The sequence below is a fragment of the Zootoca vivipara genome, chromosome 16 (genome assembly GCF_963506605.1).
Source record: "Zootoca vivipara chromosome 16, rZooViv1.1, whole genome shotgun sequence".
NCBI classification, from domain to species: Eukaryota; Metazoa; Chordata; class Lepidosauria; order Squamata; family Lacertidae; genus Zootoca; species Zootoca vivipara.
In genome coordinates this window covers 40,076,629-40,129,902 of record NC_083291.1, presented here as the reverse complement: position 1 = coordinate 40,129,902, position 53,274 = coordinate 40,076,629, and the positions used below count along the sequence as shown (strand labels likewise).

The following is a 53,274-nucleotide window of genomic DNA, read 5'->3' as shown; positions in this document are numbered from 1 at the left end:
GTGTGGAAACGAGAGTCCTTGGCTTCATTTCAGACTGCTGAGGGGGGTGGGAGTGGAGGGGCTTTGCCCATTTTGGGCTCTGACTCTGCAGCCCTTGATGTGAAATGCAAGCCTTGACAGGAAAAAAAGTCCTCCAAGCCTGTGAGAAGCTAATGGCTCCCCTCTCCTGGTTTTCTGTGGGATGTGGGAGAGAGAATCTGCAGTGCATAGGGCAAGCCTGCTTCACCCCCACCTCAGCATAGCTGTCAAGTTTTCCCATTTCTCGGGAGGAAGCCTCAGGGAATTTCCCTTTAAAAAAGGGAAAACTTGACAGCTATGCACCTCAGTCATTTTCCTGACAGAAAACCCCAACGTTTAGTCATGGAATTGACATCAGTGTGCCTCAAAGTGTGCTCCACTGGTGCTAAGTAGTTACACTGGTAAGAGTAAGCAGGCTGCAAAGCGCCCGTGGGGTCATTGATCCTCAGGACCCGTTTCTATTATCACAGTCAACACCAGCAAACTCTTCTTGAGGCAATCCATTACTCCTTCCTTCTTAGCTGCCCTCTGCCATATGTAGAGATCTCACCTCACATTGCCTCTATGTGTTATCTTCCAAGACTCACCAAATTGTTTTGAAGACCATCCTTTGACCTGTTCCCAGGAATATCTGACAGGGTCATAACTACACCCACAAAATAAGGCCTTGCGATCAATTATCTGTTCAGTTAGAATGCGTTGGCTTCAGTCCCTACATTCTCCAGGGCTTAGTTGCCAATGGAAAACAGAACCTAGCCTTGGCTTGGAGACTATCCTAGAAGTATAAAGGCAATCTAATGCAGGCACCCCCAAACTGCGGCCCTCCAGATGTTTTGGCCTACAACTCCCATGATCCCTAGCTAACAGGACCAATGGTCGGGGAAGATGGGAATTGTAGTCCAAAACATCTGGAGGGCCGAAGTTTGGGGGTGCCTGGATTGGATCTTTGCTTTCATTTAGGGAAATGGAAGGAGAAGGAAAATAACCAAAACACCATTCCTTGCCCACCAGGATCCAACTCAGCTGCCCTTCTGGCTACTGAGATGTCACCAGGCATTGCCTACGAGTTTCCATGCTCAACTCCTCAGCCTTGAAACTTGATTATTTCCATATTAACTAAGGAACTTTTAAAATATAAGCCTATCCAAGTGCCTACTTTTTGTGTCACTATAGATCAGAAATAGGAAACCCACGGCTTCTCCAGATGTTGCTGGACTACTGGAGTCCAATATCTGGAGGGCCACAGGCTCCCCACCCCCTGCTCTAGACCAGTAGCTCCCTCAAAATGTGACTTTAAAGTGGTTTTTAGACCAGGGAAGGAAACAGGGCAGCTGCAATTTTGTAGTTCTCCAGCTGATGATGTTGGACTCTAGCACCTGTCAGCTCCAGCCAGCCTGGCCAACAAGAGTTGTGGTCCAAAGAATCTGGAAGGCACCAAATTAGAATAGAATCATAGCATTGCAGAGAAAGCCCAAGGGTCATCTAGTCCAGCCCCCTACAACAGAGGAATCTCAACTAAAGCATCCAAGAGTAGATTGGTGAGCAATAACCAGAGCTATGTGTATGCCATGACTTTACAGAAGCACACACAATGTGCTTGAAGTGGTACCAAGAGCAAAATTCAGCTAAGAATTTCAATGTTTATTCATATTTTAAAAGAGCACGCTTCTATTCTCTACTGGATTGAAGAATGTGCCACTCATAAAAACCACAGTATTCCAGTGGTGCAAAGCAACCATAACTATGGAGCCCCATAACTTCCCATCATCAGCAAAGTCGGGATAAATGAAGCTACCGGTAAATAGGTAGCTAGTGCCACAGAAGACAGAATCAAAATTCAAAATCACCTTGCCAGATTGGAGAACTGGGCCCAGAAGAACAAAATGAATTTCAAAAGGGACACAGGTAAGGTTCTACACTTGGGCAGGAAGAACCAGCTGCATAAATAGAAGATGTGAGACACTTGGCTTGCCAGAAGTGCATGTGAGAAGGATCTTGGGAGTCTTGGTGGACCGCAAGCTTAACATGAGTTAAGTATGATGCAGCAGCAAAAAAAGCTAGTGTTATTCTAGGCTGCATCAACAGAAGTCTAGTGTCAAGAGAAATAGTCTGCCTTGATCACACCACACCTGGAATACTGTGTCCAGTTGTGGGTGTCACAATTTAAGGATATTGATCAAGCTGGAACAGAGGAGACAGACCACAATGATCAAGGGTCTGCAAACCAAGCCTTATGAGGAGTGGTTGAAGGAGCTGGGCATGTTTCGCCTGGAAAGGTGGAGACTGAGAGGAGATATGATATTTTCAAATATCTTAAAGGCTGTCACAAGGAAGAGGGAACAAACTTGCTCCTGCTGTGGAGGGCAGGACACAAACCAATGGCTTCGAGTTACAAGAAAGGAAATTCCGACTAAACATCAGGAAGAACTTTCCAGCAGTAAGAGCTGTTTGACAGTAGAACAGACTCCCACAGGAGGTTGTTGACTCCCCTTCCTTGGAGGTTTTTAATCAGAGGCTGCATGGCCATCCATCATGGATACTTTAGTTGAGATTCCTGCATTGCAGGGGGTTGAACTAGATCAGCGCTTCCCAAACTGTGTCGTGACACGTTAGTGTGTCGGCTGCAGTGTGTAGGTGTGTCACACAAATTCTCCCTGTGCTCTTCCTGGGACTGGAAAGGGATTAGTTGAACCTCCGGTTTGCTAGTAAAACTGAATCACTGTGTCACAAAATGATGCTTGTCTAAAAAGTGTGTCACCAACATGAAAAGTTTGGAAAGCTCTGGACAAAATGATGCTTAGGGTTGTTTCCAACTCTACGATTCTATGAAGAACTATCCAGTATCTGAAGAAGTGTGCATGCACACAAAAGCTCATACCAATAACAAACTTAGTTGGTCTCTAAGGTGCTACTGGAAGAATTTTTTTTGTTTTATCCAGAATCATGTAGAAAGAGATACATGCAAATCAAACTATAGAGATTGTAAAAGGTAAAGGGACCTCTGACCATTAGGTCCAGTCGTGACCGACTCTGGGGTTGCGCGCTCATCTCGCATTATTGGCCGAGGGAGCCAGCGTATAGCTTCCAGGTCATGTGGCCAGCATGACAAAGCCGCTTCTGGCGAACCAAAGCAGCACACAGAAACGCCGTTTACCTTCCCGCTGTAGCAGTACCTATAAATCTACTTGCATTTTGACGTGCTTTCAAACTGCTAGGTTGGCAGGAGCTGGGACCGAGCAACGGGAGCGCACCCCGCAGAATTCAGCTTTCATTGGTAGAGAATTTGCTTGATTGGGCACAGAATTTTAACGTGTTTTTTCTTATAAAGAAATGACATATACATGGTTTTTATTATAATCCCTTGAATTAACAGGTTCATCAAGACCAGCAATGGCTAGGTCAAATCAGAACACCTGGAGTTATAACAGTTTGACTGTCCCTTGCAAAATTACGATGCAATTCAGTTGCTAGCAAACAACAAATTGGTATCAGATATTTCTTTGCCTTGGAAAAAGCCAAACATCCTCCCCTGAACTGTTTGCATAAGGACCCTGTTAGTAGATTGCATCCATCCCTGCCAGGTTTGTCAGCACTCATGCAAGATCCAGGATTTATGGGATGGGGGTGGGGAAATGCGTGTGTAGAATAATGTTCAAGAGGCTTGGCGACACTGGCCCAACCTTGGCACATCTTGATAGAAGGAATTAATGTACATTCTCCCACCACCAAGTCCCAACCTCACCCTGATATCCCCCTCCCAAATGATCTGCTACAAGAATACTACTAGAGGATGAAAGTAACATATTTTAATTTCAATCACACACAAACACATATACACATGATATCAGGCTAGAAAAAAGCAAGATCTGAAGCCACACCTTAACAGGTGAGAGCTTGGCACAGGAGGAATCCTCCTGAACCCACCATGATTTTGGTCCTATAAAGAGATTTAAAAGCAAATTAAGGTACAAGGGAGGAACAACATTCCTCCTTTTCTCTTCCCATCCCCAGCAATAAGAGATGCTGACTTCTTATTTTAAAAACAGGGTGCTGTTGCTCTACAGCTACAGTTTGGAGGTACAATCTGCTATTAAGCACACAAAAATGCTATCCTACAGCCAGTAGTAATACCCGTCCCTCAACATTTTTAGGTACTTCCCCTTCCCAAACCCACTAAACATTCTGTAGGATAAAGAAAGGGCAGACAACAGTTAAGGCCTTTGGAGGACAGAAAGAGGGAGGTTTTGGGGAAAAAAACAGTGAGCCTTGGTGTCCAGCTTCTTTCTTCTGCTTTTACTGCTCATTGGGGTTTGGATTGGCATCCGGATACTTGGTGAGGTCAAAGGTCAGGACTTTGCTGATGACACAGTCTCCTTGCTGTGAGAGGAAAGGGAAAGTCATGTGACAGCTGCTCCTTTACTCTTAGATCACCCCAACAGAGCAGCCCTCGTGAGGCTCCCATGATTCACTCTTGTCCTTGGGTTTAGAAAAAAGGAATTTGAAAGGCAAGGAGGGAGCAGTATTTTTAAGAGAATCAGAGTGGGGAAACTGACTGTACAGCAGGTTATCTTAGTCTTCTAATTGCACCCTTCTTTCTTTTCAGAGGAGTATCTAGGGGTTGGTGAACCCTCCCCTGCTGGGGGTGCAGCCCCAGAAGGACCCCCTGCAAAAATCACCTATCAGGCTATGAAGCGTATGACTTTTATGTGTGCAGCGACGTGCTGCTGCTATCATGGCACAATCAAATGCAGGAGAAGCTTTCTGCCAGTCTCACACTGCAGCACAAAGGTGTGTGAATTCTTTCACCCTTCCTCCTTGCCTCGTCCTCACTCTGGAAGCTTTGAATACCTGGGTCGTGTAAAATGTAGTAATTTCTAATGTGGCCATTGCAGTAAAGTGATTTTTATGGGAAGGGCCTCCCCACCCCAATACAGCCCCTTGCCAAGGGTGCAAAGGGATCCTAGGTATGCCTGTTTCTTTTAAACTTTGTAATATTTCCATACATCAAAAAAGATTCCAACAACATCCATTTGGTTATCACCCCCTCCATTTTTTAGTCATCTCTCCTCTGAAACTAAAAACTAAAGTAGATATGAAGTAATAAAAGAACAGTACCTCTGAGCACGTAAAAAGAGCAACCTTTCACTCGTCACTCAGCAACTGCAACCTAACAGTCCCCATAGACTTAGAAGTCTTCCCTCGAGGGCAAGTTACTGACAGGGCTTCTATACAGACTAAGCATCCCCAGGCCCTGAAAAGAGGTGCCTACCAGAGAATTTCCCCAACAAGTGTTTGCCTCCTAAGCTACTGCCTTTAATGGTGACCCCAACACCCCTGGGCTAGAGCTGGGCGATTTTTCAATTTATTGTCTGAAACAGATACTACGTTCAGGTTGCGATACCGGTTTCAGAGTTTTTGAGTTGGCAATACATCACAGCTCCCCAGCCACTGCCAGAACAGCGCATTTCACTCCCGTCTGTCTGCCTGTCTGTGCTGTGCTGGCAGCGGTGGTCAGGAGTAAGAGAGCGGCCGCTTGCTTGCGCGGAGGCAAACATGCAGACAGATGGACTTACTCAGCTGAGAGGCAGGAACCTTCCTGCCCCCCCCCCACCTGAGCAGTTTAAAGGAGCCCCTGAGACCCTCCAGCTTGCATGAGCCAGAGTGGTACAGTAAGGGGTACTTGCTCAGCTGAAAGGCTGGGCGATGTGTCTGGCTACTTCTTCCTCCCTTAAGGTGGGGAGGAAGAATTGACCAGATTTTAGACATTGTGATATACAGTCATACCTCAGTAACTGAACGCCTTGCGAGTCAAACATTTTGGCTCCCAAACGCCGCAAACCCGGAAGTGAATGTTCCGGTTTGCGAACGTTCTTCAGAACCTGAATGTCCAAAACGGGTTCCGCGGGTTCCAATTGGCTGCAGGAAGCCACACGTTGGTTTCCGAACGTTTTGGAAGTCGAATGGAGTTCCGGAATGGATTCTGTTCGACTTCCAAGGTACAACTGTTTCAGTATACTGCAGAATTTAGCTGCTGATATATCCCAATCTGAAATCCATACATTGCCCAGCCCGATTTCGTCTTCCTTTATGGCAAGGTCACCTCATCTTGAGGCCTTCATATCTCTAGATTGTACAAGGTTTAAAAAGGCATGGATGTCAGAGGGGGTACAAATACACTACTGTCATTAATACAGGCAGGCAGTGGACATGAGTCAGCAGCACTGAAATATAATTCTCTGCCACACTTCCATACCTCAGGGTAGACACCAATGAGACTCTCAGCCTTGGTGTAGAATTCCTCCTTCAAGGAAATAACAATGGCCTGGAAGTTGCACGTAGATTGCTCCTTGATGTAATTGGCCACCTGTGGGGATGTCAGAGAGGGAGAAAGGTGAAAAGGAGAACTGGCCAGCCCAAACCTCCCTTTGCCTATCTCCAGTAATGCCCAGCTGCCCCATCTGATCTAGCCTGCTACCAACCTTCCCAATGTTGGTGTTGTCCAAAGCAGCATCAATCTCATCCAAGACAAAAAATGGAGCAGGTTTGTAGCTGTGGATAGAAGAGAGAGAGCCAGCAATATGAAGCCACCTTCGACAGAGATGGACGCTGGTCCACCAAGACCAGCAGGTCTTCAGCGTCTCTGGAAAGGCCTTACCTACCCATCCATTGCAGATGCGGGAGAGAACATGAGACTGTGGACATCCAGTGTAACCTCTGCAGTGTGCAGCGTCCCCACCCCCCAAAATCCAAATCTGACAAAACAGGCTCACAGGTATCCAAGGACTCCCAACTCCACACCCACCACTTAATGGATTCAAATGGTTTCCAGAGAGTGCTAGGGGATGTTTTATCCCATGTTGATGGTCTTTCAGCTGAATCCCCGGTGGCCAGCTGGAATGCAAAGTTAACCAGGGCTATTGACTGTTTGGCTCCAAAGCGCCCTCTCCGATTGCATGGAGATTGCATAGTTTCCCCCGGAGCTTAGGGCGATGAAACAATCGCTGAAATGGCTAGAGCGCCGGTGGCAGAAAACTCAGACCAGACACGGGTTAGAGCTCAACGTTGAGCCTACCAAGTGGTGATAGTGATAGTTAAGGAAATAAACAACTATTTGACTTTTAGAAGGCATCTGAAGGCAGCCCTGTTTAGGGAAGTTTTTAATGTTTGATATTTTATCATGTTTTTAATTTTCTGTTGAGAGCTGCCCAGAGTGGCTGGGGAAACCCAACCAGAAGGGTGGTGTATAAATTTTATTTATTTATTTATTTATCTATCATCATCATTATTAAAGCATCAGGGAACAGGATTCTGATAATTTCATTTTGCTGTATCTGCAAAAGGTTTCCTTTTTCACTTGGTACACCTGATATGCCCCCTGCCTCTGCAACAAAGAAATAAATTTTGCTACTGGATCTAAACAGTAGATTCTTCTGCAAAACAACAGGAAGGGTGTCTAAGAACCTTGAGCCACCTCCACCACTTTCCCTCTGGAGAAAAGCTCTGGAGAATTCTGAACTCAACCCTTCTTTACAGACCAGTGCAAGCCAGACGAGACCAGACATTCCTTAGTAAAAGACTGACCTTACCTGTGGATGGCAAAGAGTAGAGCTAAGGCTGCCACTGTCTTCTCCCCACCGGACAGGTTGTCCATGGGCCGGAAGCGCTTGCCAGGGGCTACACAGTTGTAGTTGATGCCATCCAAGTAAGGCTCCTCTGGGTTCTCGGGGCCTAGGAAGGCCTGGAGAAAAAGGGATGAAGGAAGACAATCAGAAATCTTCACACCAGTGGCCAATACCTCAGAACCATCTTTAATGGGGAAGGCCATAGCTCAAGGCGTAGCGCACATGTTTTGCAATCCCTGGCATCTGCAGGCAGGGCTGGGGGAAATTCCAGGCTATCTGAAATCAGAGAGCCACTGACAGTCAGCATTGACAGCGATGGATGATCTGATGATCTGATGTGCTGTAAGACAGCTGCTTAGATCAATTTCATAGTATTATGAAACAGGGAAGATGGGAAGATGGATGTATTAGTGCTTTGCTAGTCCAATACCCTCAAGAGGGTTGGTTTGAGGGCTACCTCAGAGGCTTCTGGGCAACAGTATTGTGGAATTCAAACTAATTTGGATACTTCTAATGTAACTCAGCAAGCCAAGAAACGTGGCACATTATTAAAACTGGAAAGTGTCCAGAAGAGGGCAACCAAAATGGTCAAAGGCCTGGAAACAATGCCTTATGAGGAACGGCTTAGGGAGCTGGGTATGTTTAGCCTGGAGAAGAGAAGGTTAAGGGGTGAAATGATAGCCATGTTCAAACATATAAAAGGATGTCATATAGAAGAGGGAGAAAGGTTATTTTCTGCTGCTCCAGAGAAGCAGACAGGGAGCAATGGATTCAAGCTACAAGAAAGAAGATTGCACCTAAACATTAGGAAGAACTTCCTGACAGTAAGAACTGTTCAACAGTGGAATTTGCTGCCAAGGAGTGTGGTGGAGTCTCCTTCTTTGGAGGTCTTTAAGCGGAGGCTTGACAGCCTTCTGTCAGGAATGCTTTGATGGTGTTTCCTGCTTGGCAGGGGGTTGGACTGGATGGCCCTTGTGGTCTCTTCCAACTCTATGATTCTGTGATTCTATTATTCTAATCAAATATAGTTGCAAAGAGTCCATCCTCTATTTAGGGGTAATGAGAATGAGGGCTTTATTAGTTCCCCCACTCCTCAGAAAGCAAGCAAGCAAGCAAGCAAACAAGCGTGCTCCTGCAGCTGCTTTGACTGAGGCAGCATGCAAAGTTCCCCCTGCAGCATGGAATACGCACACAGGAGCCTGACTCCACAAAACATGGCACTAGAAGGCTCAGGAGAATGCCAGTTGGTACAATTTGTCTGATGACAATATGGGACAGCATTTCAAAGCCCAACGCATGAATAAATAGCATGTTTTGCATATGAATAAAAAGAACAGTAGCAAGGCTGTAATCAGTCTTCTGGGGTTTAGATTGATGTTTTAGAAGACAATTCTGTTTGCAACTAGAAAGCAAATTTGCATGAAAACAATTTCTATAATCTGTTGGTAGTGAACTCTCAAAATCTGTTTCCCATGTTAATGGAATTTTGATTTCCAGTTTGTAGTAAATTGGCTTCCATTTACAATAAACCAACCTTTGGTTGATCATGGGAAGAAAACACACAACACACACACTTTATAGGGTTCATCCAATTTTAAAGACATGGCACCCATAATAATCCCTGAAATATTTGAACATCATAGTATTTTTCTGTATGTATGATACAATTCTGTGGAGATACATAAAAAGTGCTGAATAGGTGTTGAATTTGACTTCCTGAAAATCTCTGCTCTATTTAAAATTGCTTGAAAAATGAGAAAAGATAGCACAGCAAGTTGCTAGCTCCCATGGGTTAGAAGCTATGCTTGGATATATGTGCGTGCTGCCTGCTGAGATCTCTGAAGGCAGGGGAATAGCTTATTGCCTCTCCACATGGATAAAAAGCACAGAATTAATGGTGCTAAAGAGTAAATATTAGCTGGAAGCACTGTATAAAATAAGACACTGTGCAAATTTGCTCCATTTATCCAATTTATACCGGACGCAGAATTCAGCTTTGCTCAACTCAGAATTTAGGTTGCCTGGCTTTAATGTTTGTCAAAGCAAGAACCCTGTTTATAACATTGTTGGCTGTCCATGGTAGGCCAGGGGGGTCCTCACCTGGGCACTGCTGTTTCGTGACAGGGCTTTGTAGATCTCATCAATGTTGGTGGCCACTGACTCAAAGCAGGAGTTGAAGCGGTCAAAGCGCTCCTTTTTTATCTGTTCGAATGCCTGCTTGGCTTTCTTAGCACGTTTCCGGGCAGCCTCGAATTCTACCAGAGCAAAGGAAGAGGTTTAAGCACGGGTCTTCCCAGCCCTCCAGCAGAAGCCCTCGGCCCAAGTCCCCAGCACTCTCCGTTTAGAGGTCAGGAGGGTGACCCAAGTACCATCAGAGGTCTCCTGGAACTTGTCCCGCACACTCTCCAGCTTCTCCATTGCCTTCATATTAGGAGCAGCAATCCGCTGCAAAATGCTCTGCTGCTCATTCAGCTTCTGTTGCAGTTGGTTCATCTCCTGCTTGATCTCATCTTCAGCCTGGGAATCCTGTAGGCGGCAATGATGGGAGGCGGTTCAGGGAGCCATAGACGCTAATACCGTGTTTCCCCTTTTTTAAGACACCGTCTTATTACTTTTTTTTCTCAAAAAACCACAGGGTGGCTTATTTTTGGTGGGATGTCTTACTGGTATTTATTATGAGTGAGGGACGGGAGGTGTGTGCGTCCCTGGCCCAGCCCTCTCTCCCCAGCCCTGGGATGTTCGCAAAGGGCTGCTCTCTCTCTCCTCTGATGTGGGGACTCACTTAATAGCAATTTGCTACACTGGAGCTTCTTAAATCTAAACCAGTATAATGGAATCTATCTGTGTGATACAGTCCTAGCAGTAGCCTATACGTAAAAGCAAATAAGGATCTCTACTAGCCAGCTGCCCAAGACTTAAGTTCCAACAGTCTGAAGTTCCAACAATGTACATAGCTGCCAAGTTATCCCTTTTTTAAAGGGATTTTCCCTTATGCTGAATAGGCTTCCTCGGGAGAAAAGGGAAAACTTGGCAGCTATGACAATGTAACACTTTGTAGTGCTATCACTGATAGCAAAGAAGGTACCTGCTGAGAACAAAGAAGCCAGCTAAACAGCAATTAAGATTGCTGACTTGGTAAATGGTAGCAATTAAGAAGCAATTGAGCTAGCGAGGTGAGTTAAATTTTTGTGGGTAAAGGAAGCTAGGACCGGCAGTTTAACTTTTGTGCTCGCAAACAGCAAGACGGAAAAAGTCCTTGATTTAAAAAAAAAGTCCCCAAGGCAAGGACTGCGATCCAGACTACTTACAAATCCTTAAAGGGGCAGCTCCACAGACAAGCAAGCATAAGGTAGAAAGGGAGGCTGCTTTATTCCATTCGGTAAAAGCAAGGAGACAACAATCAGACACAGGAGACTGCCGTCAAGAGGAAATCAACAGGCAACTCATGGGTGGGCGCATAGAATGGAAGGGAAAGGTGGAGGGAAGCGAGAGGTGGGTTCTCTCTCTCTGTGTGTGTGTGTGAGAGAGAGAGAGAGAGAGAGAGAGAGAGAGAGAGAGAGAGAGAGAGTGAGAGAGAGAGAGAGAGACGCGCACACGGAGATCTCCCTTAAAGGGAAAACAGCCTTTGCATTCGCGAGGCAGCGGCTTCAAAAGCTCCTCTCCCGTCAAGAGGAAATCAACAGGCAACTCATGGGTGGGCGCATAGAATGGAAGGGAAAGGTGGAGGGAAGCGAGAGGTGGGTTCTGTGTGTGTGTGTGTGTGTGTGTGTGTGAGAGAGAGAGAGAGAGAGAGAGAGAGAGTGAGAGAGAGAGAGAGAGACGCGCACACGGAGATCTCCCTTAAAGGGAAAACAGCCTTTGCATTCGCGAGGCAGCGGCTTCAAAAGCTCCTCTCCCGTCAAGAGGAAATCAACAGGCAACTCATGGGTGGGCGCATAGAATGGAAGGGAAAGGTGGAGGGAAGCGAGAGGTGGGTTCTGTGTGTGTGTGTGTGTGTGTGTGTGTGTGTGTGTGTGAGAGAGAGAGAGAGAGAGAGAGAGAGAGAGAGAGAGAGAGAGAGAGAGAGAGACACGCACACGGAGATCTCCCTTAAAGGGAAAACAGCCTTTGCATTCGCGAGGCAGCGGCTTCAAAAGCTCCTCTCCCGTCAAGAGGAAATCAACAGGCAACTCATGGGTGGGCGCATAGAATGGAAGGGAAAGGTGGAGGGAAGCGAGAGGTGGGTTCTGTGTGTGTGTGTGTGTGTGTGTGTGTGTGTGAGAGAGAGAGAGAGAGAGAGAGAGAGAGAGAGAGAGAGAGAGAGAGAGAGAGAGAGAGAGAGAGAGAGAGACGCGGGGGGGGAGGTGGAGAGACAGAGAGGCGCTCACACGTAGATCTCTTCCTTAAAGGGAAACAGCCTCTGCATTCACGAGGCAACGGCTTCAATCGCCCCTCTTTTCTTCCTCGTGCCTTCATCTCCTCCCCACCCCACTTTTCTCCTCTTCACCAAGTACAGCTTACACAGGGGGTTATTGCTACTGGGTGAAGGGTCTATCAGTATGTCTTATTTTCGGAGTATGGCTTGTATCGCGCAATTGCTTAGAAATCCTGCTATGGCTTATATAATGACTACGTCTTAAAATAGGGGAAAGACGGTAGTCATCATCCCCACCCCCACCAACCCAGAAATTCCCAGAGAACCCAACCCAAATGCATCTGCCCTTGTGAAAAACACCTGTGCAGGGAGCTGCCTCTACCCTCTCTAGGCAACCGAAGTCTGGGGTGAGAATCCCCAGAACCTTTGGGGCAAATTATATGGGAGAGAAAATCCCTTCTAGCAAACTCTCTGCCGTCCACTGGGGCACAGTCCAATCAAGATCCCTTTCCCCTGCCCATTAACTCAATCTGTGGCATGGAACATTGTTATGGCATATGCAGGAGCGAGCCTTGAGAGGTCAGAGTACACAATCAACTTCAGAGTCCAATTTTCTTAAAGACTTCTTTAAGAACAAAAGGGTCAGGTAAAGAGAAAGTCAGGTTACAAAGTTAAAAGATAAAATAAAACATTTTTATTCTAACTATGCTAAACCAGTTTCTAAAGAGAAGTTCCAAACTTACGTTTATAAGGCACACGGATCATCCATGGTTCAGCGGAGACAAAAGGGGATGATGACATGTGGATGACAAAGAACATAAGGGAAGACAACCCATTTTATCCCTGAAGAATCAGGGGAAGATTGACAAGTGCAGGAGAACCCTCCAATCAAGCAGAATCGGGAATGTAAAGGCCTAAAGGGGTTGGGCACTGGCTATCACCTACGTGAACCAGCCCATTCACTCAGATGCAACTTTGAAGATGCTGCTTTGAGTTCCCCCATCACCAGTGCTGCCGATGTTATTTATGTGCACCTAGAATCTGGAATTCCTTCCTGAGAGCAACTCCCCAGGCTTCCTCATTGAGGGGCTTGTGGAAGTACTTTAAAGCTTTTGGTTTACGTTTTTGTAGGGATTGGGGGAAGCTAACAAATAAACAATGTTCCAGTATTTTCTTACTCATTTTTAATTTATTACTGTTCCTTTTGCCCTGCAATTGTTATTATGCTGGTTTTAAATGCAGCTCTTATTTTGGATTGAAGCCACCTCGTAGATCATTTGACAGAATGACAGGGCATAAGTATTTTAAATAAGTAAAAGAATATATAAATGACCTGAACACATGTTCATTTTTGCTTTGTGGACTTGCCACTAGCCTGGGGACAAAAGGCCACCTCCCACCCTCTCAGCTATTCCCCAGGAAGAGCACACCCAAGGGGAACCTCACCTTCAGGTCGTCAGAGAGGTCACTGTAGTCAATCTCAATGAGAGCTTCTCGCGCATACATGTTGGAAGTCCTCTGTGAGCTGCTGGCTGCCTCCTCCCCCTGGGAGCCACCCTACATCCAAATCAAAACAAGAGAACCATCTCAACTCTCCTGCTTGGCCCTCATACCCATCCCCTGCTATATGCAGGACACTCTGCTTACCTCCTCCTGACTGATATCATCCATGGTGCCTTTAGAGAGGGGCAGTTTGATGTCCTGCATCTTGCAAGCTTGCAGCAGATTGTGGCGGTCACTGCGCTTCTGCTCCAGCTTGGTCTCAATGGCTGTCACTTCCTTCTGCAAGTGAGTCATCTCCCTGAGAGCCAAAGTCAAAGAGGAGACACAGATTTGCCTTTAGGAAGGCAGTGTGAAGGCTTTGGGAAGCACTGAGGGTTCCTAGGCCAGAGGTTGGAGCTCAAGGCTGTTTTAAAAGGGACCCAATCTGCAACCATTGTGAATCCTACTTGGTTTGGGGCCAGGTTGGAAGCAGCAAACACTGCTTGATTGGGCTCTGCTCCAAGGAAGATCATACCTTAGAGCAGGCATCCCCAAACTGTGGCCCTCCAGATATTTTGGCCTACAATGATCCCTAGCTAACAGGACCAGTGGTTGGGGAAGATGGGAATTGTAGTCCAAAACATCTGGAGGGCGGAGGTTTGGGGATGCCTGCCTTAGAGAGTCCTCTTCTGCTGTAAAGCAAGGATCAGAAACATGTGGCCCTATCCCATCATCCCTGACCATTGGCCTTCTGGCTGGGGCTGATGAGAGTTGGAATCCAGTGACACTTGGAGGGCTGCAGATGCTCAATCCCTGCTGTAAATTCCTGGAATGAATTCTACACTCAGGTACAGCCCAGATCAGAGGCAGCACATTCCAGAGTATGCTACCATGGGGCAAGCACTCTTCAGTTCACGCACCCACATGTTCTGCTGCAAGTACTACTTGTGGATTGACCAGCAGTTGTCAAGTGTTTCAAGAATGTTAATGGAGGTTCAAGTCATTAATTCCTGGGAGGTGGGTAACCTCAACAAATAGCTTGTGGGGAGGTGTGTGATAAAGAGACCTGGAGTGATTAATTACTTGCAGAGGCAGTAAGCTGAGGAACAAGCCAATTAAAACATGAACTGTGTGGAAAGAGTGAAGAGCAGGAAACATCTCCATCATATAATCCTCTCCAGGAGGGAGCGCGTTCCCTTGTGTCAGGCACAGCAGCACCATTGCAGCATTTTTTTGGGGGGGGGGGGGACACAGGGGAAGCAGGAAGCACAGGGGAATGGCTACTAATCCAAGCCAAAGTTTGCGGACCTTGTGCTTTTTAGAAAAAGAAGAGTTGAGTTGATTTAATATTTTATATTAATAGTTACAATATTGATAATATTTACTATAAATATTAAATTGAATCAAATAAAAAAGAGAAATATAGAGACATTTTTGCTATCAACAGCTATCCCTGTCCAGAGGAAGTGGACCTCCAAGGACTAGATGCTAGGGACAACCCATAGGGGAGCTGTCCCAGAGGCTTCTGGCTGGCTGCCCCTAGAAGGAGGACGCTACTGCATTTGGTCAGATCCAGCACAGGATTCACCTCCAGCCATTTTACAAACTTCCCACCTTAGAGAAAGGGGAAAGGTTATCAAGCATCCCTCCACCCCCCAAATCCACAAAAACGGAGGGGTGTGTGTCTTAGTAGCCACCCTTCCTACATTCCCTAGCCTCTGCCTCCAGAAGCCAAGACTCACTTGTTGGCCCCGCCCAGCTTCTTCCGAATCTCCTCCATCTCGTGATTCTTGTCGTTCACCTCAGATTTCTTGGCCAAGTGCTGGTTCTTCAGGTCCTGCAGCTGAGCCATGGTCTCATCAATGATCTTCATGTGCCGCTGTTCCTCCTTAAGTGGGGGGGCAGAGAGAAACAGAGAGACTATGAGCTCGACCAGAGACTCTACTGCCTTCTTCCCCACCTTCAAGCCACAGGTAACTCCTGGACCAAACCCTCCTAGCCACCATCAGCCCATCCTTGCACCTTCTTGAGTTTCTCTATCTCAGCTTCATCTTTCTTGACCGTCTGCTCCCACATGTGCACTTTGTCCTGATCCTCCTTCAGCTGGTTCTTCTCAAAGTCCAGCTGGATGCCCAGACGGGTCTTCTGGTTTTCAAACTCCAACCTGCAGAGGGACAGGGGTTGAAATTGGGTCCCAGATCCAAACCCATCCATGCATTCACATGGCTTCCGTATTCTTCAGACTGGGAGACTCCGTGAGGGCACAAAGCTGGGCTGGTTACCTTTTCTTGGCAATCTCGTTCTGGCGTTTCACCTTCTCCTCCTCAAACTCCCTGATGTTCCTTACCCCAATCTCCCGGCAGAACTCCTCAAATACCTCATCTTCCACCTGCAAGGATGGGAAGGAACTAAAGTGAGAGGAGCAGGATGAGATGGAGTAGAGTAGTTTTGAGTGGGTTTTTTAACACCAGATTTCCACTTTCGGGAAACCTTTTTCCACATTGATAAGAACTGCTGCAGATACATTCGTCATTGTATAGATTTTCCTTAAGAAGTTACACAACCACCTTAGGCTATTTTGGGATAGAAATATATAATAATTTATAATAAAAGTCATAGTAGTAATGATAATAAATAGATAGATAGATAGATAGTTTATTACGGCCATAGGCCCATATTCAATACCAATATACATTGTACAACAAAGCAAATATGACAAAATAAAATTAATAAAATTAAAATACATATCTAAAATCATAAATTTCTAGATTCCATTAAAATAAGAGCAATACAGCACTTAAAATATCAGATTATCACTATAAATCAGTATTATATAAGCGAGATCAATAATCATAAAGTAATCCATTTTTCCTCTTATAAGCTAAGACTGTAATCAGAAACCTGGCAACAAAAAGGGACCTACTCGGATCAGAATCTTGCAGTAAATGTGTTAACTGTGTTTCCAAGGAGTCACCCGAGGTTTCCGATAATAAAGGGAACAAAAATCTGGTCCTAGAAACTGAATGCAGTGGGCAGCAAAATAGTATATGTTGTAAGGATTCAATAGATCTATTATCACATACACACACAGCTGAAATCTGACCTTTGGAAAATCTATTGTTCATAACATTGGAAGGAAAGGCATTAAATCTTGCCTTAATAAAGGCGTATCTGTGGACCGCTACAGACAAGGAAGTCAAATAAGATGGTATCTGCTGGGAAGGCACTATGCCAAGATTTAGTGGTGAGCAAGTGCCACTACCCAGAATGGTGTTTTGTTGGAGGTCAATCTCCTCAAGTTTTTGAATGAGGGTTCTTTTAGCCGTGGCTAGGTCCAGTTTTAATAGTTCTGATGGGGACAATCCATAGGTCACTACTTTAGAATGGATCTCTCTTGCCCATGGGCTGGGAAAATCATCCCTCCAAAGACATTGAATCAGGTACAGATTCGGGAGCCTATGCCATAAGGACAACCAATAGCAAAGGCTGCGCCTCCAAAGAGTGAATGATAATAAATAAATAAATAAATAAAAGTAGCAAGCATTAACAAGGCCTAGCCCTATGTCTTGATCCATCGCACCTGGTTCATCTTCTCCTTGAGCTCCTTCATCTCACGGTCCCTCCCCTGGATGATGCGTTTGATGTCATTGATGCGGGGCCCAAAGTTGGCCAATTCACTTTCCAGCTTGGACTTTTCCTGTTGGGTATAGCATTCTATTAGGGATATAATTCAGAAGGAACTGAGGGGTTGATGGTAGGAATCTCTCTCAAGCAAATTACACTTCAGTTCCTTCAGATCATGGCAAGACTGGGGCTTCAGAGTTTATATCCAGCACAGGGGTGAACTTGCATGCCACAACCATGGTAGTCTTTAAAGGTTGCACAGGACAGCCCTCCAAATGAACATCCCCGAGCATCTTCTGCTGCACCTACTGCTTTAGCTCAAAGGCAAGCCTACAAAACTCAAGAGAGCTACCTTGGAAGTTGGAGGCCCGAAGGATGTATGGTCCCAGCAAGCTGTCATACCTGGAGATTGAGAGCAAGATGACGGGTCTTGGTTTGCTCCAAGTCACTCTGGGAGTATTTCAGACGCATTTGCAAGCCATGGGCCTGGGACTGGACTTGGCGCAGCTCTGCCTCCTTCCGCTTGGCTTTCATTTGCTCCTGGAAATGAGAAAAGGAGATGTAGGGGGAGTGGGGTGCAGAAAGAAAAATGGAATGAGGAAACAATTTTGTTGTGATGCTGCAGCCAATGTGAAGCAGCTAAATGCCAGGAATAAATTCATAAGGCGTAAAGGAGGAACCCCAATGCTGTCTCAGAAAGCTGAAAACAACTCCCCGACAGGTAGCTAGTCCCCTAAAAAGATGCATTTATGCACTGCGTGAACAGTGCAATTTCAAGCCAAAATGATGGTGCCCTGTAACACAAGAAAAAAATTAATGCGTTTGAGGCATGTTTCTCTGTAGACAAGAGTCTATTTCATCAGGGAGAGCATGCGAGTCTGATGCTCACTGTGACTCGTCCTTGTAACGCTAAACGTTACATCACATACAAATGCAGCCAGTGATGCGCATGCAGTATAATCCTAAGCCTGTTTTCACAGAAGTCCCCACTGAGTTCAGTGGGACTTACTCTTTAGGAGAGTATTGAGGAAGACAGCCTAAGAGGTGGTAATCATCTGCCTGCGTTGCACCACTTCAAACTACAACTGGAAATTTATACACCTGGATACTTTTACAGACAGAAAACAACCTTCCATAGCCCAGACTTTTATGTGCTAGTTTCATAAATTCAGGGAGGCATTTTTGTAGAGTAACATTCGATCATTTTCAATTCCTATCTGAAAGTCTCTCTCCAAACCATAAACTCTTGTCAGGCTCTGAGAGAAAGTAAGGAACAAGGAAGGACTCATTGCCTTGACTGTCACTCCTCCCAGTCTTGAAAATTACTGCTTTTAAAGTGCTCAAGGGTTTGATGTAAATCCATGTAAAGTTAACAAATATTTTAACTGGAATTTTAGCTTACACTGTATATTTTTAACTATTGATTTTATTTGTACTTTGATTTTCTTGAAACTTGATTTTAGAGGTCTTATTTACAATTAAGTGGTATATAAATCCTGTTAAAAATATAAACAAGTTAAATACTGCCAGATTCGGGGAGAGGCATTCATGGAAAGCCAGTAATTCCAACAAAACCAGAAACAAGAAGGAGCTTTAGGAAGAAGGATTTCTGGTGAGCAACATAAGGAAAGCTTGTGTTAAGCACAACCCCTTCAGCCAAAATGACACCTGTCTTGTTCTCCTAAACACCCCACTCTTGCCTGGCAAAACACCCCGTTACTTCTCACCTTGTTCTTCCATCAGTCAGTTCAATCTCTATCTGAACTGCTATGAGTTCTGATGGAGACCAAATCTCTGAGACTGGATAGGCACCCTGTAATTCTGTGTGTAGGACTGTGGTGTCCTTTATTTTTGGTGCTGTGCTCTCTATCCCTGTTAGACCCCCTGGGCATCCCAAATGAGTCTGGTGCATTTCTAGCTTGGGACCTTCAACGACGCCCCAAATTATTTCCCGTCAACATTTCTCTCGCCATGCTATTGAGAGCGTGTAGCAGAGCTTGGCAAGCATTATCCCGCAACTCAAAGCCATTCCAACCTTTAGCTCCTCTGTCAGCCTCTCCTTCTTCTCTTTCAGCTTGTCCACAGCCTTTTCATCCCAGCGCCTGGCCTTGGCTTTCAGGTCACTGGCACCTCCTGAGATCACCCCAGACTTCTGAAAGAGGGTCCCATCCAGGGCTACAGTCTGGAAGAGAAAAGGACGGAAGACAGAACACAGCAAGTCACGCCAAGCAGCAGCAGCCACCTCAGGTCTTGGCTATCAGCAACAGTATGCTACAGTACACAATATGCAGAAGGAAGCGGGACTTTTGGCGTTACAGCCAAGGGTGTTCTGCAGTTCTGTGCAAACACCAAACTGGGAACTGAGTGCACAATTTACCATAGCATCCTGAAAATCTCATCTTTAAATTTTCATTAAAAGTTTCTAGCCCTCCTGGCTGCAAAGACAAATGTGAATGAACAAGATTTGGTAAACTTTCCAAAACCAAAGATGAGACCAGAGGAAGCTATTCATTAACAAGAAGCTGGAGCTTTGGTGTCTTTTTAGTAAAAGCAGAAACCAAATAAAGGAAATACCAGCATGTTTTCTTAGTCTGCATACTGTACGTCTATGCAGTTAACAGAAATTCAAGGTTCCTTGCTGTAGAATTTTGAATGGGACTGTGTTTGTAGTTCCGGGGGAGGCTGAGAGGCAAGAAACTTAAGAGTGGCTTGCAAGACTTCTCAGACCTTGTGACGCTGGTGCCCTCCAAAGGCAATGCGACGGGCATCCTCCACATTGTCACACACAAGGGCATTCCCGCAAGCATACTGCAGGGCCTTCTTGATGTGAGGCGGCTCGTAGCGAATCACGTCAATCACCAACTTGGCTCCCTTCAGCTCCCGGAGCTTCTCGTCTGTCGGTTTCACCTGCAATATATAGCCGTTTTGGCTCAGGGGGAGGGCAGAGATGCACAGTGACAAGCTTGTGCCAGTCTGCAGATCACTCAAAGTTACTCCAGCCACTGAGGTGGAGACAGTCCTTCCCCAACACCTTTATAACTTTACATGTATACCTTTGTTTCAAAAGCAGCTTATCATTGAAGTGAGGTGGCTACATGAGAAGGAGCAAAAAGGGGGGAAATGGAGTCCCTTGGGCAAGAGCTCTGTGCAAATCCTACCTCAGAATCAGTCTGAGGGAGCTACCTATAGAAAGTGTTGGGAGCTGAACAGGGGGCGGGGTAGGAAAAAAGATACCACCTGATCATCGGCAGGCTAGCACAAACGTGGAGATTTATCTATCTCTGCAGTAATCCACCACCACGCCTAGGCCTTGTTAGGCCTCACCTCAAGGTAGTCAAGGGGCAGGAAGGTCTCAGGCTCGCCTCGCTGCTCCTTGATGTACTGGATACAGTCCCGGCCAGTCTTCTCTGAATCAACAATGATGGCGTCCATGTTCTTGCCCAGGACCTTGGTGACAGCGATCTGGTATTTCTTCTGGGTCGGCTGGCAGAGGTCAATTAAGCGCCCGTACTGTGGGAAACAAGGAAGTGGAATGAGGCAAGGAGGGGCTCTAGTCTCCAATTCTATCCCTCCCACCCTCTGCCATATACCCTCGGCTCTGCCTTGAGGAGCTTGCTATTGTTCTTCTACACTTACCACAGAGCCAGGGTAGAGGCGCTTGATGCTTTCCATGATCTCAGCCTTGCGCTGCTGCCGGCTGTTCTCCTGCCGGTCAATGCGAGCATCCCCCAGCTGCTCCATCACCTGGTTCAGCTCCTTGTTAATCTCATCGATCCGGCGCTTGGCCAGCTCTACCTCCTCTGTCAGCTCCCCCTCCAGCTTCTTTTGCTCCTCCAAGGACTGCCTAAAGAACGAGCAGTAAGAAGATGGCACAGACTCCCTGGTCACTCCATGCCTGAATTAGGCTTGGTTGCACTGTGCTGGGAGGGACTAATATGATGGCTTGTAGGGTGGGACTCCTAAGCAATCCCAAAACAGAGCCCAACTTCCTTATCCTTTCCCCACCACAGTCTGCTTAAGGCACACATCCCCAATATTATGTGGCCCCTTCCTTGCCCTTACTTGCTAGTAGCAATGTACTCCTCCAGCTTCTCAATACGTTTTTGGTTTTCTTCAATCTCCCGCAATTTCTGCTTTATCTTGGCCTACAAGACAAAATGAATAAGCCAAATGTGAGCAAGCACGAGTGGAGCTTAGCTCAAAGCCAGGGCCCTACTCAACCAATGCCAAAGACCAGTCTCTGACCCCCTTGAATGAGAACCACCTTAACAAGCAATATTACCAGCTGACAGTCACTTAAACTACTGGTCTTAAATTAAGCTAGATCACCTAAGAGGCATTGAAGCCCTCTTCTAGGGAAATAAAGAGAGACTGCCAGTCAGAGAGCAAAGGGGAGAGAAGGTAAAAAAGCTGTTGGGGGGGGGGAACCAAACTACTCTGGTTATATGAAGAGGAAAACATAAAAAATGTATCCTGCATTCCAAGTAAGGGTGAAAGATTGATCTTGGGTATGGAAAGGCTGTATGTCTCTGGAATCCACTTGTTTCATGGAAGCAGGAAATACCACCCTTCAGGCTTCCCTTACAGAAGGAGTGGGGAACTTTTGGCCCTCCAGAACTGCACCAACCCCAACAAAAAAGTTGATGAGAATTGTCGTTCAGCAACATCTGGAGGGTAAAAGGTCCCCCAACACCTGACATACCTCTTCCCTGGGAACTTGCTCAACTTATTAATTCCTAAGAGAGTTCAGAAGATTTTCTGACAGCAGTCTTCCCTGACCTGGTGTTTTACAAATTCCCATCAGCAGAAGGAGGATTGGGGCTCCCTCAGCTGGGGAGCAGGAGCACTTTAAAGGAGCTCCCACCCCAGTGCTAACTTGTGTCAGCCAGAGAAAGGTCAGGGGCTCCATAAAACGGCTTGGCTTCTGAGCCAAGCAGTTTAAAGAAGCGGAGGGAGGAACAAGCTGTATTGCACCTCACTGATGAAATATGCAGGCAGAGTGCAATGGTGGCTTCACTCAGTGGTATATCGGTGGTGAAACCGTCACCGCTCCTGAGTCCCTCTGCCTCCAGCACCCAGCTACAGCTTGTTTTCACTCACTGCGCTCGGGGCAAAGGGACTCCGGAGTGGCAGTGGCTTCACCTGCAATATGCCGAGTGAAGCCGCCATCAGTCTGCCCCTCATGCCAGTCCTGGGCGATATATTGATACATCACCTAGCATCAGCTCACATGGAGGAAGAACAATCCTGCTTAGCACTGGGTTCCAAAAACACTGCTTTGAACAGCTCATGTGATTCTCCTGCAAGCAGGCAGTTGGCCAGTGGTGGAGTGTTTTCTTTTCCACTGCTGCTTCCACTTGCCCGCAGGAGAACAACACGAGCTGCTTCAAAAGGGTTTTTTGAGCAGGATTTGATCTCATGGAGATTAAACTCTACTGCCTTGACTGCACAATCCTGTTCACTGCCAGGAACAGGGCATGCAGCCAAGACAGGATTAAACCATGTCCACCTGCCCATCAGCTGACATCACCAATGATGTCAATTGATGGCTGAGTGGGTGCAATTTGGGGAAAACGGCCCGAGATTGGCCTGTGGGCTGGAGGTTGCCCACACTGTCATAGAGTCAAAGGAGGATGCTTCTTAAAAATGCAGGGCCTGAAACTGGACAATGACTTCTATTAAACCCTAGTCAGGCCTGCTCATACTGTGATTTCTCAACAATTGCACTAATATGAATCTTCAAGACATTAAAAAAAAATCGGACCAAAGAACCTTCACAGTGAGTCTCAAACTAAGGGGTGCCACGGGATTCTGTCCAGGGCCTGTTGTTGTTCAATGTCTTTGTAAACGACTTGGACAAAGGAATTCAGGGGATGCTCATCCAAAAAACTGGGAGGGGTAGCTAGTGCCACAGAAGACAGAATCAGAATTCAAAATGACTTTGACAGATTGGAGAACTGGGCCCAGAAGAACAAAATGAATTTCAAAAGGGACAAATGTAAGGTTCTACACTAGGGCGGGAAGAAACAGCTGCACAAATAGAAGACGTGGGACACTTGGCTTGCCAGAAGTACATGTGAAAAGGATCTTGGAGTCTTGGTGGACCGCAATCTTAACATGAGTCAACAGTGTGATGCAGCAGCAAAAAAAGCTAATGCTATTCTAGGCTGCCTCAAGAGAAGCCTAGTGTCCAGAACAAGGGAAGTACCAAATTTACTTGAGTCTAATGTGCAACTTTTTTTTCTTGCCAAATTAGGCTGTGAAAAATTGGGTGCACATTGAATTCGATGGTGCATTAGACTTGAGTAAATACGCACTTTGCTGCCAGCTTGCGCTAGCCGGCATCGGGATGCAGGCTCCACCCCATGTCTCCATTGAGGGGTGTTCAGCTGTGCGCCCCTCAATGGAGCAGTTTAAAGGACCTTGCACGTAGCCACTGGGTAGCAGAAGCCAGAGGCAAGGTGTGGGGTCCTTTAAACTGCTCCATTAAGGGGCGCACAGCTGTGCCCCCCTCAAGAAGCTACTATGGGTGGAGGAGGAGGAAAGGAGGGCAGCTCCCTGTAATCTGCACAGCCCTGCCACCTCGCTGGGAAAGGGGTGGGATAACTGTTAATCCTAGAATCATAGAGTTGGAAGGGGCCCCAAGGGTGCTCTAGTCCAATCCCCTGCAATGCATCCATGACAATGGCCACCCAGCCTCTCCAAGGAAGGAGAGTCCACAACCTCCCGAGGGAAACCATTCCACTGTTGAACAGCTCTTACTGTCAGAAAGTTCCAGATTGTCAATATCCTTCTTAAATTGTGTTGCCCCAAACTAGACACAGTATTCCAGGTGCGGTCTGATCAAAGCAGAATAGAGCGGGACCACTACTGCATTTACTCGAGTCTGATGCGCCATCGAATCTAATGCACACCTCAGTTGCAGCCCACAGGCTGAACTTCCCTGCCCATCACCAAGTGGAATAACTGTTCTCTTTATTTCCTCCCTCCTGCAGCACAACAATCAATACATTTCACCTTGTCTCTGTCTCCCAGCCATTCCTGTGCAAACCGTTCACTGCCTGCTTTGGCTGGCTACACTGCCCAACAGTCTAAGAGATGGCTGTGTCAGTGACACTCCTGCTGCCGGACTCAGTCAGTGGCTGACATTGGGTCCACTCCCCCTTCTGCCACTGGAGCACATGAAGAAAGCCAGGGCTTCTCCCTGAAGCAAGGCAGGACGGAGAATGATGCTTGTGGGAGGTGGGAGAACCCAGTGAAGCTGGCCTTGCTGCTGCCATCTTGGAGAGGGCTGCACTTACATTAGGGCTGGACAATATTTGGTTTTCAGCATTGTGATATATCACTAGCTAAACATCTTGATATGATGTTTTGAGAGTTAATTTTATTTACTATTATTTTTCTAATGGATTATTTTACTATTATTTACTTTTACTAATAGATTACAATCTAACAGATTGAATTTTACTTTTTGGATATAAGTTGTTCCATTTTAAAGTTGTTTTATTATAACTTTTTGTATTGGATCAGATTATTATAAGGCGTGCATTCTTTGCTGTATACTTTGTTGCTGTAAACTGCCTTGTGTATACCAATATAGAAAGGTGGTATTCAAATAAAAAGTGAAATACCAATATATCATGATGCCTGAAATAAGGATGGAGCTACGCAGAGGCATTGGCTGGCTTCACGGTTTTTCTCACATCGTGATTTTTTTGCCAGCGCCTGCTCTTGCAATTCACTGCCCCCTGCAGGAGGCAGAAGAGAGCTGAGCCAGCAGTTAACAGGGGCTGCAGGAATCAAGAGAAGCCTTCATGGTTTTTCCCTCATGTAATTTTTGCATAGCACCCACCCAACCCATGATTCGCAATATACTTCTAGGTGAAAAACTATGAAACTGATATCACAATATGGACTTCAAACCGGTTTTGGACAATTCATTGATTTATCACCCAGCCCTAGCTTGTGCACCCTTCTCCACTACTGGCTCCTTCCAAAGGCTCAAGGCCAGTTTGATCTGTACTACGGAACGGGATCAGATCCAGCTGTATAAAGCCTTGTGGAATCAGGAGTACAGTGCCACCAGTTCTATACTACCAAGGTTTCAAGTAATATATAATGCCTATCTATATACAAGCTGCTGTTATGGCTCCTCACACATTTTGTGCTTAAAGTCCCCTCTCTTCTTTTGACACGGCTTTTGGCGATGGGATAATAAAAAGACTGGGGTGGGGGAGTCTGAGATGACTGATGAGAAGGAAAGGACGGGAAAAGTGATGGGGAGAATGGGAAGGAATATAGGAGAACTCCTTTACGCAAAAATCTGAGAGGGTCTAGGTGCAATTCTATGGGGGTGCATAAAAAAGCGACACCACGGAACACAGAAGCAGAACAAACCTAAGCTGATCAGTAAAAGATAAATGTGAAGTAAGAAAAAGGAGTTAAGCAACTTGACTCAGTTTGCCTAACTGTTATAAACATGCAGATTCAGGACAAAATCTAGTTATTCTAGGTGCAGGTGAGTTTCTGTTTTTCTTAAAGGGATGGGGCAATGCACATCCTGAGTGGGTGGCAATGCAGGCCAAGTCCTGGAAATAGGAGAGAAATGGGGAGGGCCTGCTCCAACAGGGAAAACAACTCACCTCCGTTTCTACTTTCTTCCTCTCCTCCAGATCAAGGCGGTCCTGATCTGCCTTCTGGTCGCGGTTGAATTTCTCCAGCTCCTGGGCCAGTGTGGCTGCTCGCTTGCTGGCCTCTTCCTTCAGCCGGTGGTATTTCTTCACCTGTTTGATAAAGGTAAGAAGCAAAGAGAGCGGAACATTTTGGAGACAGTTGCCCAGGACACAGAGGTGGTTGCCTTTCAGAGAGCTTCCCCCCAAAACAGCTACCCGGGAATGTAAGTTGGGCCACAACCCTTTTATATGCTTACAAAGGCCAATGCTTCCTACTCAGACTGGGCATTGAGGCACATCAAAAGCTGAGAACATCCTTCTTTGCCCATATGTGAACACACCTGCGCTGCACAACCCCCCACCCCCAAATTTTGAAAATGTTGAAAGAGGCCATCAATATCCAGCAGAAGAGCATAGCATTTGTAGACTTATAAATCACATGATTAGTCTCTGGCATCTCCTGTAAAAACTGACCTGGGAACTTTCTCTCTCTTAGCTTCCCCCGAGCAGCATGCCTGGCCCCTTCATTGCCCACTTTCAGGTGCACTTTAAATGAAGATTACCAGAGTTTTTTCAATGAATCCGGGGACACTTTTTAACCTCCTACTAGATTGATTTTGTCAGGGGACTGATTTGTAAATCTGGGACTATCCCCGGGAAACGGGGATGTCTGATAATCTTACTTTAAATGCCATTTTTATTTCAGCAGGCATTGAGGGTGAGAGCTATGACTTCTTGTGCTTTAAAAAAAACTGCTGCTTTTAAATCGCTTTTATTTTACTAATACAATGTATTTTGTTATTTGGCTGTATTGCATTTTAGACACCATGAGTATTTCTTGTCATAGCAGGGTGGAACATAAAATGCATAAATAATATTTTAAAAATTGCTTAGGGCAGTTCAGTATAAGGTAGCTCCTTCTATCCTCCAAAGTCACATGAAGTCTCTGACATGAATACTACTCATATTGATCCAGAGCAGATTCCAACATATAGTTAGCAGAGTAAAAACTTAAACACGTTGCAGGATTCCCAAAAAATAGACCAGAGGCAATTAATACTTCATCCAGCAGAGCTTTACTGCTACTGAAGGCAAATGGGCATAATGGTCACAAATCCAAATACATTCAGGATTGGCACTGTCCATAAATAATCCAGTTGCAGTAGACTTAACTTAAACTTACAATAACTTATCATAAGACTAAAATCTTAACGCTAAGCATACTATATACAGAACACCACACCAGTAGGAAAGAGATAGAAAGTGAAACTCAGGCTCCTTCTGGCTTTACTCTTATAGTCAGCATAACCTTGACAAAAGAGATAACAGGACCAGTTTAAGCCAGCTGTACTCAGCTTCTCTGAAGGAATAACCCAAACATCATGAATGGAATAGAAACTTATGTGTCAGCTAGAAACTTCCAGCTTGCACCAGTTTCTTTCACAAACAGAAGCTTCCAGAACCCTCTTGAATTAATTAGAATAGGAAGGACCTCTACACATCAGATCAATACTTTCTGTACCAAGAAAGGCAAACTAGCAGCCTCCTCCTTCCAACACTGGAGCCAGTATCACAGCTACTCCCTTGACCATACCTGGTTCTCCTCCAGTGTGAGGTCCCGGCCTTGGCTCTGGCTCTCTTCTTCCATGCGTTCCTCAAACTCCTGCCGGGCCTTCTCCACAGATAGCATCTCCTTCTCCAGCTCATCCATATCACCCTTGCGCTTTTTATACTGCTTCTGGGCATTCTGCAAGGACTTCTTGGCAGCTTCCAGCTTTTTTATCTTGTGGGACGTGTTTTCCTTGGCCTTGATGTACTGTGGGCGCTTCTGGTTCAGCTCAGAATCCTTTTCCCTGCAAAACACAATGCTTTTGTTATGTATGGCAATTGCATACCCAGTTTCCATGAAAGCCCAAGACAAACTCCCGTTCTAGATCAGAATGCTATAAAGTCAAGAACTTGTGGACCTCCAGATGTTCCTGGACTACAACTCCCATCAGCCCAAGAAAGCACAGCAAATTTTAAGGGTGATCAAAGTTCGTCCAGCAGCATCTGAAGGCCACAGTCTCAATAGATAAGATAAAACAGGTTCCTCATCCCAGTTCTATAATTTGGGGATAATGCGTCCAGCATTAATGCTCTTCTTATCAAGGCGCTCCTGATAAGCTTCCAAGGAAGCCCTAAGTTTCTCCCCAAACACTGTCTGAAGATCTCTGGAGTAGATTAATTGCAGTAACACTAATATTATTTTGCTTGAGATATTCTTTCTATCTATTGTTGTACATACATTTTATAATTTTGACAACTCTAAATCAATTTGCTTTAGGACAGGGATGGGGAGCCTGTAGCCCTCCAGGTGTTGCTGGACTAAACTCCTGTGATCTCTGACCACTGACCATGCTGGTTAAGGGCCAGTGGCAGTTTTAGCCCGGCGACATCCGAAAGGCCACACATTTCTTGGCCCTGATTTAACACCACAGCTTATTACAGTCAGAGGAAAAACGTGAACCCTCCAAAACCTTCCAAATTCTATGCAAAGTGTACCTGAATTATTAAAACCATAACGCACTCTGCAAATTAAGCCCATTAACATATTCCTCTACTGCCAAAATCACACTATATCCAAAGCACTGCCAGGCTTGGAAGTGAGAGCAGAGGAATTATATTATGTTTTTCTGTCAATTTCTGGTATGAATTTCCCCCTTCCCACTGAAAACAACAGGGGAAAGAGATTTAGACATGCTCTGGAGACCATGTACATTTCTCCATGATTTGAATGTGTGTGTGTCAGTGGACCAGGATGGCTCCGAAACCAAGCTGTTTCCATATCTGTCACAGATAATATCAAGCAAAGATTTTATTTGGGATTAGTTAGCCCTGGCCTTAGCCTCAAAGTCCCCACACGCAAAACCACATTGTTAACTAAGCAATTATTGACCAGTTGTCCGGTACAATTTTAGGGTTTTCGGTACACCTGATTTGTGTTAACACAGATCCTGTATATGCAGGAGACCTCATGGTGATTGGATCTGGGTTGGTAGAACCAAACGTCCAGATTTTGCTTTTATAGTAGATCCCAGAATTCTGAAATTTGGTTCTTTGCGTCCCACTACACTTACTTGATCTCCTTCTCGATTTGCTGCTGCTCTCTCATCACTTTGCCCAGCTCCTTCTTCCTGTCCTTGAGCTCATCCTCCACTTTGTCCATGCGCTTCTTATCTTTATCAATCTCTTTGTTTTTGGAGCCCAGCTCCTTGTTCAGTTTTTCAATTTCAGCTTCATTGTGGTACAACTTGAAGAGTTGCAGCTGGACTTGAGCTCGCACAACCTCGTCTTTTAGGCGCTGGTACCGATCTGCCTGTCCCCAAAAAAAGGAGAACATGAGGCTTAAGCTTTGGCAACACATGCTGCAAGCCTAAAGGACTTGAAATCCCAAGCACTAGAGTCTCAAACTAAACCCACTTTACCTTAACAGCAACATCACCACACTTTCTGGGCTTCAATTTTATCTCTACTTACCAGGCAGTAAGCCTCATTGAATTCAACAGGACTTACTTCTCAACAGACATAGTTAGGCTGCAATCCTATCTTTACTTACCTGGGATTATTTCCCACTAAACACAGTCCCTCTCAGGGAATTTAGGAATTCAGATTCTCTTAAAGTTAAAGTCGTGACCGACTCTAGGGTTGCGGCACTCATCTCGCTTTATTGGCCGAGGGAGCCAGCGTACAGCTTCCAGATCATGTGGCCAGCCGCTTCTGGAAAACCAGAGCAGTGCACGGAAACGCCGTTTACCTTCCTGCCGGAGCAGTACCTATTTATCTACTTGTACTTTGATGTGCTTTCGAACTGCTAGGTTGGCAGGAGCAGGGACCGAGCAATGGGAGCTCACCCCCATCGTGGGGATCCAAACCGCCGACCTTCTGATCAGCAAGGCCTAGGCCCGGGCTCTGTGGTTTAACCCATAGCACCACCCGGGTCCCTTACTGCACTCTTAAAAAGTACTTAAAAAGAGAGAAAGGAGGGCAATAAGGCAGGGCACCCTGAAGCCAAAGGAGGTGAGGGGAAGATGAAGACAGCTGAAAGGCCAATTTTATATTTAAGTAGAAAAAAGATGTCACTGAAGAACAAAAAGAATGAGGCAGCAAACAAAAAAAAAGAGATAAGGAAATAAAATAAGGAGGGGAGGAGAATGAAGATGCTTGAAAATAAAAGATCAATTCCTCAGAGTGGCTGGGTATAAAGAATAAAATTATTATTTAAACTGGAATTTTAATCAGGAAAAGGAAGTGAGTACTGTATAAGGTTGTATTTATGGGCAGAAAAATTGTTTAGATAACAAAACAGGGAACTGAGGGTTAAGGATTCATAACAGAAAGAGGAAGACATAGCAAGAAGGGCATGCCGAGTCCTATCCATCCTCAAAAGAAATGCCAGACCTCACCTAGAGCTAGAACGGGGAAATCCCAGACACTTAAATTGTTGTGCTGGTGCTGGAACATACGGAAGGCATAACCATGCCACCAATCACAGCAATACAATAGCTAAGAGGCAAGTCCCACCCAACTGACGACCAACAAGCAGTGTCACCCAGATAGGTGGAAAGAGATGGTGTTGATATTATCATAACCAGAACTGGCCCACTTTGACCATGACATTTTATGAGCCCAGGGGACTGAGGAGTGGAAGGAGTGATTTTTCTCTTTGGAACTGCATTTTTTTTAAAATCAGCAGAAGTTGAGGGCAGTGTTGGTGGCCGAGAAGAAGAAATGAGGAAGAATATGGATGTGGAAAAGGTGGTCGTAAACAGATTGGATTTCCACTTAAACTGCTGAAAAATTAATCGTTTCCACGATTGAAGTGCCAAAGGATAGTGTGACAACATTCTGGACCCATAAGGAAAGCACAGCCCAAGGACAGCTTTCAGTTTTTACCTCTTCTTTCTCCTGTTTAGCCTCCTTGCGCTCTGCTGCAATGTTCTTCTTCCGATGGTAATTGAACTGAGTATCTTCTTCTGCCTTGACCATCTCCTTCTTGCGCTTGTCGTACTCCTGAGCCAGCTCCCCCGAGCGACTGATCTCCTCAAAGAGTGCTGTGCGCTCCTTGGGGTTCTTCATGGCAATAGACTCCACCGCACCCTGGGGCAGTGAAAACAGGCAGCATCAGAACAAGCCAAGAGATTCATCTTATCTAGTCACCTCCATTCTTCTGGCATGGATTGAATAATATGCGACAAATCAGAGAGACAGATGCCACCGATGACACAAGCAGTGGGAGTCTGTGGCACAGCTAGATCCTGTAGGTCTGGTTTTTTATCTGTCTTTTCAGAACCACACTGCTGCCAGCTTCCCAGCTCAATAGGCTAGAGGCAAAACCATCCCTCAGGCAATGGAGTCTGCATTTGTACTTTAGGGTAGCACTAGAATGGCACTATTTGAAGCAGGAACATAGGAACATAAGAAGCAGCCTTGGACAGAGAGCAGTGGCTCTCCAGGGTTTCAAACAGGAGTCCTTCCCAGTCATACCTGGAGATGCTGTGGACTGAACAGAAACCTGTTGGTTAGAGAGCTGGATTAGAACCTGCGAGACCAGGTTCCCCACTCAGCCATGAAGTTCACTGGGAGACATGGGCTGTCACTCACTCTCAGCCTAACTTACCTCACAGCAAGTTGCTGTTGTGAGAATAAAATGGGAAGGAGGAGAAGTATGTGTGCCACCTTGAGCTCCTTGGAGAAAAGATGGTATATAAATGTAACTAAAAAACCAACAAGTATGTACTGTTCCGCTGCTGAGCTAGAGCCCTTCCTCACAGCAGCAAGGTTTGTTAAAATAATTATTTGTTAAATTAAAGCTTAGTCATCACTGGATCCTATTAGCTTGAATCTCACATCTCTGCTCTCCTCCGAGTAGGATTACATGAGCCCATCCCAGAATCCATGTGGAGCCCATACCATATCCCACAAAGCACAACCACTAGCCATGATGGCTGTGTACTACCCACTGAACATAGTATAACATTGAATACCAGTTGCTGGGAATCCCAATTAAGTGCACCTAAATCCTGCTTGTGGGCTTCCCAAAGACATTTGATTGGCCACTGTGAGAACAAGACACTGAGTCTGTTGGACCACTGGCCTGATCTTACAGGGCTTTTCTTATGCTCTTAAATGAACCTTTGCTCAAGTGTCAGCAACTCTGGAAATGTTACAAGAAAGTCTGCTCATGTTTGGCTGTCAACATGGGCTCTCGGTGGGAAAATGCCAATAAATTTATGTTCTACTATAGCAGTCACGTCCAACAGGTAGATCGTGATCTACCGGTAGATCACTTTATGTCTTATGGTAGATCACTGGCTCCCCTCATACATCCTCAACAACTTTGGCTCCCCTAAAAAAAGTTCAACAGTGTTGGACTTTCCTTCCTAACAGGGCTTTCCTTCCTAAAAAAAAGCTCAACAACTTTGATCTGAACCCCCCAAAAAGGGGTAGATCACTGCCAGTTTTTAACCCTATGAGGTAGATCGCAGTGTGTTGGGAGTTGGCCACCCCTGTACTATAGCATGTGTTTTGGGGGAGATTATAAAGGGGGAGGGCTTACCTGAAAGACTAGAAAGTTCCTAGCTTTGATTAGAATGCCCAGTTTCTCCAGCTCCTCACTGTATTCACTCAGCTGTACCACTTTATTGTTTATTTTGTACTCTGATGAGCCTCCTAGAAAACAGACATCTCATTTACTATCATTCAGACAACACTAGAAACCCAAGACTTCAAAGTTCCAGAAGCTCCTTAACTCTACTCCCCAATTCTGAAGATGATGATACCGTAGGGTTGGAAGAATGCCTTACAAAGCATTCCACAAAAAACAAGTAAATGCAAAAAGCAGAATGGGGTTTCTTTGGAAGAATGCACTAGCAGATTTAGGCCCGTTAGGCAATTCAGAAATAAGTTCTATAGGGTTCAAATGGGGCTTACTTTCATGTAAGCATGTAAAGGCTGCACTATTATTCACACTTTCAAGGAAATAAGCCCCACTGAACACAATGGGACTCACTTCAGGACCTCCCCCCACATTACCCCTTTCAGAGTAGCCGAGCCTTCTTTGCTCGAGCCACCCAGCAACATGGCTTACCAGAGACTCCAATACTACAGCATGACATACACCCAACCATTTCCTCACCCTGTCCCTAAAGCTCACCTACGATGACCCTTGCAAAGGTGCGGTCTTCAGCGCCATCTTCAGAGTAAACCATGCTGACAAATGCCCGATTGGCAGCTGGCTTCCCTACAGGGGCCCCATGGATCAGGTCTCGCAATGTCTTTACTCTCAAATTGCTGGTTTTCTCACCAAGCACAAAGCTGATGGCATCCATGAGGTTTGACTTGCCTGGATGGAGGACAACAAAGTAAACCATGATGCATTTTAGCAAAAGTGCCATACGGCTTTCCCTCAAGGTGTCATTTGAGATTTCATTTCCTGGGCCCTAAAACCATTGCAGCACATGCCACAACCCTGTAACCTGTGAAGATTGCTTCTGAGCATACACAAATTTATTTCTTGCATTGAATGCCTCTTCTGATCTGTGGTGGGCACCCCAAGATTTGAGCCTCTCTTAAAAAACTAAGAATGTCTCTCCCCTTTCCTGACAAATGTCACCACTAAGCATGTCCTCAACCTGCTGCTTACCGCTCTCCCTTCTCAAATTTCACAGTTTTGGGGGAGTACCTTGACCCCCACACGCCTTTTGCTGCAGTAGGGTGCCTCCTCCAGCTATTTAAACTTTCATAACCAAGTTGCTTCTGCACCAAAAATGTGAAAAACTCTCTCAAAGCGGTGTATCCGAGAGACTACAGTCATTCACAGCTGACATAAACGCTCAAACCAAGCTGGCGCCCCCACCCAGCCCTCCACGCCAAACAGCGGGCGCCCCCCATGGCGGAGGAAATCCCTCCCAGGACAGCGACTCGTGCAGGGGCGCAGTGGGCACCATGGCGGGGCCTTCCTCTCGGCGAAGCCCGCCTGGCCTCTCGCGAGACTGAAATGCGCCGATCCAACGCTCAGCCCCCGACCCGACCCCGCTCCACCGCCGCCTGCCCCGCGCACCAGATCCGTTAGGCCCGATGATGGCCGTGAAGCGCCGGAAGGGCCCGATGATTTGCCGCCCCTTGTACGATTTGAAATTCTCGATCTCGATCAGCTTGAGGAACCCCATTTCGCGGGCTGCGGAAAACGCCAGAGCAGGAACGGAAGGGAACTACGGGGCCCGGTAGGGGACACGGGCCAACACGGCCCCCGGGCCAGAACCTCAAGGCCCCCTACTCCGGACTACTCTCCGGCCCGCTATGCCACAACCAGAACGCGAGCGCAGAAACCTCGCGAGGACTCGACGCCTCACGTTCTCCAAATCCGGGTGTCCCACCTCCCTCGAAAAGCCGACAGCTGATAGGGCGCTATTGCCCGTTAGGTTTTGCATACGTAGCTCCACCCTCTTCCCTTCTAAGACGTTGGGAGGGGCGTTCTTCCAAAGGCGCTCCCGCCCTGCCTGCCCTTTTCTTTTGGCTGATTGGTTCCTCTACTTTTATATTTGCATAAATCGACACTTACTGGTTTCAAAACAGGCTGGCTTGTTGGCATAGCAACCAGGAGGACGCAAACATTCGGAGGGAGAAGGTGAGCGCGGGACAGCGGTTGGGAGGTCTATAATACAGTATAATATTCACACGCCACATACCCTCCAGCACTTCTCTGATTAAGATAGGGACATCCCAAGGAAAAGCGGAACATTCTGGGATCAAATCAGAAACCAGGGTGGCTTCTCTAAATCGGGGAGGTCCCTGGAAAATACATAGCTGCCAAGTTTTCCCTTTTCTCGCGAGGAAGCCTATTCAGCATAATGGAAAATCCCTTTAAAAAAGGGATTAACTTGGCAGCTATGAAAATAGGGACACTTGGAGGGTCTGCACACTACTGCTTCCTCTGGCAGCAGGGACTCAGGGCAGTTTATTGATAAAAACAAGAACTGCTTAAAACATGTGGGGAAACAATAGTTAAAAAACAATAGAACATTGATAAAATTAAAACTGTATATAAAATCTATTGAAACCATACAAATAACTATGTATAATAACACAGCACCAGCACCAGCCAGGGTCAGCCCAAAACATTTTGGTACCTAAAGTGGACCCCAAATAGCGCCTCCTTTTCCCACCAGGGAGGAAGGGGAAAGTGAATTGTTTTAAACATTTTGCTTTGTTGGGGGATTGAAATAAACTAGGCAGAACACTGGAGAAGACAGCAATCACCAGATCAGGGTTAGGAAACCTCTGGCTTATAAGGCTGTTTCTTCCAAACCACAAAATGTGGGAAGTAGAGATGTGGTCTTCCATGGGGAACTTGATCATGCAGGCAATCCCTGCCACAATCAGCGTTGCCATTCATATGCTCAATCCTTGAGGAGCGCTGAGCAGAGGCCTTGCAAAGTGCTTCACACTGAAGTTTCAATGCAACTAGCTGGCTGCCATGTGCTTGGGAAACACTTCCCAAGTACTTTGACAGGTGGACAGAGCAACCCACCTGTCAAGTTTGGTCCATGGGGTGGGGACAGATAAGCATCTGGCCCTCCTGGCTGAAAAGGTTTCCGAACTCTGAACTACGCAGATCTGATGTTGGAGAAAAGCTTATTCCATGCTTAAAGGTAAAGGTAAAGGGACCCCTGACCATTAAGTCCAGTCGTGACCGACCCAAGACCTAACTGCAAATTGTTCCAGAATAAATAGAGAGACAGGCCTATCTATTCCCACCACTCAGATAAGATTAGTTAGCAATGGGCTGGAGCTGGGTCGGCTTTAAAAACTTTAATCTCTCTTCCTCTGACAAGAAAACACAACCCTCAGTTACAGGTGCAAATATGTATAAAGTGGACATCCAGCCAGATCTAAAAGAAGCAGCTGCCATTGAAGCCCGCAGGAACCGGGAGAAGCAAAGACAGAGCCGCATCTTTAATGCTCGCTACCGCACAATGGGGGTGAGACATGAAGTGCTATGGAGTCATTTGTTTGGAGGAGGACTGCCTTGATTTTGAAGTTCTGGGCTCCTTAACTATCCCTCAGAACTGACATACCTGTAGGAAGTAATCCCTGTGCAGAGACACCTTAACCTGAACACTCCTTTCCAAATTTTCTTTCAGCTTGTCAGCTTGTTCAGTGAGACACAGCAAGAGGTTATTTATTGGGGATATGGGCTAGCTAGGCTATGGGCAGTTAACATGCTGCCTTCTAGATGTTTTGAACTTCAACTCCCTTCATCCCTGACTAATTGCTATGCTGGCTGGAGATGATGGGAGCTGTAGTCCAAAAATCTTAAGGGCATCATGTTGGCTAAAAACTTTAAGGGCAGCTGGACTATACATTAATCACTTTGAGAGAGCCAGTGTGGTGTAGTGGTTAGTGTCAGACTAGGAACTGGTTCAAATCCCCACTTGGCCATGAAGCTCACTTAGGGACCTTGGCTACTCACTGCGTCTTAGCCTAACTTAACTCACAGGTTTGTTGTGGGGATTAGTTGAGATGGGGGAGAACCATGAACCACCTTGAGCTCCTTAGAGAAAAAGGTGGGATATGAATGCAATAAATAATTGATTCATAGGAAGTGATTCATAAATACAAGAATAAACTCTCAGCAAAAAATCCAGCTTCAGGGGTTGAAGTATTATGAGTGAAAGCAAGGACTGTTCATTTTCTGTAATTCCATTATTACAGGTATCACAGATGACATGAGTGTTCATCTCACTATTTCACATAATAGATTACTCCTGATCACTCCTCAGGAGCACCTGTATTTCATGCTCTAGATGCTCAGTGGTCGTATATTCTATATATGCAGGCCAAAAGCTTAAACCTGAAGCCTTAAAAGCATCAGATCTGTTAGAAAGATAGGATAATAATTGATAGCAAAGGGGACAGAGGCACTTAAGGCAGCTTACAGCAAAAAAATAAAGCAAGTAAAAATATTGATGCATAACTGCACACCAAAAACCAAGACAGCAGAAAAAAATAACCAAAAGCAACAGGAAATTAGGCATAACCAGACCCTATTCTATTGCATCAGTTGGTGGTAGGACATGTAGCAGGTCCTACCAGATGAGCTGTGAGAACAGGCAGACTAATGTGGTAGGGGATGGTCCTTTTAAGCTTCTTTATCCTAAGCCATCTGGGGTTTTAAATGTAAAAACAGCATTTTGACTTGAGCCCAGTAATGAACCAGAATTCAGCAAAGCGGGTCAGCAGCTTCAAAGTTATACTGTATTCTAAACTAGCTGACATGAAATAGGAGAGCTTATGCCATTGCATCTTTCAGGTTCCTGCATGTTCTTTGTTGTCTTTATTTGGGAGGGCAGCATGCAAGATCCTGCATTCTGTTTGCTTCTGAAACAGCCACATCCGATGCAGCAACTAACTTGTAGTGTCACTTTTAAGGTGGATGTAGAAGGTTTGAAGACCCAGGTGGAAGAACGAAAACTCAGAGAAATTGCAGAGAAACGACGTGATGAAGCTTTCGGTAAGTGTTTCTGCTCCATTTCTCTGTGAGGTTATTTATCTCACTTGTCTCAGGGCATTGGTCTGGGGCCTGAGCAAGTCAGTCACCACAACAGTTAAATTCAAATGAAATAAAGTGCAGGAGGTCTGGCAGAATGAAATGCATCAACCTCAGTGGGGTTTGCATTAAAAAAAATATATCCACTCTTTTGACCATATCAAACAGGCAGCTTCATAGTTTAATTTTAAATCTGGCAGCTTGAATCTATGTCTTTCTTTAAGATCTGTTAATATTTTAAATTTAATCCTTGTTTTTCCCCCCTGCCAGATAAATTTTGATATCCCTTTTTGCCATTGTTTGAAGCACCTCACATTACCAGTAATCAGTATAGTTTGAAATATAAACAGCATATTCAGTAATACATTTGTATTAATAGCTGAAACTCTTCCTAACAGTGAGATTTTTATCTTGCTAAGTCTTGTTTTACCTTGTTTCATACTTTAACACAGTTATTCTGAAAAAGTGATGTGTTTTTATTTGTTAACCAAATACCAAAATATTTCACCTTTTTCTCCACTCTAATGTCCGGTTAATATGATAATGATGATGATTATCATCATGTTATTATAATGTTATTATATTATTATTTTAAATTATGATTATCATCATAATTTTATTATGTATACCCCTGCCACTCTGGGTGGCTTACAGTATATATAAAAACATAGTAAAACCTCAAATATTCAAGACTTCCTGATACAGGGTTGCCTTCAGATGTGCTCTAAAAGTCAGATAGTTGTTCATTTCCTTAACATCTGATGAGAGGACATTCCACAGAGAGGGTGCCACTGCCGAGAAGGCCCTCTGCCTGGTTCCCTGAAACTTTACTTCTTGGAGTGAGGAAACCAGCAGAAGACCATCAGAGGACCTCAGCTCCCCCCTCCCCCAGAGAGCAGGATCGGGCAGCGGTGTGCAAGTTGCGGTAAGGAGGGGGAGGGGGAGGCAGCGACAAAGCAGAGTGGTGCCCCCTCAGGAAGTAGCCCAGGAGTGCGGGGAAATGGCACACAGCTCACCTGCCGCTCCCAAGCCTCCCCCTGGCGCCAGCTTGGGGAGGTAGGCTTGGGGAGGTAGTGCCAGGAGGCAGGCTGCACCCACAAATAAGCCTTGAATTTTAAAGGTGTGTCTCATTTGCAGGTGCAGGGCCGTCTTAAGCGTATCCAGTGCCGTGGTGCAAAGCTCCCTCCGGCCCTTCCCCCCCCCCAGGTTTCCCAGAGTTGTCGAGGTCAGCACTGCTGGCGGGGCTGGAGGAGGCAGGCAGCAGCTGGAGGGGAGGGCAGCTCCTCTAGCAGAGAAGAGGTGGAGGCTGGACATGGTGCCTCCCAGCTCAGCTGGCCGCTTTGTGCCGTGGCGGCCACAGCAGGCAGAGGTTCTGGGCGCCATGCTGCTTCAGCGTGGCATGGGGAGGTGGGCGAGGGCAGCAAGCTGATGCTGGGAGGCGCCGTGTCCAGCCCCCGCCTCTTCCCTGGCACCCTCCAGAATTTGGCGCCCCGGCGCCCTGCGCCACTAGCCTCTATGGGTAAGACGCCCCTGTGCAAGTGCATCTAACATTTGGGCCAATATGGTAAACAATAATGGTGATAATGGACATCCTTGTCTTGTTCCCTTTACATCTCCAGGTTTGTCAATCAGTTCTTTTTCATGAGGCACACAGAGCAATGACTGACAGCATCCTGTGCTCTTCTTATGCAGATGCAGATCGGGTGCAGTGCGACAAGATTGCACAAATGCTGGAAGAAGAGGAGCGCCAACGGAAAAAACAGCTTCACCAGGCTATCTTGGATTTTCACAAGCGGGAGCAGCAGCCCTCCATGCGCCGTGAGTGGGACCTCTATGACCCGGAGGCGGCACGCAAAGCCCTCCCAGCCCGTGTGAGTGACGATGACCCTCGCTGTGGCCCTTCTAGCATGCAGCGCTTTGCTGGTGAGGACCAGATTGCGCACGCTCGGCAAAAACTTCTAAAGGAGCAGAACAAACGCGTCCTGGAGGAGCAGAGAAGTGAACGGGAGAAGGACCTTGCTGACCGTAAATATGCTGGTATGTTCAGGATGTGTGCAATGCTTGGGGACACAGGAGTGCTAAGCTGGTGTTTTGTGGTTGACAAAGGAATGTGGAGAATAGCATCTAGCTAGTCCCAGCATTGCCCCTGCCCACGACACTCAAGTGCCTCAGGTGGGGTAAATCATTCTGCACACCCAGTTTCCCTGCAACGTACTCGGCCTCAGTTCTGGGTGAAAATGTAGCAGCTTTATTTGTTTTCCTTGAGCTCTACTGAATAGCTATCCTCTTCTTAAGACCGTTTGTATTACTCAGAAGAAGTTGGAGATGAAGGAATTCTCCTGCATTTTCTACAAGCATTTCCATGCTTTACTTTACTATATATTTTGTGACTTTAAATCTCTGCTGGGGTTCTCTCACCAAAGAGTACTTGCCCCCAAACTGGGTCTTGGCATCCAGGAATTCTCCTATTTATATGTTTGGCACCAACAAGATTTACCCAGCTGGAATACTGGTTTGGCTCTTAAGGAATGAATATTATATGTAGCTCCTTTTATTTTCTTCTTCATCTTTCTTTAGGTTTCTTTTCCTTTACTCTCATTTTCTCATTAAGTTTTTCCTTTCCTTGTCTTTTCTTTCTTCTGACTTTGTTCTTTTAGACTAAGTAGCTGTTTTATCTCTGTATATTATAGAAATATACTTTGTAATGGGTATACCAGTATATTTTTGTATATTTTTGAATAAGTATCAATAAATATATTTTTTTTAAAAAGATTTACCCAACTGGCCTGATAGGTTGGAGGTGAATCTTTAAGAGCAATGTTTCCCAAAGTGGGTGATACCGCCCCCGGGGGTGCTGGAACAATTCAGAGGGGTGATAGTAGTCTCAGGTGCAATTGGGGGGACATTGAATAAAAATAAGGGGGTGGTGGGTATGTAATGACACTTACCGCCAGGTTGGGGGCTGTTGCGTGATGGAGACAATGCCTCCCTTGGACCCAGTGGTCCTGCTGGAGGCGAGGGGTTTTCCCAGGCTTGGATGAACACTTTTCAGCTGCATCCAGGCCTGGGAAACTTGTTTGCCTATTTACAACATCTTTATTTACTATGTTGTAGGGTGTAGGTAGAAATCAACACACACACACACAATTTTGTGAACAATTTATTTCATTGCACTGGATACATTTTCTTTATCTTTATTGTGCCTGACTCACAGACACCCCCCCCCCCCGATGCCAATCCATGGACCCCATGGATAAGAACCCCTGCTCTAGATAGAGGCATAGTAGCCAACTAACTCTTTGGTGTACGTTTCTTGGCCAGGTGTGTGCTAGTACTGTTCAAAAGTGAGCACAGACAAACTACTATAGTTCCCGAATACAGGCAACTCCCCATTTGCGCACAATTGGCACAGGCACAACCACGGATGCCTGTGCCATTTTTGGCACCACAAGGAGGCAGGGCAGGCTGATGCACGCAACCCCTTCGTAAATTGGGAGTTGCCTGTCCTGCTATAGGGCTGATCACCTGCTTTGACATGGCCTTCTCATGTTCTGCTGTTAGCTCAGTGGTACACTGAGGGATGCAGGTGGCACTGTGGGTTAAACCACGGAGCCTAGGGATTGCCGATCGGAAGGTCGCCGGTTCGAATCCCCACAATGGGGTGAGCTTTTATTGCTCGGTCCCTGCTCCTGCCAACCTAGCAGTTTGAAAGCACGTCAAAGTGCAAGTAGATAAATAGGTACCGCTCCGGTGGGAAGGTAAACGGCATTTCCGTGTGCTGCTCTGGTTCGCCAGAAGCGGCTTATTCATGCTGGCCACATGACCTGGAAGCTGTACGCGGGCTCCCTCGGCCAATAAAGTGAGATGGGCGCTGCAACCCCAGAGTCGTCTGCGACTGGACCTAACAGTCAGGGGTCCCTTTACCCTTTACCTTTACACTGTTAAGTTAGAGCACAGGCTTGTCTAGTCAACAACAGGTGCTGATGCAAGCAGTGACCATGTTTCTCCTTGACCAGTCTTCCATGTCAGAGTGAACCCCACTGTTGGAACTGGAGAAGGAAGTCATAACTTACTATCAGCATCACAAGCCCTACTGAAACAGTTGGGAGCTGCAAAGCAACACAGATGTGTCTGTCTCCCATTCTGCTACTCTTATGCCATTCCAAATCTGCCTCACTTTGCCCTATGGGAGGATTCTCTGTGTCTGTGTGTGTGTGTGTGTGTGTGCGTAGCTTGACTGCATGCCAGAACACCTGCTTTCCTTGTAGACCTCATGGAAGACAAAAAGAGGATAGAGCTGGACCTACGAGCCCTGGAACTGGCACGTTTGGAGGACGAGTGTCGCAAGGCCAAAGCCATGGCAATAGCTGACTTTAACCGAGCCCAGGTACCACCTTCCTATATTAATTAGCTATTCATCTGCATCGTTCTTCAACCTCATTCCCTCCAGATGTTTTGGACTCCCAACTTCCATTATCCCTGATCACTGGGCATGCTGACCAGGGCTAGTGGAAGTTGTAGTGCACACATGTGGAGAGTACCAAGTTGGGAAAGGCTGGGCTAGAAAGACGTGTGCACAAGGCTGTAGATGCTGTCACAACAGCATCCCATCTACTCCTTTCCCAAACCAGGCTGCAGAGGTTGCTGAGCAGCAGCGGCTGGCCCAACAGCGTGAGCAGGACAATAACTATGCAGAAATCCACAACCACCTGACGGGTGACCTCCTGACAGAAAACCCTGACATCGCCAAAAGCCTTGTGGGCCCACACCGTGTGATCACGGACCGCTGGAAGGGGATGACCTCTGCAGAAGTGGAGGCTGTGCGGAAAGCACAGGAGCAGCAGTGTAAGGAGAAGCAGGTAAGTGGCGGCACAGCTGATGCTGCAGCAAGAAAGCTTGTGAGTTACACAAGTTCCTTCATAACTAACGCAACTAAGAGGATGTTCAGAAATGGTGGGAATGTGCTGACATGGGCAATACATGAGTAGGTAGGTCTCTGCATAATATGCAAGGTGTGTGTACACTAGGTTGCAATCCACTACCTGTTCAGAGCACAGTGGTGCTAAGTAAATGGACTGCTTCCCCTTGTAAGCTCAAGAATGGTCCATTATGTAGGAGAGAAGAGGGCAGCAGGTACATTGGCCTAAGCACAACCCTTATCTCTACATTTTAAGAGCATCCTCCCTATTGTGGGATTCAGCTAAGTTATTGCATGCATGGAATGAGGTCCGCACATGCAATGGGACTCCATCACCCCCTAAATCTGCTTTGGAGAGTTGGAGGAACCCCCAGAACAGGTTTAGGGGGCACACAGGGGAAAGAGATGGGAAGTCCTGTTGCGCAAGCAGACTTTGTTCTGTGCACACACACACCCCACACTTGGTGCTATGTTGAATTCCTCTGTTATGCTGCGGGGTGGGGTGGGGGTGTTACAAAATTTTGGATGGTGTTTCTTTCCCAGATAAAAGATCAGTCTTAAACTTTCCATCCTCCTGAGCTTCTAATGGTACTTTCCTATGCCAGTAAGAGGTGGTGGATGTAGGCAGCTGGAATGTTACAAAGGTTCTCTGTTTCCCTCTCAATATATATAAAATATAAATCACAGTTCAAATCTTCAAAGTGCTTTTACATTAACTCAAGAACACCTTACAACAGCCCTGTAAGGGAGGACAGTACCAACTCCATATTAACATTTGAGGGGGTCAGGTAACAGTTGAGAGAACAGTGGCTTGTGAGTTTGTAGCAAGAGTACCGGTAGATATTTTACCCAGGGGTGAAATAGTTTTCACTTCAATCAGCCACATTGCACTATGTCTGAGCCTTTTCTCTCCCACTCTATTAGAGGCTGAGGGAAGAAGAGCAGCAGTTGGAGGCTGAATGGGACCGGCAGCGTGAGTTGGCTGGCCGTGCCGCCATGGAGATGGAGCAGCAGGAGCAGAATTTTCGCCAGCAGCTGAGAAAGAGCCTGGATGCCTATAACCAGGATCTAGCGGATGCACAGAAGTCAAAGTGAGTAGGCCAAGGATGAAAGGTTCCTTCCTGCCCCTGGGAGATGGAAATGAGGCAGCCTCCTCAGATAGAGAATTGCAGGTACCCTGAAGGACAGGCTGAAGTTTGTCTAGAAGCACCGCCACCTGCGCTCAGTGCCTTTCTTCCCACTAATCCTTGCTACTCTTTGTGGTGATCCAGGGGTGAGGGAGATGCAGTAGGCACATATTCAGAGGCATTTTCATCTTTTCTCCCTAGGTTAAGTCCTGCTACTGAAAACACAGGCCAAGCTAACTCTTACTTGGCACTAATGAAGTGACAAACATTTGCTTGCCTTCTCCACTGACCACACTTCTGTTCTTTGTTCTACAGTTTACAGTATATGGAAAAAGAGGTCTACTCCAATGTACCCACAGCCCAGTACCACTTGCAGTTTAACACTAGCAGCCGCTGACCTGAAGCATGACAAACCCAGTTCCAAAGCTGGCTGGAATGAAGGATTTGCGTTCAGTAAAGTATTTTTTGTGCAGTATTTACAAAGGGAGTCATCTGCTGGCTGTAATGTAGAATTACAAGGACAAAGCAACTGATGTTTGCTAGACCATAGTTTCCATTTAGACCAGTTTCCATGTTATTGCATGAAGACCACTCTACAATTGCTCCACGTGGATGTCTATACCAGTGTAAAATGTTGCCCAACCACATGGCAAGCTATTATGATTGTTAAGTGCATTGAAGTGGCTTCCCTAATGCGTGAACGGGTCCCCGGAGAAGAAAATTAGAGTAAGGGGCTAAGGTGGTTTGTTTTGCACACACATCACAGAACAGAGTGCCTCAACAACAGAATGCAAGGGAACATCTCTATATAGCTTTTCCTCAGGATCAGGTGCTAGTATTTCTGGGATTTGTAGGTGGTTTAGCTCAGAATGGTTTGCTTATCCACAACAGCCAAGAAATAAAACAAAGCCATTGGGGCAAACTGCACGGTCAGCTTCTTCCTCTCATCAGGGACTAAACATTATTTTATTTTTTAATATAAAATATCTAAGAAGTGAACAAGTGTATATAAAATACATTGTGTTCTGAACAGCCTTGTTATCTTTGGATGAAGGGTGGTATACAAACATAAACATCATCATCATCATCCAGCAGGGCCTGATCCTATTTGCTGGTGCTTGCAGTTATGCAGTAGCAAGACTAAGGCTGGAGTCCAGAAAGCCACACTGCCCCCATAAGCTGTGATTCTCAGCTTTCATGTGCAGCAACACAATCTGATAACACAGCTTTTCCTGGCTACAAAAATGTATCTGAGTTGTATAATTCAAAAACCAGAGAACAGGCAGGATAAACTGGCAGTGGTCATAGCCAGGGTATAGGACAGGCATCCCCAAACTTCGGCCCTCCAGATATTTTGGACTACAATTCCCATCTTCCCTGACCACTGGTCCTGTTAGCTAGGGATCATGGGAGTTGTAGGCCAAAACATCTGGAGGGTCACAGTTTGGGGATGCCTGGTATAGGACTTCACTGGCCCACACTAACATACTCCCCTCCAACTACCACTCTTTCCTTCATACTCCCTGACTTGCTTTGCTACTCCACACTACTACTGCTATTCCACCCCCAAGAGCTCTAAATAATTTGAAAGCTTTAGAAATAAGTTGCCTACTTTATTTGCACAATTTGTTTAAATAAGACTTTGCTTTCCTTCACTCTCTGATACATTTTTTATGTGTAGCACATGCATGTTATCCTCATCATAGACTGAGTAAAATAAACAAAGAAGATCAATGCTAAACAAAATCACAGGTGTCTTTGGAAGTAAAACAGAGGCAGGGCTCCTGGATTGCATTGCAAATTTGGAACAGGGACTTATTAGTGGGTTAGAAGACTAGAGCATAGGGTTTTCTAGACTGTCCCACTGGCAAGGGATGAGAAGGCTCATACAGCAAACAGAGGAGCATACAATTAATTCATTTATTATAGTCCAGGTGTTAATCATTTGCTTTTGCTAACTTAGATTCCAGTTGAGGAGGCATAGCAGAGGCAGCTGTAATCATCAGCAGATTTGAAAGTACCATGATTATGGTCCAGTGGCCAGAGAAACAATCCCTGACTAGTGATGGGGAAGCAAACCCTCTTGCTCTTCCAGGGCCAAGCTTACAGTTCAGGGCTGCATTCGGATCGCCCCATCAAGCCGGATCACCTCACCATTGAGCATGGGGTTCTCTATTATGCATTGCACCAGGTGGGCATACTCCTCCGGAGCACCAAGACGACTTGGGAAGGGCACCTGCCGTGCCAGGAATGTCCTCACTTTCTCAGGAAGTGATGCCAGAAGAGGTGTTGCAAAGAGACCTGGAAAAAACAAAAGCACACTCAGAGTTGCCAGTCTCTGTTCTTTACTCTTTTACAATGCCTGTTAATCAGAGCACTGTGTGAGTGTGCCACAATTATTGGAGCACATAATGCATTGCTGGGACTGGGTGCAGAATTTAGCTTCCTAAGAAGCTTAGTTTTTGTTTTAAAATAAGTTTCTAGGACTTACAGCTGCAAAGATAGGTTCTAAAGTGCATGGTCAGCACCTGCTGAAATCGGAAAGTGAAGGTGGTTCAATAAGGATTCCAGAAGTTCAGTGCCACATACAGCCCTATGCCTATGACTAAATATGCAAGACATTCTGGATAGGATATGGAAAAGGCAAATGTGCATAAATGCATGCAGATAGCACTACCCCCACTAATGAATTTTGTACCAAGTTCTGTGGAGTATACAATCCTGCAATTACAGCCTTGAGCACCTCCCAAGAGCACCTTCCTCTCCCAAAGCCCAGATTCAAGACAGGAGTGCTACCTGGTGCAATGGTAACCACTCGGATCCCTAAAGGTGCAAGATCCCGAGCGATGGGCAGTGTCATTCCCACAATGCCTCCTTTGGAAGCGGAATAGGCAGCCTGGCCAACCTGGGGAGGAAAAAAAACAATGGCGCTCTAAACCCTTATTAAAGTCACAAGTGTTCTCTGAAATGCCTATGTGGAGGGTGTGGAGATTGAGTAGCACTGCAACAAGCCTATCAGAGGTATAGGAAGTCTGAGCAGGGCAGTAATCTGAAGTCACTCTTAATTGGGGCAAGGTGAGGGGGCAGAAAGCAAGTCATGGGAAGTCCTTAAACAGGTTTGGGGGGGAGGGGAAGAATTCCTCCCAGCCCTCCATCCAAACTCATTTAAGCAACTGTGGGGAAACTTTGGCTCTCCAGATGTTACTGAATTACAGCTCCTATCTGCCCCACCCAGAATGCACAGCCAATGGCCAGGGATGATGAGGGTTATGGTTCAGCAACATCTAGGAGCAGGACAGAGGTTCCCCACAGCTTTATAAAAGATAACATAATAGCCAATGCCTTTAGTACAAGACAATCTTTTTAAAAAATAATTTTTATTGGATTTTATATAAAGAAAAAAAACAATAGAAAAGTACAAAGAAAAAAATATAAGGCAATTTCAACATATCTTATTCCCCAAAATTCTTCACATATCAATAACAATGAAGTAGAAAAAAAGAAAAAGAAAAGAAAAGAAAAAGAAAGATAAAAGTTCTACTATATAACTTCAAATCTAAACATTTCGGACTTCCTCATTCCCCCTTCTTGAGTTCTAAATACTCTCGCAGTTCCCAATTCTGAAGTCACATTCTTTTTTCCAAATTGTAAGTACAAGACAATCTTTATTCCTTGCTGAAGAACATATACAGCCCCTTGCCTCAGGCTTGGTACACCTTTAGTCTGCAGACCAGTGTGGTATAGGAGAACAGGGCAGAACACAGGCCTGCCCGAGTATCCTAGGCAAACCTGTAAGTCTCTCACTCTCTCTACTGCTGGGTAGAAGTTTTCTGAATCACTGGCTGCCTCAAAGCTAGAGGCTGGTCATCTTTGAATTAATTCAGCCCAAACCCTGCCTCTCAATACAAAGTCTCTTGTAATCTTGTGAACCAAGAGCAAACCTGTGCTTTTTTTTAACCTTATGAAATGAATATTCCATTTTACTCCCCTGCCATTCAGAACGGGCACATATGTACACACAACCCAAGTAGGGCAACAGTGCTCCCAGAAATGCCAGCAAAGCATTGTGGTCTGTCAGGTGCATCCCTTGTACAGTGCAGTAGAAGCTGGGGCACAAATAGTGGGAGTACCTGGTGCTAATCCTGTCAATACAACATCTGCCAAACCTGGAGCTTGGGTGGCATGAAATTATTATTTTTATATGACGATGATCTGTATTATTGAGCTTGAGATACAGGATGTTTTCCTCTGCTCAGTAACTTACAGTATCCATGTTTCTGGGACAAAGTAGAGCAATTATTAACCCTTGAGTATTCTACTGACGCTGTGCAGAAGCAATGGGGAACTTCAGGTCTTCCAGAAATAATCCTGACCACTGACCATACTGGCTGGGGCTGGTGGGAGTTGCAATCCAACAAAGACCTTTATGGTCCTGCTCTTTTGTAAGAATGGCACTAAGCATAGGACACCTGTGTGTATACTGCTTTAAGGTAGTGTCAGCTGGGTGTTGCCAACCAGGCCAGCTGACAATGGATGTGATTAACAAAAGGCAACATATGGGCTAATAATGTATTGGCAATATTTATGAAACACTATAAATTGTTTCTTAATTCATAAACAAAAGCCATATAATAGGTGCAAGAAGTCATGAACTAATAGAAGTCAAATAAATATTCCATCTACAGGAATGCTTAGAATGGTGTGTAACCACAAAGAAACACTGAAGTTGAGGCCGAAAGCCTTTCCACAGTTCATATCTATATCAAAGTTTGGTTGAGCATGAACTGGAGCCAGGTGCTGCTGTAAACACAGCAACAACAAACAGCAAACAGAACAGTTCTTCCTGTGACTTCTTGCATGTATTATATGGCTTTTGTTTATGAATTAAGAAACAATTGATAGTGTTTAATAAATATTGCCAATACATTATTAGCCCACGTGTTGCCTTTTGTTTATCAGACTGTTTCATGTTGTAACATGGGGATCTTCTTTGTCTCATACAGCTGGCAGTGGAGGCTTGAAACTTACCTGCCCCTCAAAGGCAGCCACACTGGCAGTGTTGATGATTACCCCTCTCTGCCCATCTGAGTCGGGCTCATTCCGTCCCATCTCACCTGCAGTCAGACGGATTACGTTGAATGTTCCAGCAATATTCACCTGAGGAACACAGGCAGGTGGAAGTTATGCACCCCCAAGCTTGGCCCTTTCCTACCCCTTTCAAATCAATAGTGCAAAACATCATATTTACTTCATCACATTAGAACTTTGGGCCTAGCAAACACCCTCTTATCACTCAAAATCATTAAGTCGAATATGAATATTAAACTCAATCCTTCCTTCTGATGGGGATACAAACAATACTGCCCAACACAGCCTTTGACATACACCAAGCGACTATGATAATCTGGGCAGGAATCTGAAGGGCCTTGGGGCACAGATGGTTTTTACATCACTCCCTGTTGAATGTCATGGCCCAGGAAAAGAGGGAAATACTGGAAGGAAAACAGTGGCTTCTATTTGTGGTGTTGTCAGGAAAGGTTTGGCTTCTTGGACCATGGTCTCTGCTTCCTTGAGAAAGGACTTCAGGCAAGAAATGGGTGGCACCTCATAGTGGTTGGCAAGAATGTGTTTGCTAAGAGTCTCATGAACCTGATCAGGAAAGCTTTAATCCAAATCCTATGGGGCAGGAAGACAGTTGACAGGAGAACCCCCGGTACTGGCGATAATAGCTTCATTCATGCACAGGAAACTGAGGTCCTGTAACAGAAACCTGCTAAAGGGCAGGAAATTACAAGGAGGAAGTAGCTGGAAGGAATGACTTGTTTCAGTTGTCTCTATACTGAAGTACAGAGTATGGGAAACAAGCAAGATGAATTTGAGTTTTTAATACAGGGTGGCAAATACAATATAGTAGACATTACTGAAACCTGGTGGGGTTGGACTAATGACTAGAATGTGGAAATTGAGGGGTACAACTTGTTCAAAAGGAACAGACTAAACAGGAAGGGATTAATAGTGTTATATGTAAAAGATGTGTACACTTGTGAAGAGATCCATAACCTGGAGTATGGAAGGCAGAATATATGAGTAAAAACTATAGAAAAGGGAAACAGCAGTGACCTTATTGTGGGTGTGCTATAGACCTCCAAGCCAGACTGAAGACTTGCATGATTCCTTCCTAGAGCAGATTACCAAATATTCTAAAAAGAGAGAGATAATAATCATAGATTTCAATTATCAAATATCTGTTGGATATCGAGCTCTGCCAAGAATGTAAGGTCCAACAAATTCCTCCACTACCTCACTAACAATTTCATTTCCCAGAAGGTGGAAGAAGCGACAAGAGGATCATCTATCTTGGACCTGGTCCTCACCAACAGGGAGTGACTGACTGATGAAATGGAAGTACTCGGAAACTTGGGAGGAAGCAATCATTTGCTTGGTTTCATGATACAAAGGCAAGGGAAAGCTAAGTGCAGTCAGACACGTGCACTTTGGACTTTAAGAAGGCTGATTTCAAAAAAAACCATGAGATCCCATGGTCAGAAATACTCAAATAGCAGGGAGTCTGAATGGATGGAAGTTTCTTAAAGGTAAAATATTATAGGCACAAATGCTGACAATTCCAACAAGAAAGAAAAGTGGGAGGCACCTAAAGAAACCAGTGTGGCTACAGAGGTAAAGGACCCCCGACCATTAGGTCCAGTCATGACCGACTCTGGGGTTGCGGTGCTCATCTCGCGTTATTGGCCAAGGGAGCCAGTGTACAGCTTCCAGGTCATGTGGCCAGCATGACAAAGCCGCTTCTGGAGAACCAGAGCAGCACACGGAAACGCTGTTTACCTTCCCGCCAGAGCGGTACCTATTTATCTACTTGCACTTTGACGTGCTTTCGAATTGCTAGGTTCGCAGGAGCTGGGACCGGGCAACAGGAGCTCACCCCATCGCAGGGAATCGAACCATCAACCTTCTGATCGGCAAGCCCTAGGGCTCAGTGGTTTAACCCACAGCGCCACCTGCGTCCCCCGTAAGAAGGGAACACAGCAGCAAAAATGCTAATGCTATTATAGGCTGCATCAACAGAAGTATAGTGTCCAGATCAAGGGCAGTAATAGTACCACTCTGTTCTGGACACCTAAGAGTCCTGTGTCCAGTTCTGGGCACCACAGTTTAAGAATATTGGATGCAAAGAAGGGTGACCAAGATTATTAACTAAACCAAACCTTATGAGAAAAAGTTGAGGGAGTAGTAGGTGGGTGGGGAGTTGAAATGGAAATGGAAAAAGGAGGATGAAAAGGAGTAACTTGAAAAGGAGCAGAGTATGGCTGGCTGACAGGCACCCTGAACAGGAACACTCCACATGACAACAATTTGTTACAGGTCCCACTTGCTCAGTAAGGTATCTTAAATTTTCTGCTGTTTTTTGTGAGGCAAGAATTGTTAGGTTGGAGGTAGAACATTTGATGACAAACCAATAACAAGAATGGACTAGGGTTTTCTTAATGCTCACATTAATAACTCTCTGGAAGTCTTCCAAGTTGTGAGGAAGGTCCTTCTTAATATTATAGGTCTTGACAGCCACTGCAATCCCAGCACAGTTCACTGCCACATCCACACGGCCAAACTTTTCCCGTGCCAGTGCTAGGGCAGCCTTCACATCTGACTCTGATGTTACCTGGGAAAGGAGAGGAAACCACTTAGCTCAGCTGCTACTCTATGGGTACAACCTCTTTATCAAATCCCCCTTTGAAAAATCCCTACATCAGCTGGAGCAAAGATGCATCTCTCTCCCAGCGATTTGGCCACACTCTCCCCATCGGACTTGGGCAGATCCACAAGCACAGCACTGCCTCCCTGTTGCACCAGCCGCTCTGCCGTGGCTCGGCCTAGGCCTGAAGCCCCACCGGTCACCAGGCCAACCATTCCCTGGAAGTAATGAGAAAAAAAGAGAAAATTATCGTTCAAGTAAAGCAGGAGTGCCAAGAGGTTCTAAAGTTTTAAATGCCTTCCAGGCTCAGTCATACCCTGGTGCTGCCCAGGCTTCCCTGGATTTGAAAAAAAGTGCCAGTAACGACTGCCCCATCATTCCTTCCCCCGACAGAGTCCCTGTGCTTCACGGGGGGAGGGCTGCGTGGGCCTCCTCCCCAGACACGCGCCTTCCTCGCGGCAGCTGCTTCCCCAGTATATCGGGGTTCCCTTCCCTGCCCTAAGAAGCGCCGGCCTCTCTAGCCCCGCCGCCGCCGCCGCTGCTCCCCGGCCTCGCTCTCGGGGTTCGGCGCGAGCCCTTCCCCGCTCTCGAGCTGCCCGTCCTCCTCATCCTCCTCCGCCGCCGCCTCACCTTCACGCTCCTCAGCGCCGCCGCCATGTTTCTCCCCGGAGGCCCCGCCCCCTTCGCTGGGGAGGGGCCTCCGGAAGCAACATGGCGGCCCGAAGGGCGGGGCCGCGCGCGCCTTCCGCCCTTCGAGGAGCTGCATGCTTCCGCCAGGGATGGAGCCGCGCCGAGTCCGTGAGAAGCGCTGGTCCCCGGGGGAGTGGGATCCGGAGCTCGCAGCCTTCAATGGCCCGGCTCAATCAACTGGGCGACCCTGGGAAGCTGCGGCTGAGAAAGGCCGGGGAGAAGTCTGCTAAATTCCTATAAGGGTAAGGAGGGGTGGTAGAGAGGATTGGTTTTGTTTTTTAATACAAAAGTTAAAATTTCTAAACTACCAGTCATCTCGTATTTTTTTCAGAAACTATTCCGTTGCTCAAGTTGCTGCCTTGTAGCCAAACCATTGTTCTCCGACAAGAATGAACTCAAACATTCTAAAAAAGAAACAAAGGCATGACACCATCCTTCCTGCACTGAATCACTTCAGAGTGCAAAAGGAGGCGGCTGCATATTTGAATGCTCCCCACATGGAATATGTATTGCGTCTTAAAAAGGAACATGACAGAGCCCAGGCTAAAGTAATTCAACCTGATATGCTGACTTTATATGGTTTCAAACTCCCCCTGAACAAGCAGGTTTATGATCTGGGCAGGAGGTTGGGGGAGGGCGCTGTTCCTGGATCCATCTCTGGTGCTAGAGACCCAGGTGACCTCTGTGACTGACTCCCTTTTACCAACCTTGGCAAGACAGCTACCAGCGCTTCTGGAATGGGATAGCTTGGCCACTGTCTGTTCTCCATGCACTACGGTACTTTCCAGATTGGACTACTGCAATATGCTCTCTGTGGAGCTGTCCTTGAGTTTGACCTGGAAGGTGCCACTAGTGCAAAATGTGATGGCTCAACTGCAGAGTTGGGCAGAATATCACCATAAAATTATGCCACTATTGAAAGAATTGCACTGGCTGCATTAGCTACTGAGCTAAGTTCAAGGAATTGGTGCTGGTATACCAAATGTCCATACAGTTTGGGACCAGGTTACCCAAAAGATTGTTTATCCCTTATACATCCAGCTGATCACTGCATTCTGCAGAAGAGAATCTGCAGATATTATCCTATCGGGAGTTCCATTCTGCATGATGTTGGAACCAGGCCTTTGGAACTACTGTACTTCCTTTTGCTTATCAGATAGGATAGACACTGTCTGTTTCATTTTTGGCACCTACTGAAGACTTTCCTCATTCAACTGAACCTTCTAAAATGGAGATTTTTATCCAAGTCAGTATCTGAATTTATTTGATTTTTAAAAGTCTTTTATGTATGCAATAGTTTTGTATTGCATTGAGAAATCACTTTGAGATGCTTCATTGGATGCAATTTAAAAAGCAGCAAGCAAAAAAGCCTTTTGTTCCTATCAATGCACTCTCTTAAAAAACCAAAACACGATTCCACTACTGACAGGCTTTAACAACTGCCAGTGTTACTGGTATTTGGCAGTTCA

At 45.9% G+C, this 53,274-nt stretch overlaps 3 protein-coding genes across 7 annotated transcripts; 1 reads left to right on the top strand and 2 right to left on the bottom strand.

Annotated features, from left to right (window-relative positions):
* Window positions 1–3,802: 3,802 nt before the first annotated feature.
* Window positions 3,803–34,157, bottom strand: SMC1A (structural maintenance of chromosomes 1A). The gene is made up of 25 exons (XM_035140900.2): window positions 33,874–34,157; window positions 32,968–33,156; window positions 32,371–32,483; window positions 30,708–30,911; window positions 28,892–29,130; window positions 27,367–27,625; window positions 25,743–25,883; window positions 21,163–21,245; window positions 20,737–20,944; window positions 20,425–20,610; window positions 19,828–20,007; window positions 19,136–19,282; window positions 17,503–17,640; window positions 17,057–17,173; window positions 15,759–15,865; window positions 15,499–15,640; window positions 15,219–15,364; window positions 13,642–13,795; window positions 13,441–13,551; window positions 10,010–10,157; window positions 9,741–9,895; window positions 7,605–7,756; window positions 6,498–6,567; window positions 6,272–6,382; window positions 3,803–4,395 (listed from the first exon to the last, which is right to left on the bottom strand). The coding sequence occupies exons 1-25, from the start codon at window positions 33,980–33,982 to the stop codon at window positions 4,312–4,314; spliced, it is 3,693 nt and encodes a 1,230-aa protein (XP_034996791.1). The 5' UTR covers window positions 33,983–34,157; the 3' UTR covers window positions 3,803–4,311.
* Window positions 34,158–34,327: 170 nt separating this feature from the next.
* RIBC1 (RIB43A domain with coiled-coils 1) lies at window positions 34,328–44,371 on the top strand. 5 transcript variants are annotated; one of them, XM_035140810.2, is made up of 8 exons: window positions 34,328–34,440; window positions 35,664–35,794; window positions 37,245–37,326; window positions 39,055–39,399; window positions 41,631–41,749; window positions 41,994–42,221; window positions 43,205–43,371; window positions 43,723–44,371. In XM_035140810.2, exons 2-8 carry the CDS (start codon window positions 35,678–35,680, stop codon window positions 43,802–43,804), a joined length of 1,140 nt encoding a protein of 379 aa, XP_034996701.1. In that variant the 5' UTR covers window positions 34,328–34,440; window positions 35,664–35,677; the 3' UTR covers window positions 43,805–44,371. The 5 variants fall into 5 exon arrangements, with proteins under 5 accessions (XP_034996701.1, XP_034996702.1, XP_060125140.1 ...); XM_035140811.2 differs by having other exon boundaries at window positions 34,344–34,440; window positions 35,648–35,794; XM_060269157.1 differs by having other exon boundaries at window positions 34,416–34,440; window positions 35,670–35,794.
* Window positions 44,372–45,313: 942 nt separating this feature from the next.
* HSD17B10 (hydroxysteroid 17-beta dehydrogenase 10) lies at window positions 45,314–51,813 on the bottom strand. The gene is made up of 6 exons (XM_035140812.2): window positions 51,746–51,813; window positions 51,169–51,333; window positions 50,918–51,082; window positions 48,436–48,564; window positions 46,204–46,312; window positions 45,314–45,708 (listed from the first exon to the last, which is right to left on the bottom strand). The coding sequence occupies exons 1-6, from the start codon at window positions 51,770–51,772 to the stop codon at window positions 45,518–45,520; spliced, it is 786 nt and encodes a 261-aa protein (XP_034996703.1). The 5' UTR covers window positions 51,773–51,813; the 3' UTR covers window positions 45,314–45,517.
* Window positions 51,814–53,274: the final 1,461 nt, after the last annotated feature.

Coding starts and splice junctions, on each gene's coding strand:
- SMC1A (XM_035140900.2), bottom strand. CDS start 33,982: ATGGGGTTCCTCAAGCTGATCGAGATCGAGAATTTCAAATCGTACAAG. Junction 25,884..27,366: donor TCACACTGGAGGAGAACCAG/GTATGGTCAAGG, acceptor TTTATCAAACAG/GTGAAGAAATACCACCGGCT. Junction 20,945..21,162: donor GAGTACATTGCTACTAGCAA/GTAAGGGCAAGG, acceptor CTCGTTCTTTAG/GCAGTCCTTGGAGGAGCAAA.
- RIBC1 (XM_060269155.1), top strand. CDS start 35,594: ATGGGCTGGAGCTGGGTCGGCTTTAAAAACTTTAATCTCTCTTCCTCT. Junction 35,795..37,244: donor CTCGCTACCGCACAATGGGG/GTGAGACATGAA, acceptor GTCACTTTTAAG/GTGGATGTAGAAGGTTTGAA. Junction 41,750..41,993: donor CTGACTTTAACCGAGCCCAG/GTACCACCTTCC, acceptor TTCCCAAACCAG/GCTGCAGAGGTTGCTGAGCA.
- HSD17B10 (XM_035140812.2), bottom strand. CDS start 51,772: ATGGCGGCGGCGCTGAGGAGCGTGAAG. Junction 46,313..48,435: donor TGGCTGCCTTTGAGGGGCAG/GTAAGTTTCAAG, acceptor TTTCCTCCCCAG/GTTGGCCAGGCTGCCTATTC. Junction 45,709..46,203: donor AGTGGTTACCATTGCACCAG/GTAGCACTCCTG, acceptor TGTTTTTTCCAG/GTCTCTTTGCAACACCTCTT.